This window comes from Coturnix japonica, chromosome 1 (genome assembly GCF_054131305.1).
Source record: "Coturnix japonica strain WE chromosome 1, WE-NBRP24, whole genome shotgun sequence".
NCBI lineage: Eukaryota > Metazoa > Chordata > Aves > Galliformes > Phasianidae > Coturnix > Coturnix japonica.
The window spans coordinates 94,935,477-94,996,424 of record NC_140663.1 but is presented as its reverse complement, the minus strand read 5'-3'; the positions used below and the strand labels follow the sequence as shown (position 1 = coordinate 94,996,424).

General features: G+C 39.1%; 1 long non-coding RNA gene across 1 annotated transcript; it reads left to right on the top strand.

Annotated features, from left to right (window-relative positions):
• The first annotated feature begins 4,458 nt into the window (after window positions 1-4,458).
• Window positions 4,459-31,680, top strand: LOC107323967 (uncharacterized). The gene is made up of 5 exons (XR_014939024.1): window positions 4,459-4,566; window positions 25,738-25,833; window positions 26,327-26,424; window positions 31,053-31,107; window positions 31,557-31,680. It is a non-coding gene; the product is annotated as an uncharacterized LOC107323967 (long non-coding RNA).
• The last annotated feature ends 29,268 nt before the right edge of the window (window positions 31,681-60,948 follow it).

The following is a 60,948-nucleotide window of genomic DNA, read 5'->3' as shown; positions in this document are numbered from 1 at the left end:
ACTGAAGATGATAACACCTTCAGAATCATTCTATGATGAATGTGCAGGCATCAGGAGAGTCAGAAAAAATGCTCTCTTACAGACATGGCTTCCCCGTTGAAATCTCCACCTGGAAAGCAGATCTGAGGATGATTCCCTTCTTCCTCTACTATTAGAAGGTACTTCTGTCTGGAAGGTACTTCTGGGCTATGGTGGGCTCTGGCCAACTTTTAGTAGTTTGTCTTTAGCATGGTGGGATCCAATATGGACTTCAGAAAAATGCCTAGAATCTGTCCTGTGAGCTGACAGTTCTCCGGACTGCATCCAGCCAGGATACAACTAACTGTGCATCACCACAAATTTCTTTCGTTCTTTTGCCATAGAGTATGAAGTGCAGGCCTGCCCTTTGAGATTTAGTTTGAATAAAAGAACAAAGTTTTTTACAATAAGGGGGATGAAATACTGGAACAGTCTGACATAGTACTTGAGTCATTAACGTACATTTTTCTTGTAAATTGCTTGTGGGAGCAACAACATTTTCATCCACCATCTTTGTTATCACAGTTAATACAATTTTGCTGTAAAAACTGTTAGGTTTGATATTTCCTTAAGTTTAACACTTCTTCCTAGGTCTCAGAGTAGTGCATATTGAATAGCAGCTTAGCTCCTGAGAGCTGTCAGCCATTTATGTGAAAGAATTTGATACCATTACTTTAGTTCTTTGGGGCAGGTGTTTACATCAATATCTTCTGCCTTCCAGTTCTCTCCTGCAAAATAGAGGTAGCATTGTGTTACTTTTCCTGCCTCAGAGGAGACTGGGAAATGTTTTTCTTCTTTTTTGTACTATCAGCCATGTTGCCAGGATTTGTGTTCACTATTTTAAATACTCTATTTAGCTAAAGTAGAGACATTCTATATTCAGGCTGTTTTCTTTTCTTTTTCTTTTTTGAAACCCCCAGTTTATTTTCTCATCTTAAATTCTGTTTAAAAATGCCATTCAGATTTGTTAACGGTTGATTGCTTATGTTGGAAAACAAGCTTCAAGAAGATATCCAAAACAAATGTTTTTTGTGCAATTCTTTAGATTGTGGATACAAAGTGAGTGACTTGTGTCCTTTAATTAATATACAAAAATCACTATTTATTGAATTACAAATTTAATTGGCAGCATTTTAAGAATTCCAGAAATAACTGAAGATTTAAATTCCTACACAAATATGTTACTGGGTTGTTCTGCCTCAAATCATCAGGAAGAATGCTTTTGTTTATACAGCCTGTACAGTGATTAATCCACATATTTCCAAATAAAGCTGATCTGAGTCTCTGCTAAGAGAAAAGATTCTCTTCAGACTTTGTCAAAGGCTGAACCTCATCCATCCATCTCAGCATGAATGCATAGAAGGTAAATTGTGGTCTCTTAAAGCATGTCAGGAAGAGCAGACAGTGCTGTTCATTTCACTGGACTGTGAACTCAGCTCCATGAATAGGTAACAGGATGACCATACACCAAAACACTCGCCTTGCACTAAGAAGGTTTCACACCATATTAGAGTGTACCTCAGCATACAGTTCATCCAGACTGAAAAGCCAGAAACAAGCCTCATCTGAGCTGCATGGAACATGAAGTTCCTTGATTTGTTTTCCAGCCTAAAAGAACTCTGAAAGAGTGTTTATTGTGATATTCAACAAAATTGGAGTGGTGCATTCCTGTCTGAAGTGTCTCTAGTGGGAAGTGAGGAAACAAAGGAGCTGGCTTGCAGACCTTGTGCAGACTGTCTTGTTGGCAGTGCTATCCATGCATTTGATTAACCAGGGAGGTTTGATCCCCACTCTGCCCATAGGGTTTTGAATTTATACCCTCTGCACTGGTAAACTGATGGATATCACAGACAAACTCTACTCTGTGCCATGCTGTTTAAGAAATAATTTCCTTGATTAACAAAGCTCAGCTCATCCTTTTGAGTCCTTAGTACTAATGATAGCTTCATCACCAACTGTTCTGATCTGCTGGTCTGCTCTTCCTCTGCTGCTTTGCTTCCTGAAACCAATGGTCACACATGCTTTGTTCTTTAGGCTGGCCTATCCTTTCTTCTGGTTACTTTTTCTCCTGAATGCTTCTGCTCTGCTTTTGCATGGTTTAATTGTTTGCATTTGTCACTCCGTCAAAAAAAGGGGGATGTCATTTTGTGAACAGCAGATCATGAAGTCACAACAGAAATTGCACAGACTGGGATTTTCCAGCAGAAAATACTTTGCCTCCATACGCTCATTTAAAAAGTATTTGTTTTCTTGATTCAGCTGTTTCTTCTGGTAAATACTGTACTTTCACTTGGGTTTTTCAGTTACTCTTTGTATTTTTGAAATATGTTGGTTCATCTTTGCTTTTGAATACTGGATACTCTCTTCCTTTCTACCTGCACATTGTAGGGCATTCACTCTCACGTTGTTTTATGAAAGGTATGTGTTTGGTGTGGTGGGGTGCAGCAGGATAGTGTATAACAAAATAAAAAGTACAGTGGGGACATGGTGAGAAGATTTCCAAAGGCTTACTGAATATGCATGAGAGAATGTTTTACTTCTGGAGCTTGCCAGTTGCAGTGCAAGATTCAGTTAAAAGAGGCACTGATGGAGGGCCCTGGCCAGTGCTGTCTCAAGTGATGGCAAATAATTTATGCATTTTGATACCCTGGCTAAATGCAGTCCAGTGAACAGGGCAAAATATTCTGAGCTGTATTTTCTGTTTTGGTACAGGAATTTGAGAATAGGAATCAAGATTGCAACAAAAATGATCAATTTGTGTCTGCAAGACCATTTTCAGTTGACAAAAATAAGTTACCTGTAAATTTTCAAATTGAATGTATAGAGATGCAATTGAATATGCAATTCATTCTACATATCCTGAGGTAAGAGCAGAGCGTAAAACTTCCCAATAAGAAGCCCCTAAACATCTCAAGTAAATGCTGTCTTTGGTTCTGGTAAACATGGTGATCAGAGGTGGGAGACAAAGGGACTTGCTTGCTGAAAACTGATAGAGACCAAAGAGGGGAGGTGAGCACAGTGAGGGGTGGGTGGTTCATTTCAGTTGTGGCAGCAATGACAGTGGGTCACTTCTGCTGGTACAGGTTTTGACAAGTGCAGCATGCTCTATGAGAATTTGTTCTATGAAACTGAGTTACTGTGTTCTTTGTATCTGCTGTAGGTTCCATGGAAATAAATAGGAGGCATTACTTTTGGAGGGAAATATGATGAGGCTTAAGACAATTCACTCAGTGTGGCCCAGGTAAGCCAAAAGGTTGGACAACCAAATCCTAAGTCATCAAGTTGCAGAACTAAGCACCTGACAGGAAGTGCCAGTAATAGGAGTTTTTAGCCAACTTCTATGCCTCAGAGTTATGATTCAGTTCTACAAATATGTCAATCCCTGTCTCACTTACAGCACATGGCAGAGTGCAAAGCATTTCTTTATTTGATTTATATATATAAAAGAGGATTTATTTTTGGAAATTAGGTGTTCATCTGAAATAGGTTAAATAAAAACCTCACAGTCTTACAGATGTAATAGTGTCTTGGAGAGATTTTACCTGCAGTTTATCAGTGTCTCCTGTTGAAGAGACAGTTTATTGCCCATCCCAGTCTAGTGACATTCCCTTGTGTTGCAAGAAGGATCCAGTTCAGCAAATGCATATTAACCACAGCCATAAGCCCTTTTGCTGAATTGGGGCCCTAGCAAATGATGCCTACCACAGTATATTTTCTTTTAAGAGTAACTTCCAGTGATGATTTTGATTTGGAGAGGCCTGAGATTCTCTTCAAACAGAAGACACCTATGAATTTGATTAATCTTTTTCCATACTCCATTGCCAATATTCAATTTAATATTTTTTCACAACCCCTTTTCCACTGCATTTAAACTGCACATTTTAAGTCAAAGTGTGCTCTCCTAAATATTCCCATGACAGCTGCAGCTTAGCATCTCTCAGACAAAAGAACAGAGATACCCAGCACTGTTCTTGGAAAGTGTATTTGCACTGACGTGTGGAAGAGGTGCAAGGAACACATGCAATTTATATAGACTTACAAATCTTTCACTGTGATTTTCCATCCTGTGTGTTTGCTGTGCCTACCCACTGGCTCAAGCAAAAATTTAGTATGTACATAGCATGACAAAACATGTAATTTGTTTTGTCTAGAACTTGGTTCCTGCAAGGTTCATCTAATGCCCTGCATTTCTTATAGGAGTGGGAAGAGAACCCTCTGTATCATAATGTGATTTTGTAGATTTCCATCATGTTCACTTTCAGATATCTCTTTTCCTGACTGGAACAGAAGCAGCCCCATACCTTTGATCATGTTTACTGTGCTTTTCTGGTCAAGGATGGCCACACGTAACTCTAGCCCTATTGTAGAATCATGGATGACATCAGTGGCTCCTCCTTTGTCTATTGATGCAGTTATGCCATCATAGAAGGCCACTAGGACTTGCTCTTGGTAAAGCTATGCTGGTTATCCCCTGTCACTTCTCACTCTTCCATGTGCTCTAGCATAGCTTCCAGCACGATCTTCTCCAGGATCTTCTCTGGTGCAAAGGTGAGGCTGACAGGGCAGTAGTTCCCTGGGTCATTCTTTCTACCCTTCTAAAAATGGGTGTGACATGATCTTTTTTCCAGTCACGAGGGACTCAATCTGATTACCAAGAGTCAAATATTATTGAGAGTGGATTGGTGACTATATCAGCCAATTCCTTCAGGACTCTGTGATGCATCCCTTAGGGACCAAATGACTTGTGGATGTTCAAGTTCTTCAGGCAGTCATCAACATGATCTTTGCTTACAACGGGAGGTGGCATTGCATCCCCAGTCCCCACTTTCCAACTCATCTGCTTGAGAACTGTTTGTAGAGCAGTCTCTGGTGAAGACTGAGGCAAAAATTAAACTTGTTGAATACTTCTTCCTTCTCCTTGTCTGCTGTTACCAGCTTGTCTGAATTGCTCACTAGGGAGGGTATGCTCTCCTGGACTTTTCCACTTAATGTACCTATAGAAGCCTTTCTTATCCTTTTTTGTCCACTTTGCCAGGTCCAGTTCCATCTGGGCCTTGGTCTTCCTAACCCCATCTCTGTACAGCCTAACAGCATCTCTATGCTCCTCCCAGGCTACCTGTTCCTGCTTCCACTGCCTGTGCATTTTCTTCTTGCACTCTATTTTGGCCAACAGGTCCAGTTTCAACCATGCCTTCTTTTCCAGACTTTCCACATCTGGGAACAGAGAGCTTTTGTGTGCTAAGGAAAGCTTATCTAGCTTTGCCAGCTCTGCTCTACTCCCTTGTCCTTCAGGACAGATTTCCAGGAGGTTTTGTTGATTCAGTCCCTGAAGTATCAGGAAATTGAATTTCCTAACAATTATCAGCCTGATTTTACTCTTTGTCAGCCCATGCCGAATCTGTCTATTGCTTGGCTGAAGAAGTTATCCTCAAAATATTCCAGGAATCTCCTGGATAACCTATAGCTTGCCATCTATGTCAAGGTGGTTTAAGTTCTCAAGCAGAACAAGAGACTGTAAACTCCTGTAGCTGGTGGAAGAAGGCTTCATCAACAGGCTCCACTTGATTGGGTAGCTCGTAGTAGACATTAGCCACGTGTCTCCCTTTTGTTGCCTCAGTCTCTAACTCTCACCTGTGGGCTTTTGACTTACAGCTATTCAAGGACATCTCTTCACACTCTATTCCAGCACAAGAAACAAGGGATATAATCATATACATGTAATTTAAATAGGTCACTTAAGCAGACATAAATCATTCAGAGTTGGTGACTGTCCAGGACAACAGACTTTAGCAGGTCCTGTTTCACAACAACAAAAGATACCATAAGATCCTTTACTGAACTTGAAGACTCAAAATCCTATGACTTCATTGTTTCATGTATCAGCATAGTGCATCCTAGGAGTAAGCCAAGGCACTGAACTTATCCTGGTGAGTCACTGACACCCAGGAACAGACTGAGGACTCCAAACAAAATGTTGACTGTGCTTGACCCTCTGCGATTTGTACTAGATGAAGTCTTGATTTCGTGTGGCTAGAACAGATCAGTAACATTCTTCATTAGTTTACTGGCGCCTCCTTGAATTTGGAATTGTGCCCAGATGTATCAAATCCCTAGAACTATTTGTTCAAATTGGCAAAGGTTTTGTCTTTTTTAACCATTAATCACTAAATTGTGGAAAATAAAGAGTGGGAGAAAGAGCTAGATCAGTGTATGGCCTCAGACATAATAAATGTCGTACAAAGACTATTAGATGAAGTCACATGTATAATTTGCTATTTATTTATCTTTAATACACATCAGCTATAAATGAATTAGAGAACATTTGGTGACACGATTTGTCTTCCATAAGGATGACATTTTTTAGAGCTACAGCAAGAGTCCCGATAATACTCAAGAATAATAATGACAGTTCTAATGCAGTACCCAAAAGAACTCCTTTAAGTTGTAGGGTGGTTTTAGGTCTGTGGATGGAAAAGACAAAAAATTTGCTTCATCAGAAAAATTTTGAAAGCCAATTAAAACATTTCACTTTCATAAGTAGTGTGATTTGGCAGTTGTTTTGTAAATGTTCCTTAACTCAAGCAAAAATGTTTTCCATTAAGAAAACCCCAACATTATTCTTTTGCTCTCTTGTTGTGTAAGACAAGCCTAAGACATCCATTTTATTGCTGAAGTCTGTTTAAATCTTGTGACTAACTGGGCCTCGATTAAAGTACAATAAAATAGTATCTGTAGGATGAGTTCTATGGTTGCTCTTTCTCAAAAGACATCTTTTGGGCCCACATGATCCAGTATTTCAGGGTTTTTTATTCTGAGGAACTACTGATGCTGTAAGTACTTGCAAAAATTGCTTTCAATGTGTAACATTTTGTGATTATTTGCAGAAAAAATGCTCTATAGAGTACAACAGGATGCTCTGCTATCTTTATAAAAATTACCATGGCTTTATTAGCTTGTAGAAACAGCAAATGTTAACTCTCACGATGGGAGCAAGGAATTCCTTGTCTCCAATGCCTTTTGAGAAGTATTCAAAATGTCTTCTGCTCTGAGCGTCTGCCACAAAATCCTGTCCACCTGCCAACTCTGCAGGCTTCTGACCTTCTTGAAATCCAAGCTGTGGTCTCCTTGAATTCTTCACTATCATCGTAAATTTCCACCACTCAAACAATGCCTTGTGTTGCATTTATGCAAACACACGTTCTACAAATTCTGATTCTTGTTAATCTTTTTCACTCCTTGTCTTCCAGGGGATGATTGGAGAGACAAGGGATTATAGCCTTGCATTTGGGATATATTGAGGCATGATGCAGAGCAGAAAACAGTTAACACACAATGAACAACAGAAAAAACATGTTGATACATGATGCAAAACAGAATGTAACTCATTCTTTCTTAATGGATATGGCTTTGCAGTACTTAGAGGGAGTACAAACCAGAATAAATATCTACTTCAGGGAAATTAATGTTATTATGAATCTAAATATCATCAGGAATACATTTGTTTTACAGATCAGCATTCTAACTTTTGCTATGTTCCAGAGTTGACACCATGTATATTTTAGAGGGTAAAGTAGCATGGTTCAGTGTTTAACACAGGACTCAAAAGGGCTCAAGTCTCTTTCTTGCTGTAATTTCACTTAAATAAGTCACCTAAACCTCTTGTGATTCACTTCCCTGCTTCTTAGAAATAGTATGAAAACAAATGCAAACAATATTTTCAGTAAAAGCATGTAAAATGGACTGTGATAACTAGGCTTGCTTATCTTTCTGTATAGTGATATAATGACAAATAATATTTATTTTGTTTCATTTTCCAGAAGGTTCTATTAAGCATATAATGATGATTATTCACAAATTGATGAATTCATTAATAGAACACTTTGAAGCTGTTCATCCTGAAAGTGTTTTCTTACAGTTGGTAGGGTAGCCAGTGTGGTTAATTTCATTTTTCTTAAGGTATATTTTTTTTCTCAGAAAATGCTGATAGTTCTGTTGCCATGTGTTCAGAAAGCATGAATGGTTCACTTACAATGTATTCGTAACATCAAGGAAGATTACAAATCATTTCAAAAGATGTGCTTCCTGAAAATTTGGTATTCTTGAAAATGCCTCAGAGTGAAAAATTTATGCTCTTCATTGTTATTGGATGTTGCATGGTTATTTCAGATGAGCTGCTGCATGGAAATAAGACAGAAAGTTAAAAGGAGCCATTTACCCGTGCTCAAGAAACACAACTTGCATTAATGGTGCCATTAAATCTGCCAACATTGACAGAAGTTTTTGTTGTATGAGTGAAGGTGGATCCTGCAGCTCCTCCTTCAGAGATGTGAGTAGTAGTGAGTGGTGGTTGTCTTGCCACGAAGATGGAGTATGGGATGTGCACACCAAGTACCTTGCTAACTGTCCCCTGCACTTTGCACTCCCTGAGTTTGAATGCAATGGGTTTGACATGGCCCCATTCTTCTTCAACCAGAAATGTGAAATCTCTTGATGCAAACAATGCTTTTGTAGACTCATTTAATTGCAGAAGTTGTCCCTTGAAGAACTGCGGTAAAACACAGATTGGTGTTGCACCTGAGGCAAGTCCTGAGGTAGCACTGTGCGACATTAATGCAGTCTTCCTTTTTCCCTGACTTGCAGCATGTTTCCTTTGTTGGCTCATGGGTAGATCTCAGACATTTCAGAAATTTAAAAAATAAATAAATAAGGAAGAGAGGGTAAGAGATCACAAATCGAACAAAACTCCAACAATAGAAGAGTATCAAATAATATCTAAGTAACAACATTTCATTCAATTTGAACATCTGTGTAGATTTCTCATTTAGGATACTTGTTTCCCTCCCCCAACACCCCCCACCTCACACACATTTGATACTATGGAAACTTCAGTATTTGACTCACATTAACCCATGCTCATGTATCATCTACAAGACGGTTCTGCAGGCTGTAAGGTGTTTGGGATGTTTCAGAACCAACAGAGATGAAGCTCTGGGCTTTCATCACCGTGAGCACCAAAATATTTTCAGCAGCACATTGAGAGATGAAAGGCTGCTGGCAGCTCAGCTTAAAAGCTTAGAGTGAGTGCAAAGGCCTGAGTTTGCACCCATTTCTATTTGCTGCTGACCCAGGCTGTGCGTCCTGGCTCTCAAGTATTCAGTTGCTGTTTCCCAGACCTGTCTCCCAGCCAGTGCTGTCTCCTGACCAATACTAAGTCTCCAGCAATCTCCAGGGGGTCTGTATGTTTCATTTACCTCCTGGTTTACTCTGTCCTATACATGGACAACTTCCTCTGGATAGCAACCACCACTTGTTCTCTGGGCACTATCTAACATTATGGTATGTTGTTCCATGGCTGAATTTCCTGGGCATTGTGATGAAGTGAAAAACAGAACAGTTCTAATTTCACCAGGGAGGGAAGCCTACATAATTCATTGTTCTTCAATTGTATTTTGTCATCCACTGAACTTATCGTATGTTTGTCTTATCACCTGCCTACCCTGTCTTCTAACCACTTTCTGAGAAGACATCCAGAACTTGACAGAATCACAGAAGGGAACCCTGGACCAACCCTCTATTGAAAGCAGGGCCTTTGGTTTGATTATCCAGGGCCCTGTCAATCCACATCTGTAGCAATGAAGAATGATTCTGCCACTGAACTGAGTGACTCTACCACTTCTCTGAGCGTTCAATGTCTAGTTCTCATGGTGATTTTTTCTAATTATTATTATTTTTTTGGTGGGGGGGACAAGTTCTTGTGGTAACTTGTATCCATTGCACCTTAACTTGTTGTGCGTCCCTGTGAGGAGTGTACTCCTCTTTATATCTACATACCTCTCTAAAACTGCATTTTAGAATCATACAATCATCTAGGTTGGAAAAGACCTTTAAGACTGTCAAGAAGAACCCTCAACCTGAACTAACAAGTCTCATCATTAGACTGTGTCCCTTAGAGCTCACGTCTCGAAGTGCTTGTGGGTGTTAGAATACAATGATTAAATTCTTTATGTTTTTTTCTAGGCTGAAAATCACAGCTCCTTCAATTTCTCTTTTAAATCAAGTTCTGTAGCACTCTACTCATTGGTGGTTGTCATCTAACAGTCTGTCTGATTTTTTAATGTCTCTTTTGAGCAGAGAGAAAGCAAAGCTATCAAGCCAGGTGCGGCCTGACAAATGCCACGTGCCAAGAATAATCACATCCCTTGGTTTGCTGTCTGTACTCTTGCTGATGCAGCCTAGAATACAGTTTGCCTTCTTCTCTGCCAGGGCAGGCTTCTGGCCTATGTTCAGCTTGCAGCCTGCCCGTACCTCCAGGGCTCTTTCTACAGAGTGGCTCCTCAGCCAACCAGTCCCCAGTTTAGGCTGCTGCTTGGGATTATTCTATCCCAGCTGCAGGACTTCACATTTGTCTTCATTAAATCTCAAGTATTTATTGTTTTAACCTCATGGTAAATAACAGTCTTGTTGGCTTAGTCTTCCAGACTATTGAGACCTCTCTGTGCAGTGGTTCATCTCCTTCCAGTGTATTTACCTCTTAATTTTGATGTCATCCACAGACTTGGTGTGGGAATTCAGTTCCATCATCCATTTTTAACTAGGGTGAATAGTATTGAATCCCACACAAACCCCCAAGGAATTCCAGTCATGAATGGCTGTCAGTCTGATTTTAAACCATTAATTAACCATTACACTTTGAGCTTGGAATTTTAGCTGGGTTTCCACCCAGCTTGATTTGATATATTTGTTGAATTTCAAAGAGATCAGTGGTGTCAGTGCAGATCTGTAGTCTACAGAGTCCTCTAGAAAAGACAGATTGAACTTCCATGTCAGAAAAGGCAACAGAAAAAACAGTACATTTAGGTGTAATATTTTAAAGTGCTGTGGAAGAGGAAAAAAAATTGGAATTAAAAGAAAAATGGAGGGAGATGAAGGAGTGATCAAAATGGGAGACAGGAGCAGCATGTGTATGTTGGTCTCGGATTATGACAGCAGCTGCCAACTGAGATAAAAAGTTTTGCAGCTGTGGCAGTCTGAGTGTTAGTTAAACAGAGGGGTCTTTGAGAGGCATTAAACAGGGAAGGAAAGTGGTAAGCACACAGTCTGAAAATGAGGGAAAAGAATGGAAAAGGCTAGGGAAGAGAAGAAATGAGCATTAAAGAAGAGATTCAGTGGGTGAAACTGAAAGTGATAGGGCAATACTGACAGGCCACCAAATGAATAGAACAGGTGAAATGGAAGACATAGTATACTCAACTGTAAACCTATGGGGTAGTTTGAAAATTGTATAGCTTTACCACAGTACAGCATTACCAACTAATTCTTGAAGTTTAAAACTGTCGTGTAAACCCACATTGTGCCCCTGAGCTATTTTAATTAAAGGTTTGTGATTTTCTTGGTATTTCTGAAGATTCTTTTTGAACTCACTGTTACCACGTTCCAACGACAAACAGGGCACCTTGTTGTGTAAACATGCCTGTTTATTATCATACTTCTGTAAGAGTCCCCTGTTTCCTATACTGTAATAAGTACTAAAATGTTCAGCTGAAGCCCACAGTATTGTTGGTGTAAAACATAACAGGGTGTGGTCGTAGATTTTTGGCTTAATCTAGCTCCCACTGAAGTTATTGGAAGAATTGCCATTGACGTCAATGGGAAGAGAATTGGGCCCATGATAGGAACTACAGTAGTAACAACAACGCATATGACTTATGTAGCTCTCTCTGCCTGCCAGAGGCCTGTGAGTACTGCATGTAAATGAATACAGAACAATAAAAAAGATTAAAATGTCTCTGATTCCTGCAGGATTAGAACAGACAAACAGCGAAAATCAAAGTATGCCTATATATGGGCCATTTCTTATGCAATGCTTCTGACTGTGTCATCACACAGTTTATGGCAGGTCGTTGTGTACTTGATCTCCACAGAGCTGTTGTGGATGAATTCATAAAGCCATTGCACACTTAGAATTGTCTTAGCATGCAAATAATTACACACACAAAAAAATGGATATTGATAAAAGAAAATATTTTTAGGCTTGCAAATCAGCCAGAATCAGTCAAATTCTTGGCTGCAGCCATGTGCTGCTGAGTAGTGTCAGATGCTCACACATACACAAATTGACATTTACAAGGCACACTGTGCCTAGTGCCAAGTTCAGAAATAAATTGCCTCTTTTGATAGGTTCACCAGAGCCTCCTAAGTACACCAGAGCCTCCTAAGATTCATTTATTGTTTGCTACTGGAGGGACTGGAATGCTCCTGGACACAGAATGAAAATCCATTCAGCACAGCATAAGGGAAACTGCATAAACCAAAGTACAATAACTGTGAAACTGCAGTTTCATAGGGTAATGTATTTGGAGTGCTGCATATGGAGGATTAGGTTCTTGGCTGTCATTAACAACAATGTGGGCTGAATTAATTAACTCCATGTGTATGCTGGTGAAAACCTGCTCCAATAAATACCAATGCCACTTACCTGGGGAGCAGAAAGGAGGACAGATCTGACCTCTGGAGCATTGCTTGTAAAGGATACAGCCTAGAGGGCTGCATGGAGGTGATGCTGATTGCTGGTGGATCTCCCCAAAAACACTAAGTACTCTGGCGCTGAGGGAAGATGAAGGTCTTTATTTTGTCTCTTTCCCTATCTGGTACCCATCTGAGATTAACTTTTGCAAATCAGTGCGAGGGAGTCTGTACGTATCTATATTACAAGAAATAGGATATCCTGACTTGATCAGAAAAAATACTGTCCTTTAGCCTGACCAATACCATTCATGGTAACTCAAAGGAAACATATAATTCCCACATACAGTTCTGAAGTACTTTACACAATAATTAGATGTGACATGTGCTAGACACCACAGCCACGAGCTTGATTCTCAGAGACTGCAAAGCCTATCTGAAAATCTCCTTGAGGCTCTGAGAGTCAGCATTTGCCAAATTCAGATTTCTTGGGCTTTGTTCTCTTCCTTGGACAGTATTGCCTCCTGGAGAAGGTACAAGCGTTGACTTTGCTGACAGGACCAGATCTCAGTAGCGCTGTTTTTTTTCATAGATAATTACAGTATGAGTCTGGAAATTTTAAAATGTTGACCTCTGCCACATGATGATGTGATATTTATCAAAGGAGCTGAAGAAGGAAAAGCTTTACCACAGAGTGGCAAAGGTTGGGGTGATGGTGAGAGTTCTGTTCTCTGTTACAGTAATGGAACAGACTGTGAGAAACAGATGAGGCAGAAAACTTTTTCATAGTAATTGTTGTAAAAAAAAAAAAAAAGAACTTGCGTGTCTTCCAGCTTCTCTGTTGTTTCAGACCCAGAGAAGGACTTGTGTTTCTGTGGTGCTGCCACTAGCAGTAATCATGTTGCTGTGATGGTCTCTCATAAACGAGAACATATTTCTCGGGAGGAGTGTCGTGCTCTAGCTTGTATCGATAGGAAAAACTGAACAAGTTTGGAGCACATGAGCGTCTTTTGGCTCAGAAGAGCACCTCACAGCTCACTTGTTTGTTCCAGTTTTATCAGTATCTCTAACGAAATGCATTGCTTCATCCTGAAAACCTTGCTGTTCTTACATCCACGGTTCCTACTAGCTTCAGATGGATTTGTTCCAGTTAAAACTGGCCTATGCATCTTCAGGCTCTACTATGAAAAGTGTTGAGCGTCTGACCTGGCCTGGACATCAGCAGTGACAGTGTTGGCAACCGTGACTGGGATGGCTGCTCAGATTTTGAGGAGGTTAGAGATCTCAACATGTCCTCGTTGCTTAATGTCTCAAGAATTTCTTGCAGCCACCTGTCATCATTTGACGCCTCTGGCTAGGGTGAAATGTGAAGGCCTACAGGGAGGATTTCTGTAGTCACACACTTGCATATCGGCTGCCACCCTTGGAACAAAGTGGTCCTGAAATTAGTTATTAATTTCATTGTCACTGCTCAGAATTCCTTTCTGTGGTTGTTACCAGCTGTGAAATGTGTTGACCTGACAGACTGGAAGACAGCACGTGTTGCATCCACGCAGGCGTCTGTGTTGCAAACACTGCCCGCTGCCTAGCAATAAAGTCCGGTGGATCTCTGCCTTTAGATAATGCTTATATTTTAAGGAACTATTGAGACCAATGAAACTTTAGGCATAGAATGGTGTTGTCTTTCTCCCTTTATTATACTTGGTTTTAAAGTTGGTGGGTAAAAAGGTGCCTAGCAGTTATGTGAGGTATTGACCTGGCTATGGAAACTCCAGGGGCAAAACTGGGGGACCTCATACAGGTAATATATCCCCTCACTCCCACAGTCCCATACCAGTGCTTTTAAATATGCTACTTTTAAATATTTCCACTCTTTCATGGCTGGGAGGTGGAATCACCTTGTGGGAGGAAGAAGGAAATATGCTGAGGGAGTACCTTTCCTACCCTTTGCCTTTCTTGCAAGAGAGGGCTTTGGAGACATTTTAGAGACCTTCTGTCAGAAGTGTGTTTAAACAGCAAGGAAGCCTGCAGAAGAAATGGCCTGAAAGCAGCAAGCTGGGGAGGATGGAACACCCTAAGGCTCAGAAAAGTGAACTCCCACTCTCGCCTATTGGTGCCTTAGTAACCGTAACCAAATAGTTCCCATTCGTTTTTATTAGCGGGCTTTATGTGTTTAGGGATAAATGTTAAATGCTACAGTTTGGTGTGAATGTCAGCTGCTGATGGAAAGCAGATCCCAGCTGGGACAGCAAGGACATTATATCCAGATTGTATTTGAGGTACATGAGTGGAGCTGTGTGGGAGAGATCTGACTGAGTTTATTGCTCAAGTCCTGCTCAGGCAGCTTCTCTGTAACTTCAGCTGAAGCCATTTGATCTACTTTGGCGTGTGGCTCCATTCTGTCCTCAGAAATGCCTCTCAGCACAGTGACATTAATTCCTCCCTTTCTGCTCTATCACACTAAAAATAAATGACAAAGAAGCACCTTCTATTATCAGAGCCTTCTGCTTGTGCTAGTGTCACTTGCCATCAAGGACAACACCCACACTCAGCTTCTCTCTGCAGTGTGGAGGATGACTGAATGCATATTGTGGGCACACTTGCCCTGGGGTTGAACCAGAAAGGTCTTGCGAGTACTATTGGAACTTCTGCCCCTAATTTCACAGGACATTACCCAAACAGCCCAGGTTAGGAGACGATAGGTCTTTGTCAGCTCCTTCTGCACCCTCCATGAAGAGAAAGGGAGATAAAAACTCCAGACAGATTACATAAATTAGGTATGCTTTTGCTTTGAATTATTCTCTTGAGGATCCTTTCCTAATGTACATGGTATTTACTGTATTAGAAGCTGTGAAATATTCACAACAAGCAGGCCTATCTTCCTTCAGTTTCTGTAAGGTTACGAGTGTCAGTGCAGAGCTTATACTCAATATTACAGCCCTGAGACCTCTTTTTTTTTTTTTTTTTTTTTTTTTTTAGTTTTCTTTTTTTCCACAAAGGTATGGAAAGAGGGAGGAGAGCCTACATAATGAAGTGGAGCACAGTGAAAAGATTGCAGAGCTTCTTTGAATCCCCAGGAAACTGGGTGCCACTGGAGGGCATAACTCTAAGGTTAGAGGTGATTAGCTGGCTTCCCCAGCTCTGAAATTGACAGGGTCATGGAGGTGCATGCACTGCTAACTTGGCTGCTGGGAGCTTGGATATCTGCTGTGTCAGCTGCCATGGCACACTGTGAATGTGCCTTTCAGCTCTCCTTGTGCACACTCATTTAACCTTTCTCAGGCAGATCCCAAGCAGTCCTTTCTCGCCTCTGCTCCATCATGGAATCATAGAATCACCACAGAATTATTTGAGTTGGAAGGGACCATTAAAGGTCAACTGGTCCAAGTCCCCTGCAATGAGCAGGGACACCTGCTAGATCAGATGCTCAGAGACCCATCCAACCTGACTGCTGGTCACTGGAGACTGATGGCAGCAGCTGACCTTAAAGTGCTGGTTTTTGTGTTTCATAAGCCTTAACACTGACATTAAAAGAGAAGAAAAGTAAAAAGGATCCATGGGTAGAAGTAATCTTTAAAATATCATGAAAGTTTAGCCAGTTTTGGAATTTTTGCTGCTAGATACATCCTTTGAAAGATTGGCTTTAAATGTAGCTTTATCTTTAGATTGAGATGTGCAAATGGAGACAGGGTTAACAAACACATGCAAAAGCAGAAAATGAAATGAGAGTTAATCTAAAATCTTAATGATTGCAACCTCTGACACACTGGGGGAGCCACATACCATTCTGATGAAAAAAGGGTGTATCTCACCATGCTGTAATAACATAGAAGTTAATTCTCCCCAGGTGCATATTTAAATGCTCAGCACAAGCCACAAGATGTCAGTCTGACTACATGAAAATTCAGCCTCAGCACTGCACGCTGATTCATTCAGTGATTTTTAACTCTAATATCTCTGGTAACATAATCTCTTCCTTTACCTCTACCATTTGTTTTGCATTTTCTCTCATATAGCCATAAATCTCCTTTCTCCCTGAAATGACTTCTTCAGATAGGACAAATATATCAAAGATTAAAAAATATGTCAGGGAATGTTATTTACCTCTTAAAAATGGTTTTTAATATTGACCTGTCCTTGGTCTTTACATTTTGGTTACTGATTTGCTATGCTAACACTTGCAAGTACACATACAGGCAGCAGGGATTAGATGTACTATTGTGTACCACTTCCGTGAAGCCGTTTGTGCAATAGAAGTATTATGTATTACACAAGTCATGGGTCACTTTCTGTCCCCGTTTCCCTACTTGATCCCTAGGACAACGTTTAAATTTGGACATACATTTTCTGAGATGTTTATTCTAACAACTAAATGTATAAGTTTTGTTGTCATTGATGCCTGGGGGCCTGCAAGTGCTCAGGTCAGGGTGCCTGAACTCATCAGCTACAGGGCTGGATGCCAATTTGGAATCCTTCTTTCCAGCTTTATTGATGTGATGGTTTTTCTGGCCATATAGCTGTGTCAGGTGGGCCTCTAGGTCTACTCAGTGCCTCCTGAGAGATTCCTGAGGCTACTCGTTTGAGTGGACATTGGAAGAAACATTTGGCTCTTAATTCAAAGCTGACCAACAGCTGTTCCCCAGCAGCAAGGATGGGGGCTGTAGCTGCAAGTGTCTGGAAGGCAGAATCTGGACCATTAGCTGCAAGTGAGACAGCATTAAATGTTTCAGAAAATGTTAAACATTCTGAATTAGTGTCTTGAGATTATGGGTATTTTCAGGCTCATTCTTCATTTTAGACCAAAGTCTACAGAATCCTTATATTACACTACCAATATTGAAACAATTTACTTTGAGTATTTGCCATAGAGGTGTTAGTGCAAGAAGTAGGAGCCCTCAAGAGGGGATGTGGGTGGATTTTAAGTATCAGGCAGCAGGACAGAGGCAGGAGCTTGTATATAGCAGCTCAAGTAATGCATCTGAACAGGACAGCAGCCACAGCTCCTCCTGTATGTATTTTGAACACAGTGAGAAACATGAGCTGCTGCCTTATTGAGAAGGAAAAAGTAGTGTGATTAGAAAGTACTGTACCCCACTAGCTTGGTATTCCCAGCTATGCCCACTCACTTTTCAAGAGCAGCAACCTATCTTGCATCAGGAACGTACAGTGCATTCCGTACCTTCAGATTGATATGTTGCTTCTGAACAACAGAGAGAGGGACAAGAAGTGCAGAAGAAGAAATGCTAAGCTTCCACTCAGTCACTCACCTGCTGGCAGGTCAGATTTACACTTGATCTACATTAGGGGTTAGAGGAATTATGGTAAATGGTGCAAGTGAACTTGAGCTGCTCCCTTCAAGGCAGAACTTGATGTTCCCAGCTGCCTTATTTGCTCTTTGACACCCAGTGAATATTCTCACTTTAGCTTGCAGCTATAAAACAGTCTATTCTTTCTAAACCATGTTTTTATGTTTATTTTCTCTTCTTAATCCTTTTTCTTTGGCTAGGAAAGCTCATTCTGAATGTCTTGTAGCATTCCTGCTCTAGCAATGACTATAACCCTGTAAACAGTGCTAATTCTCTGCCTTACAATCATCAACCAAGATAAATTCTTTCCAAAAGAGAGAAGGGGATTGGCCATATGAACTAGCAACCACAGCTTATTACATTACTACCTCCCAGATGATGAGTGGCCAGAGGCATTACCTGTGGTACACCTAGGTGACTCATTTGTTTCAACAACCCTCAGGGGCTATTTTACTTCACAGGCTGGGGGAAGTCTCATGGAAAATCATGGTCCACTGTGGTTGCTTACTGTTGGTACACGGTACCCTGCTAAGACACCCTACCTCTGTGCACTCAGCCATGGGTCTGCTCCCTGATGGAATATGGCCCAGTGCTGTTTTTGCTGATCCGTCTCCATAACTCAGAACAAAACAGAGCTGGAGACAGTCATCATCTCCACTGAAAAAGCATATTACAGGAAACTTTTGCATACAAGAAAAGAAGCTGACATGTCTCCAGCTGTAGGTATCAAGTGATACATTCTGTTAAAACTCAGGTTAAATTCTGTAATAATAATGACACAAATTAATATATATATAATATATATTAATACATATATATATTATATATATATATATTTATATATAAATATAAATATCAGCATGTAACAAAGGCATTCTGTGTGACTTCTGAAAAGGTCTATATAATATGTATCACCTTTGGTCTGACATATATCTTCAATTAGCAAAAACAACAGAAAGGTGAGATAGAAAGCAAAGAAGGCTCGAAAAAAAAAGCAAATATTCAATTGGAAAAAAAAAAAGTAATTTTTTTTTTTTTTTCCTTTTCATAATGGTGGAAAAATAATCATCTGTTGGCCATGGAACACTCATGCTTTGGATCAGACCATTGCTAAAGTCTACACATGCTTTCTGTTTAGAAATCTTGCTGCTATCAGAAGGCTGTAGATGGCACTAAAGGACTGTGAATAGCTCTTCAGTTGTGAAATATTTAATAATTCATCTTTGCAATTGTTTGGTTTTGACCCAGTTTGCTGTTTTGCAGATAAGTTATTCAATTATTCTTCATCATTAATGATGAAATTCATTTCTGTTATCAAGGCTTGCTACTGCTATGCTTACTCTGTTGTTTGAATTTCAATTAATTTGCCCTCAGATGGCCATCCTCCTTCTAAGTCTATTCCAGCAAGTATGGGAAGTAATCACAGCTGAGAAGAGTGACAGTTCAGCATCAGATGTAAATGGAAATTTATCTTTTTTTAATTAGAGATTTGAAATATCTCTGATCCATTTATTTGTGTTTCGAATGATATTCACTGGTCTTCTATGGAGCTAATACACCACTGCTTCGGGAGACTTGAGAACAGGTACGGGCTCAAGCTCTGGCAAACCTTTATATTTCCTCCTAGAACCTTCCAAGATGCAGCTTAGCTGTGCTAGAGCTGAATCGTACCTTGCAAGAATGACTGAAAACAAATCCAGGCCCTGATCTTGCACACATGTGTTTTAGTAGTCTGACACTGCGTAGGATTAGTTACATGCAGAAAGTATTTATGGAACTGATGCTGATGACGAAATACAAAAACCAGAAGGACATACTTCCAAATAATAAAATAAGATGCAAAACATTTTTGCTACATAGAAGAAATTAATTACGGAATTATAGTCAGTTTGGGATTTGAGAGACCTGGATATGAATTCCAGCTCTTTTATGGACATTCCCCTGTGACCTTTGAACAAGGCAAGTTTCTTATTCTGTAACAGAAAACAAAGCTCTTTGAGAAAAGCTACAAAAGCCTTGGAATCTGTATTATTTGTTTCTAATGAGACAAGTTCCAAGAGATATATTCACTCTGTGCAAGAATCTGTGTGTGACTTCTGATATTCTGCCAGTGCAAGCAGGGACACATACTATAGCTACCACACTTGAAATAAAAGCCTAAGAAACTACAAAGGAGAACCTGCACACTCTATAAAAGTTTTTGTGCCTGTGTGCATGTGTGTCTCTCTCTGCCAGCACTGTTACATCATTAGTATCAGGTGCTCTCCATTTCCTGAGGTGCTTACTGCAAATGCTTTGGAAGAGCAGAAACACCGTGTACTGAGCCAACCATTGACTGTGCCTCCACCTACAAGAAATCACAGTTTGTGACTGTAAATGGTGCTTGCAGAAGATGCACTTTTGCTGGGCTGGAAGATTTTTATGAAGTGGAAGCCAGTATTGTGTGGTTTGGATGAGGCTCTTTTGAGATTAACAGCAGATCAGTAGGTTTCTCCATGGCCTCTTGTTATTATGAGCAGAGGGATGGAGATGAGCCTGAGATGAGGAAAGCCAAATTTATGCCCAGTGCTCATCCATGTTCTCCTTGGTGACCTTGTGGCAGGCAGCTGGAGCCCAGAACTATGAGCTAGGGCACCCTGGGAGGAGGACAGGTGTGGAAGAAGAAGCCCTCACCCAGCCAGGATTGCTGCAGCTGCTGCAGTGGTGATTTCATCCACACCTCAGTACACCTCTATGTATGTAGCTAGAGGTAGCAGGGCCTCTTGACACCTCCATCACCTCTGCTCTGCCAGGTTAACCTGTTCTCCATTGATATCCTTAATCTTCAACACTGTAAGCAGCAAGTCTGAGCTCCTCCATGCTGTTTCCCTTCAGCTGTGTGAGGGAGAAGCTACACAGACAGTTATTCAGGCAGACCTGAGTGGATGTGAGCTGCTGGCAAGGGGAAAAATAGGAAGAGCAGCTGGGGACAAGGATACTTTACCTCGTACAGCTACAGACAGGTAGAAGATGTAAAAAAAAATTCTGGCTAGCTTACCAAAACCAGAAGATACCTAACAACCATTTATTTTGGTGTCCCTGTAGTCCCAGGCCTGAATTTATTCCCCTTGATAAAGTACAGACAATGGAGTCTCCATGCCTCACCTGCAGGAGATGATGTAAACATGTGTTGATGTAAACATTATCGAGGCAGTCAAATAAGACGTGTATGTGTCCTTGGATTGGTAACAAGTTGAAATGCATATGAATGTGGTTATTTCAGTCTGATTCAGAAGCCAAGTCAGAGTTTGAGTTACACTCAGCTCTGGGATGGAGCCGGGAAGCCAGTGTTGTGGGTGGGTCATGGGCGTGCTGTTCAACTCACCCTGATCCATCTGGTAGATAACAGAGAGAAGTGAAATGTTTAGACAGACATGGCAAAAATGCAAATATTGACATTGACTACTACATCTGAAAAAGTGCCTGCTGGTGAGAAGATCCAAACTTTAAGCCTGTGAGGGTGTACTCCTCTATTTATCCACAAAGCTGGTCCAGCATGGGCAGTGACTGAACAAGCTTCTTAGGTTTCCTCATCAGTGTGCCATCACTTTGTCCTACAGGGACCATGTGTTAGCAATGCCGTATCATTGCCTGGTAGGTGGCCACTAATTCATGGCACAAAGATTTCTCCATAGCTACTAGATGGCCTTGGGCTACTGCTGACCATACCAGGACTCAGACCAGTGTCCGGGCTGGTGAAAAAGATCCTATTTTCCTTCCCACTATTCATGCTATTCAATGTCCACTTCTCCCAGGGCTGCAATTTACCAAGCTGGAAAAAGAAGCAAGTGAGCACTGAATCTTTGCGTAGTGTCAGCTTTCCAGTATGAGGAAAGGACACCTTCTTAATTATACCTGTAATGGTAGTGTGATGTTTTCGTGTTTTTACAGGTTGGGAAGCACATGTACAGCAGTGCTCACACACGCACGATAAAAAAGGTGTTTTGTTTGGTTTTGTTTTCCTTAAGAAATGGACCAAGAAACTGTGGTTGTTAAGGTATGGATAGCCTATATGTAAGACAGAGCTTACAGTAAAAAATACATATGGGATTGGGAAAGTAATCTGTATATGTAGAACAGAAAAGAGACAGATAAGACACAAGCAGATTTTCCAAGTGATAAAGAACACCACGAAAGGACAATGGCATTAATCGCAGTGAGTTCATCTCAGTACCTTGGGATGGTACCTCATTCAGCTGAGAGTTTTGAAGAGGTTAGACTGATATATCATATTTTAGAAAAGAGAGTCTAATTCATTAACTTTACTTGAGTCAAACCTGTTGTCCCACCACTTTAAGATAATGGATACAAGCTAGTTGTAGAATCTTGTAGCTGGTGGAAGAAATCCATTAGATTTTGCTGTGTTGGAACAGTTCAATTCAGTCATCATATGCAAACGTTTTAAGCAAAACATCAAAATTTTAAATTACAAACAGCTGGGGCACCTTGACTTTTTCAATACCAATACTGTCTTTCTATCTATTCAAAAAAAGCAAAACGACTTTCCAGCGGTGGTAGCTTTGTTATGCTTGTATCCTTAATTACTTTTAAATAGGAACAACTGGTTGTGTTTCTCTTCTACAGTACTCTGAAATGTTTATTATAATGATTAAAATATCATCAGAAGCAATTCATAAAATTATAATGTTGAATCTGAAGGTTTGTAAATGTCCTAAGCATCAGACTATTCCATGACTCTAAACAGCTACCAAATCCACCTCACTGAATGATTGAGATCAATGTACTGCTGTTGGGGTGCTTGTATTTTTCCACAGAGAACTGAATTTTGATATATTAAGAGTTACCAATGATGAACTCATGTGTGAGTTTCAGCTGTAGAACAGCATTACACTTCCACAGTCATGTAACATTTTATAATCTTAATTTCCTTAATCGTCTTTTTAAATACTTGAGCTGCTCAGCTAACAGTGTTAAAGAGATGTCCTCAGACAATTAGAAAACCACTAGAAGACAGTAACTTTTGCAAGTACCCAATTACGTTAAACTGAAAAGTGATCTGCCTGTCATACAACCTAAATAACACAAATAGCCACATAACAACTGCCATCCTCTTGGGCTCAGTACTTACATACTTAGTTGAGATTTCCTTTTATTCTTCTTCATTCACTGCATTTCTTGCTCTAGTCACATGGCTGCAGAGTTCCTAGGAGTATGGACATCCACAGAGAGGCACAGACTCCCTTTTGGCATACATATAGGGGTATATAGTGGTATAGGTATATATTTGGGAGTGAGAAGTGTGTACACAAAGGTGAAAAAAAATAATACAATACTACTTGCTTCAGATTTGAATTTCCAAACTTCTGTCTATCTGAATCCCAGTATAAAATACTTTGTAACTCATATTGAGATGGGGTGAGAAAAACATTCAACTGCACTTCATAACGACATAAAACCAATGGTTTAATATCACCCATCATTAACCAAATTCTCCAAAATTATACACAATACACCTTCCTATTAAATTTTATACTAAAATTTGGATAGATTTTTTACCTAACAGTGTAACATTGGAACTCCAAGCACAAATTCTTTACGAAGCTGGAAATAAAAACCTTCTTTGAGAACCTAAGAAGGAAAAACAAAGTAGAAATGATGAAGAAAATTCTTCACAGTTAGAAGCTAATATTTAGTGAAATTTCCCAGATAGTGACCTCTTACTCATGATTATTTCTAAATCTGCTTTTGAATGCACCATCAACTTTGAACTCCCTTCTACTTAGTATCATACAAAATCATCTTGCCACATGGGCTTTCACCATATATACAGCTTTGTTATCAACATTCCAAATTCGAGTGGCAAGAACTGTTGGGTTCATATGGCAGTGTTTTGGTAGCAGGGGCTGAGAGTGGCCATGAAGAATTAGCAGAGATGAATCATTACAGACTGACCATAGTCCCCATTTTCCCCTGTTGGTTTGTCCTTCATATGGGCTTACCGCCACGTTCTGTCACCTTCAGCAGTGTTTCCTTTTGAACAGGGAATGTCAATCACTTTGTTTAGAATTGCTGCTGTTATTCTAATATTGTTGCATTCTTGTATATTTGTACTATTTTTCTTTTTTCTTTTTTGAAATCAAGTTATTGTCAGTTGTACATACACGTTCAATTTTGGCTTTGCAACATAAGCTTTTTTTAATGATACTAGCCTAGGAGTATAGTGTTTTTTCTTAGGCTGCTTATTTGTTTCAGTGACATTTTATGACTTTTGTCATGGCTGTATTTATCTGACAACAAGCACTCCTTTGCAGCAGCTCACAGGTATCAGTAACATGACAATAATAAGCAGTAATGAGTAGGAAGCAGCTTATCTCTGTACTGGAGAAGTTTACCTCTGTAATTTCAAGGACCTTTCAGATTTGATGAAAATGCTCATTTCGCTTCAACACACAGCAATGCTTTTTGTGACACATTGTATCATCAGTGGCAAAGGCTGATTATTTTTTCTTTTTTTCTTTTTCTTTTCTTTTTTTTTTTTTTTTTTTAATACTGGAATATGCTCAAAAATGAAACTCATTGTCCCAATACACTAATTTTGACAAAGACTTTGCTGGAAAGTTTTTGTGGCCTGGGATATAATTCCTTTTTGTTCAATGGAGAAATAAACAGGACAAGAACTTACATCTTCTGTGCCTGGAAAACAGACTTTATCTGTTTTATTTTCCTTTTTCTTTTTCCTTTTTCCATATATCACCTTAGAAGTCCTCATTTTTTTCCTGTTGTAGGCTAGGAGTAACATGGGCCTGTTCATCCTGGGGAAAAAAAGACTGAGAGGGGATCTGATAAATATTTTTAAAATATCTAAAGAGATGGGAGGCAAGTGGATGAGGCCAGATTCTTCTTAGTGGTGTGTAGCAATAGGACAAAGTAATGGCCTAAAAGTTGAACATAGAAAGTTCCATGTTATCATGCAGAAGAATTTGCTTGCAGTAAGGGTGATAATGTACTGGACCAGATTGCCCAGAGAGGCTGTGGAGTCTCCTTCTATGGAGATATTCAAGACCTGCCTGGATGCCTATCTGTGTGACCTATTGTATGGTACCTGCTTTAGCAGAGGGGTTGGCTCTATGGTCTCTTGAAGTCCCTTATAAACCCCACAGTTCTCTGTATTTTTTTTCTTCTAAATCCCAAATGAGAACTACTATGGTGAAGTAGAACTCTTATGCATTCCTCCTCATTTTATCCTAAAAGTTAACAGAACAAAATATTGTGTTAGAGAGACTGCTATGCTTCTGTCAGACAAGCTCCAGCAGATCAGGTTGCATGCTGCCATTAAAGCCTGGAACTCAGCTATGCAGAAGAAAAGAAGGCATCTTGCATGATTTGGGAACTCTTAGTGATATTAAAGAAGCAGGAGAACTCCTGGAACAGTGACAATAAGCAATTACCAGTTCATAGCCTGATTTCTGTGGCTCCTCAGCGCGATTACTATCCAGATCTAAATCAAAGTAACGCTTCCTCTAAACTTGTCATCACGAAGACCTTGTGCCAGCAGCTGCCTGGCAAGACCAAATGAAAGGGCAAAAAAATGCATGATTGAGAGTTGTATGTGAAATCAGACTTCTCAGCAACCTCATGTCCTGTGTGGTTGTGTGTCAGCTATGGAAGGGATAGCAGGATTTTGGAGGCAGGGTATGTGTGCAGGCTGCCTACTGCCCCATTTGAAAGGGACACATGGCAGCAGAGGGAAGAAAGGACTGTAGCAAGAAATAGGCCTAGAGGATAGTAAAGAGAAATTCAACACCGTTTGGGTCCTCATTCTGGTAGCAGAACATGCCTCCATAGAGCTGACTTTGAAGAGTCCCAGAGAAGACAATTTTCTTCTGCATCCTTGCCATACATCTATGGCTGCCCGCATCAACATTCCAATTTCTTAAACTTTGTTCCCCAGAGAACAGCCACGGCTTCAGGCTGAATCCTGCAGGGTCATCTACTTTCAACTCACTAACCTGGATGCAGGTGCAGTCACCGACTGTCACAGGAAGAGGTAAGCCCCCAAATCCTGTAGCCATTAAGCAATGCCTTTAGCAACATTACAAGATGTAAAAGATCTGTTTCAAGAGCATACTGTTACTTAGAACCGTGGTCTTTAAAAAAAAAAAAAAAAAAAAAAATCACTCCAGATTTAATCTGATAAGGTAAAAAGGGATTCTGATAAGCCTGAGAGTTTTTTTTGGGGGGGTTAAGAAATCAGATGACATCTGATCATTAAATGTATTGCAGCAAAAAGCTTAACAAAAGCAGTTCTTGTTAGGCAAGAATAGCAGATCAACAACGACTACAGAAAGAAAGAAACCCAGAAATCTGTATCTGGTTTAAATACAATTGAATAGTGTAATGGTCAGAATGAATTAGCATGTAAAAAGGAAAATCTCATGTTGCCTTAAAGATGATAAAATAGATTTACTGGTGTTCATTGCTTGCTCTTGGAATTGCATGCCCAGTGTGTTAATGCATTGTGCCTTTCATGTATTTTCTAGGCAGAAAGATGGTTGGTTGAATTGACCTGCATCTAGGAGCTTCTTTCATGTTCTCTCCCATTCTTCTCTAGCATTAACGTCAAGTAAATAAATACAAGGTAAAAGCAGATATATAAAGTAAGAGAGCTAGTTGCTGCACTTAATAGTTTTTAGCTGGAAGCGCTCCCACACTAGCAGGACTTGCAGAGGGAATTCTCAGCTGTGCTGCCTGACTCTGATCAATAGTAGCACAGGATTTCTGTGTTGCCACACCCTGCTGGGTGGTATGGATGCATGAATCTGCACTTCTCAGCATCTGCTCCAGCATGGGCATTCTCTGGAGCTGAAGAGCACAGCAGGAGCCACTAAGGGCTGCTGAAGCAAGGCCAGGCCATCTTGGCTAACCCATGAGGTGTTCCCAGCTATTTTTCCCTCCTAAAGCAGCTGCATATAGTGATCTTTGATCTCAAGAGCTTAACTTTGGAAGGAGCTGAATAAATCATGCATGCCACTATAACATATATTATTATTTACGTAGTATTAGCTCCTCCGTTCACATTCTGCAGAATGGAAAGCACTTGTGAGTGTTGGTGGTGTGCCCTGAGTGGTGAGGAGGGGTATCAGCTGGAACTGCCAGATAGACACGGTCAGATCTTGACTGCACAACCCGGGGCCATGAGCCCTTAGGAAAACAACATCACCCTTGAAGACTAGGGAAATTATGGAAGATGATCTAGTTTACATAGTCCTTCCTTTTGATTTTGCATCCACACCAACATGCAAAGAGCCTAACTTGGTGGGCTGTAAAAGGGCAAATCGGTGCAGGAGGAGATGACATTTACCCCCTTGGGGACTCGTGACACATGATTGACAAGCATTCTGGTTTCCATCAGGATGAGTGGGCTAGCTGTCCACAGAAGTTAGTGGAGGGTCCTTTCGTTTGCCAAAGCAATCCTCTAGGACAACAGAGAAGCTTTAAAGAATAGAGACAAATGCTTGGCACAGGGAGGAAAATGTATTGTTTGTGACATATGTGCTCCACTGGTTCTTTTTGTGGGCCTTTACTGAGGCTGTTCTTCTTAAGGATAGGAATGTAGCATTTGCTGTGGATAAAACTGTATGCAATAAAGGAACCTCCTGAAGCTGCTTTTATTTTAAATGCGTGAGTTGTAGGTAGCTCATTTGAAAGACTTATCACCAGTCAAAGGGACTGTTAACAAGACAGTTAATTACATGGAAGTTCCCTCAGTTCTAAAAGGCCCAATTCAGTATGACTCCCTGATAGCTGAACGTGCAAACTTGGTAAGGTCCTGGCTTGGGAATGCATTCTCTGCTTATTTTTCAGTTGATACAGTGATTTAGTCCAGCAAGAACTGTGTTTTTGGTTTTTCTTTTTCTTTTCTTTTTTTTTTTTTTTTTTTTGTGTGTGTGTGTTTTTTTTTTACGTTTTTTATTTTATATGGCTATTTTTCAGATAAGTGGCAGAAAAAGATACTTCTGATAAGACATGAAGCAAGATACACTCAATCATGCTGACTTTCAGCCTTTTTTGGTTAAAAAAACTGACACATGCTGACATCTAGCACTGCCATATGACTATTTTCAATGTTTTCCATGACTTTTTTCCTGGATCTCGTATGTTTTTAAGTGATGTATTTCCTAGCCAGGAATTTTAACTGTGCTCTCTATTTGTTGAGCGGCGCATTGTGAGATTCTGTCAGAGCTGCTTCAGTTTTCAGAGAGCTTCTTGGCCAGTTGGCAATTCAGACACATATGGAGAAGATATCAGCTGGAGAGATTGCACAGGCACTCATTTTTTTTTTCCACTTGAGACCTGTTTGAAAACTCCTGTCAATTTTGTTTTTAAATGTATTTATGGAAATAGTCTAAATCCTCCATGTTGATTCAGTTTTCTTTCTGAGACCACAGCAGTTCATTTACTGGTTAGTTACACTTGTCCAGATTGAGAAACCCGTAAAGAGTCAGTAAGACCTGGAAATCCAATTATTAGTTGCCTGCAGCTGCCAAGGGTGAAACCTTGCTTTCAAGTCCTCACCCCTTGCTACTGATTTTATAATAATAATAATTTACATGTAAATATATATACGTATTTTGGTCAAAAGTCCATGTTGCTTGATTTGAACAATTTTAGATGGGGACTAATATATTGTCAGGTGCTTCTGTGCTTCAAAAAGATTTGAGGGGACTGTGCACTGAAGACATGAAAGCAGAAGAGATGGTGTGTTTGTGGATGTTCTTGGAGTGTTTTGGTTATCTATTGGCAGGGGACCCTCTGGAACACGGTAGTAGTGTCGTGGACACGGTGGTGATTTGTGGGTGAGATCTAGGGAGGCAAAGGAAATGGCATATATATATATATATATATATATATATATTTTATGTTGGTAATCATATCTTTTAACTCAATGTATGAGGGTTGCTCCAAAAGTACTGCCTCCATTTTTACTATGTTGGCCCATGACAGCCGAAGTGGATGCTGGTGGTATGGCAGTTGAGGGTGAAACTTGCCACCAATATTCCATTACATTGTGTTGCCCTGTGATAGATTGCAGCAGAGGGCCAGTATAATAAAGTAACATCTGACATAGAAGTGCATGTGGAGAAAAGGTGTATCACCAAATTCCTCCATGTAGAAAACATGGCACCCATTAACATTCATTGGTGCTTGCTCAACACTGATGGAGACCAAGCATTAGATGTGAGAGAAGTGAGGTAGTAGGTGGTGAATTTCAGCAGTGGTGGCAGAGACAGTTGTCACCTCCACTGGTGCAGACTTTTCTGAGCACAGCATGCAGGATCTAGCTCATCACTGATGAAAATGCACAGCTAATGGTGCTGACTGTGTTGAAAAATATTATTTTGTAGCTGAGAATTTGCTCCATCAAGCAGTGTTATTGTGTTCTTTGTATCTGTTACAGTTTCCATGGAGATAAATAGGAGATATTACTTAAGGAGAAATGTACATACAAACTATCAAAATTAGGTATAAATTTCTGTCAAGTACAAGCCTTAACGTGGCATGTTTAACAATATAGCTTTGGGATATATTCTGATGTCAGCAAGAAACATAGTAGTAAAATGTCTAAGTAACTGGCTCTCAGCAAACAATTAATGCAAGGTGGTATAGTAAAGTCAGCTTTCAGTCAGCCTCCAGCCAATTTCACACTTTACTATCTGTTGCTGCATAGTTCTGAGATTGTGCAAGAAAATTCTTCCAAATAAATGTTCTTCTGGATGTGCACCAGTAACTGGCTGAGATGCTGTTAGTATTTTGTCCAGAGAGCCAACATCATGTTTGTAAAGAATTTTCACAGATGTAATCCAGTGTTGTGTTGCTTTTTAAATTTAAACTGCCCAGAATCAAGGTAAATGAAGGAATTACTCATAAAAAGTAATTAGATCTCCTTCCTCATAATTGTACTCATAGAAATACGCAAAATATTAATTTCCTGAACATGGCAGATAATGATGGTTGCACAGATATGAGGTGGGAAGCTGGAACTCTCTTTTAAGCTATCTGAAGTTGTTCAAATAGATATTTACATTGAGTTATTTAATTTCAGTATCCACTGAACAGTGGACCAAGACACATAAAGATTTATGGGTGAAACCACCCTCTTGCAAGAAGCCAGAGCTACTTCAATTTTGCTTTACATCCACTTTGCAAATTCCAGTTAATTTAAATGTTGAATGGGCCACAGAATGGATGTGGCCATCTGGAAAAGTTTCACAGTGGGTGAAAGAAAAGGGACAAGTCTCACTGGAAATGGATTCCAGCTTAGTGCACAAAAATCTAATCACCAGAGAAAGGATTTAATCAAGAGAGAATTAAAACTAAGAAGAAAGCGCCCACTCAAACAATAAAATTCAAATCCTGTTCAGGAAATGTGAAATCAAGGTTTCTCTTACTTTTCTTCTGTATTCATAATCATTTACTGCCCAGAAATTGAAGTATTCAACTATTACTGTTTAAAATGAAATGAATACCTGTTGACAGTAAGAATTCTAAGAGCATGCTTATCCCATTCTGAGATTTCTGAAATACCTTAAATGTATGTGGAGCTTCCTTATCACTGGCATAGTTTCTGTCTCTGGACTTAGTTGATTAAAGGATAGAATAAAAGCTAAAGCAAAGCAATGGCATAATTCATGAAGGAGTCAGGCAGAAAATACATACATTTCTTTCATGTAGAAATGTGTTCAGATACATAATTCACATTTTATCCTTTATGGCTGGCTTGTATCTTCTGCTAAGAGTAGATTTAAATCTGGTTGGTGCAATCAGCAGATGTGTATAGTGAGATGCTACTCTACACAAGTAGAAAAAAATGCCTAAAAACTTGACTTTAAGTAAATAACACGTAAACATTAATTCTGACTTGTTCACATTCTATTGCGTACATGAATGCATGCACCTCTACACTGCAGTAGTGCCGCATTGTCCAGAATCTCACTGATGTTGATCAACAAGGAAGTTTGATCCAAATGTAAAATGAAATCATAATTTGCAAGATAATGGGGAGTAGAATCAGCACCTTATGTGGCTTGTTTATTTTAGTATTTTACAGGAAGGACAAAGTTCAGTTTTAGAAAAGATTTGAAGAATAACAGCAGTGTGGTTCATCATGTATTTCTACGTATTTTCAGATCTGAATCTATGTGCTTTTCCCTAGTAGACATTGAAGTGTGAAGTGCTACCTTGAAACAATTTATTTTTATGTTCCAGCTCTTCAGGTCCTTTCATTTGTGACTGTGTCTGTGTTCGCTCTTCAGATGTGCAGGTGAGTTTCTTGTCTTTTTAATTCTGCAGAAGGCTGAATACACTTGAGTTTCTGGAAAAAAAAAAAAAAAAAAAAAAAAAGGAAAATCTGGAAAATCTGCAGTGAAATATAAGTAGGAGCCTTTCTGCACTGCACTTCTCTTGCAGTAAATGAGAGTTACTTATGCTCAAGGCCTTGGGAAGTTTGCCTAAGTAACAGATGAAATTAGACACAATTACAGAGAATTAATGAACAAAAATTACAGAGCACTGTACTCAGTAAACGCAGGGAGCTCAATTTACTGTAATTAATGCACTATGTATATTTTAATCATGTTCTGGAAGCATCTCTAGAAATATTATTTCTGAAGTGAAATGCAATTACAGGTAGAGAGTATGAGAAATTCTTATTTATATTCCTATGCACTGTGGAGAAACAGTTGAAAAGAGCTCTTTCATTAAACGAACCAGGACTGAAAATGAAGAGGAGGATTGCACAATTCACAACTGCACGCAGTCGCTGAGAGATGAGATCATCAGCGCAGCTTGGAGTTCAGACATGTGGTTTGAATTAGGGATACCTACTTTCCAGGCGCTTGATGTATTTGGTAGAAGATGATGTCTCACAAGCACATGCCAACTGCACTATGGAGAGTAACACCTCTAGACATCTTGGAGTACCAGTGCGCTACAAATAACTGTTTTTTTCCACAGCAGCATCTTTCCCATCATCAAAAAATATAATTCCTCTTGCCTGTAAGATAAGATCAGAATCCAGGCTGAATCTTAATGCATCGCAAGAGGTATTTAGGAGAATGTTTTTTGGTTTTTTTTAATATAGACAGTTAAGTTAAAAAAAATTAACAGGTGAGTTTTGAAGCACAACAGTTTAGATATTCAATACCATTTAAGCATACAGGATTGTTAGACAGCTGAGCCGATGAAAGAGAATAGAAAATAATGTGTATCTGTTCTTGTGCTAAAAAGTATAGTACAATTCCATGAAAATTTAGAATAGTATTTTTGTAACTGCTTACCCTATTGGAAAAAGTGTAATTTATAACACCGATATTATTTAGTCCTCTGTATATTTCCACTCAGAAATACACAACATCAGACTATATGAGTGCCAAAAAGAGTAATTTAGACAGCTGTCAGATAATTACAGAAGACAAACTATTCTTTTTTGACTACATTCGGTAATTAGTTTGGACCAACAAAACTTTGATGCTGATGTGAGGTCAAGACACAGGCACTGCAGAGACCAATATTCGGTGGTACAGGACCTCTAGCCCATTCAGTAGGGCACTTTTCTGCACCCTCAGCAGTCTGGTTATTGTTGTGGTGCCTGATTATGCACCTGCACTGTGCTCAAGGATGTAGAAAAGCTTGTAATGCTGGGTATGTTATTGCAAGAAAGTGTCAGTGTGGGGTAGTGCTGTGACACATCTATGCTGAGAAGCCTTCCTAGACCTTGGTTATAAACAAGGTCTGCAAGATCCACTCTGGATCTGAAAGCTAGTATTTTCATTACTGGAAATGTCTGTGTCCCTCTTTACAGCGTAATTGAGTAAATGACAAAATTGCATAAACTCAAGTATTTTCCTCAGATTTGCTGAAAATTTCATGAGAAATTTCCAAATCTATGGATTTGGTTTTAATATACACATCTCTTGAAGCTGTGTTTCTTCAGAGAAAAGTGGACCCAGAAAGCCCTGCCAGACTCAATCACTCTGTGATTTTGTGACTCTATTTCTTGTTGCTCTTCTGGTTTCACAGAATGTTTATTTTTGATGTGTGGGTAACATTAACTGTAAGCATTCTGAATGATCTAGTCAAAACTGTCCATTGGATTTGTCACACAATTTAAGTTTTCCTACATCTTTGATTCAGAACAGAAATTCTTTGGGTTGCACTCTTTACACTCTCATTGTCCAGTGTCAGACACTCTCCTAAGGAGTTTTTCTTATATAAAATACAGACCCAAAATGGTACCTCATGAAGACAGCAATCTATTGCAGTCCAAACACACACTCCTCTTGTGTAGTGAATGTGCATGCATGTGCATGTAAGAGGAAAGTTCTCTAGTGTGTTCTCTATGATTGTAATTCTGCAATAGGAATGAGTAGAAAAGATTCACTCAGGGAGGAGAGAGGTGCTGGCTCGGCTTATTAAATGTACTGTTTTTCTCTTCTTTCCGGGGTGGATGTTCATGGGCTGTTAATCCACTCATCTTGTGCGGTTCAAAAATATGTTATTGCAGGGCTGTTCTGTGTGCACTGGAAATACAACTACTCTGTACACCTCACAGAGATTATATTGCTTGGTTATTCAGCAATAATTCTGTACAGTGTGAAGGGGTGCTTAAATTCTAAGTAAAACCTACATAGTTTAGATTCAAAACTGTCTTTAGAATAGTAATAAAATGAGGCTAATAAGCTACTTCCCTCTCCCAGAGTCTTTCCCAGTTATTTAAAGTGTTGAACTGAGAAGAGAAAAAGAGTGAAAAAGAAAATGAGAGAACAGGAAGGAAGGAAAGAAAAGCAAGAAAGTAAGAAAGACAGTAAGAAGAAGAAAAGGGACAATTCTCCCCACATCCTCACAGATGAGGGAAGAGCTCACAAAAGGGTTTTTCAATGCTGTGTTGTAATATCTTATTTTAGGTTCTGATCTGAAATCCTTTGACGTCAGCTAACTTCCAGTGAATTTAATGTACTCTGGATCAGGCTTGTCATGTGGATCTCAGACTTACTGTTTGTGGATTAGCATGAATCTGTGGATTAGCTTTCCAGAACAAATACGTAACTTTAAAAATGAATTAGGCTATTGTTTTAACATGAACAGGTTTCAATATACATGTCCCTGTGTATGTAGATGGGTGGCATAGTATTTTTGAAAGGTGGGTGATCAAGTCATTTTAACAACATGTTTGCTGTTGAGGTTAGCAGTATTTAGGTAAATGGAAAAGGCTCCTGTCTTGTGAAGCATTTCCACCAGAAATACTGGAGTCTAAACAAAAACCTCTTCCTATTCTGAAAAACGTGGAACTGCAGACTGTTGCTACTTTGCCTTTTACATACTTACCTATGTATATACTTTATGCACCTAGTGAGTATATCCGTATAATTAAAAAACATAATCTTCATCAGTTTATAATATGTATCACCTCTGTTTGGTCACAGAGGACAGTATACAAATTAAAATACAGATGCACCTACCTTATGCTTGTATAATATTAAATTTCTTTAAAGCTCTACTGCCATATATGATTCCAGAATCATGATTTCTTGACATTTTGGAAATTCCATATATTATTTTTTTTTAAACATATCATAACTTTCTTAGGTTTTACATCATCCAGTCTTTCAGTTCTAACTCATGTCTCTGCTCCAGCTTGATAGCTTTATGTGCATATGTTGGTTGGCAACACACCAGCACTGCAGAAATATCACAGACTCGAGTAAGACATAATACTCAGCCCTAAGATGACCAGAAAATAGACCTTGGGCTCTTCAGCAGTGCCCATGGGGCAGTGAGTGTCATCTTCATGTTCTGGGATTGCTGGTTATACCATGAAGGAGTCCCACAAAATGAAGGTCTCATGGGTGCAGGGTCATTGTTCGCATGTTGGAGGAGGGAGGGATATGGTTCAGAAGATCCCATGCCTTCTCCATGTGAAACCCCAAAGACAAACGTCAGCCCTGAGAAACACCTGATTGCCTGGAAGCAGCAAAAAAAAAAAAAAAAAGACGACCCTTTCCCTCTGGAACACTTCCTCGGAAAGCATGACAGTAATGAAAACTTGGTGACACTGCATCAGCATTCAGCAACAGGAGCTTAACTAGGCTGTGTGGCAGAAATGTAAGATTAGCATGTCAAAATAACTGGTGTGAACAGAAACTGAGCTACAATCCAGCACCCAGATGAAACTAAATTATCCAATATGATCTGAAAGTGCCATGTAGTTCTCAAACGGAAAGGCTGCAGTGCTTCTGAATAAGCTGGCATGCATTTCATACATTGCTTTCCTGCTCACTTGATAAACTTCTCACTGTATATTTTGGCACATTCTTGCAATCTTTTATTAGAAATGATTTCCAGTTTATTATTAAATGATTATTTTCAATTAACATATGTCCCATCCCCCCAAACAATCAATTTAAATAATAAAATAAAAACCGTGTTTTGTTTGTTTGCTTTACACAATTATGTTTATATATTGTTTTTGCTTTAGGAGGAAATTTTCTGATTCAGCAAAGTCAATACAAACATTTTAAAATCCCACTGCCACTTATTGAGGCCTTTTATATAGTAGTATTTTATGGAAACTGCAAGGGATGCCTGTATTTGTGTGCAAACTAAGAAGATAAAGATTTTTTTTTTCTTAGCTTACTAATGCTAGTTTTATATGTATGATAATTTGTATTATATTTAAATATGGAACTGCTTATTTTAAACCATTTACTAAATTTGTCTGTTCATTGTTTCAAGCAGTGTCATTTCATGTGGCCACATCATATTATATTGCAATCTCTAAATTGTATACACTTGAAGATTCTGCCAAAGTATGCAATTTAGCACACAGAAACCAATGGTTATGGAAAATACATATATATATGTAAAAGTTAGCATATTCAATATAATTTCTATGGATTTTATAGTTGAGTATGTTGGCAGAAGCAACTAGAGGGAGACCAAAATGACACCTATTGAGTAGAAATGAATTCCAAGGTCTCTTGTGTTGTTATTACATGTGTTATTTATAAAACCCAACAAAGCACATAATACAGCCCTTTGGAAGGGAGTCTGGAAAAATCAGGGAACAATAGAACAGTGGTTCTGTTAAAGGTATGCCTGGCAAATTAAGTTTGCAGCTTCATGAAAGGACATGAAGACACATAGGGGTCTGTTTATTATTCTCTTTTCTAGAGTGATTCCCGAAAGCAGAGAAGAGTATGACACAGCATGAATCATAAATACAAAGATATAGCATGCAAATTGCGCCGTAACTGTTGTATTTCTCCTATCAAAGACGAGACTGTTCTAATACACATTGCACAGCAATGCAGTCTTCCTCCTGAAAGATGAGTTGTTCATTGAGTCAGCTCTGCTCACCCAAGTGCCAAATGAGAGCCAAAGCCAGCGGAAGGGAAACGGAGCAGTGTGAAGAGAGGTCAGGACTGGGGTACAGTGGGCTCTACCCTGCTGGGACCTTGCACCTCTACTGTCCTTCACCAGCTTCCCAGCTGAAATATTCTTGTTGCTTTTTACAGAGATATACTGCCATGCAAAGATTAAAGAATTGGCTTGTTCAGAAGTGTTTCTTTTTCTAAGTTATCAATTTATTTCCCTTCAGGAATTTATGCTCCTCAGAGCAACTGCGTGCAGAAAATCTATATATTGACTTAGAATTAAATTAGCCCTATTAAAAGAGGGGAGCAAGATACAGCAATACAGTTTTTAAAACTGTTTGGAGACAAAAAGGCTCTATCTGGTTCAGATTAGAAGTGGGATTTTCCTATGTATTGGACATCGTTACTTCTATTTTGCATTCTTCTTTGTTATGGTGGTCACAAAAAACATACTGAAAGCCTGGAGGCCACTGAGACTCTGCTATGACCCACATTCTTCTTTCTACACATGCATTCAGCTTGTGGTGTATAATTAAAACACATTTTTATATTTTATTCAAATAGAAGCATGTAACAGCATAACACTGACCCGTCAGAAAGAACTTGTGTTCTGAGGTTGTAAGGGGACAAGTGGTTAGTGTGCTTAAAACAAAGACACATTTTGTCATTGCATACTGCTGCACAACTGCCAGTAACCACAATTGAAAACTCCTTTCTTGGATGATGAAATAACATTGATTTTACCACATTATTCTGATATTTTTCCCTTACAGATGTCAATCATAATCCTGTGTTTTCTGTGGCTTTTCTTCATGAGATCTTGACTCCTTGCTAGGGTTTACAGACCAGTGCTGCTGGTGATAAACTCCTAAGGATTTAATGGACTGTGGCAGGGAAGTTCACCTTTGTTCCAGGGAAGATCACAGAACAGATTCTCCTGGAAACTATGCTAAGGTATGTGGAAGAGAGGGAGGTGACATGGGATATGGGATAACTAGCATGGCTTCACCAAGAGCCACAAAGATGATCACAGGGCTGGAGCATCTCTCCCATGAAGACAAATTCAGGGAGCTCGACTTGTTCAGACTGGAGAGGAGAAAGCTTCAGGGAGACCTTATTGCAACCCTCTGGTACTTGAAGGGAGCTTATAAGCAGGAGGGGTGTTGACTTTTTACATGGTCTGATTGTGACAGAACTAGGGGGAATGGCTTTAAAGAAAAAGAGAGGATATTTGAATTAGATGTTAGGAAGAAATTCTTCAGAGGGTGGTGAGGTGCTGGCACAGCTGCCCAGAGAAGCTGTGGTGCCCCATCCCTGGAGGTGCTCAAGGCCAGGTTGGATAGGGCCCTGAGCAGCCTGAGCTGGTGGGGTTCAGTGCTGCTCATGTCAGAGGGGTTGAAACTAGATGATCTTTAAGGTCCACTCCAACATTAGCCATTCTATGACTCTATTATTGTCTGACATACCTAGTGGCCTATGATGGCATAACTGCATTAATGGACAAGGGAAGAGCCACTGATATAATCTATCCGGACTTCAGTAAGGCCTTTGACACAGTCCCCCATAACATCCTTATCTCCAAATTGGAAAGATATAGATTGGATGGGTGGACTGTCTGATGAATGAGGAACTAGTTGTGAGACAGCACCCAGAGAGTGGTAGATAATGACTCTGTATCCAGATGGAGATTGGTGATGAATGGTGTCTGTCAGGGGTCAGTACTGGGATCAGTTTTTTTTAGAATCTTCATCCGTGACATCAACAGTGGAATTGACTTAAACAAGTTTGTGGATGACAGCAAGCTGTGTGGTACTGTAGATATGCCAGAAGGACAGGATGCTAACTACAGAGACCTAGACAGGTTGAGCAGGCAGTCCAGGAGAATCTCATGAGGTTCAGCAAAACAAAGTACAATGTCTTGCACCTGATTTGTAGCAACCCACACTAACAATACAGGCTGTTAAGGATACAGGATGTAAAAATAAAGCACAACCCTGTCAAAAATTACCCGGGGGTACTTGTGAATGGCAAGCTGGACAAGAGCCACCAATGTGCTCTTGCAGCCTGGAAAGCCAACTGTATCCCTGGCTGAATCAAACGAAGCATGACCAGCAGGTTGAGGGATGTGATCCTGCCCCTCTGCTCTGCGTTGGTGAGGCATAACCTGGAGTGCTGCATCCAGCTGTGGAGTCCTCAATGGGGAAGAGATGTGGGCCCGTTGGAGCATATCCAGAGGAGGGCCATAAAAATGATCCAAGGGATGGAACACCTACCCTACAGGGACAGGCTGAGAGCTGGAGCTGTTCAGCATGGAGAAGGCTCTGGAGAGAGCTGAGACTGACCTTTCAGTGTCTAAATGGGGTTTATGAGAATGAATGAAACAGACTCATCCAGTCACCTCCACTGGTACAGGCTGTTATGAACGTATCATTTAGTCTCTTGTTCAACTGTGGCAAAAATACATAACTAATGGTGGCGACTATGCTGAAAATGAGTGTTCTGTAACTGAGAATTTGTTCTGTCAAAGAGTGTTATTGTGCTCTTTGTATCTGTTGTAGTTTCCAGGAAAAGAAATAGGAGGAACTACTTGTGGAACAGCTTACGTAGTTCTAGTGAGTTATATGTAGATATCTGTAATGAGGAACTTTAAACAAATGCCTGCTTCTGTTGAATTTTACTTGTCCCATGGTGTCTGGTTCCTTTTGGTTCCTGTGGAAAGATTTTCCTTGTTTTGCATGCCATGAGCTTTTACAAACCTTTGCACAATTATTGTTAATGATTTCAGTTATGGCTAAATAACGCATCACCTACTTTCAGTTCAAAATCTATGAGAAAAATGTACAGAAGGGGAAAAGGAAATCCAGAAGGTACATACTGTAGCTAGATAAATACTGATGAAGTTAAATGTGGAAAAACAGGGAAATTACTTAACACATCTGTAAAATACAAAATGTCTTGGAAATTAATAATCTTTTGCTTATAATAGTAGATGAGATCAAGGTGTAATGATATACTTCAGCTTTCTCTGTACCCCTGATCACCATATCTGCTATGTTTAGATACCAAACCATTAAAATGTCTCTCCAAAAGTTGATTCTCTGTCATAATAAGTGAATGTCTGCTTGGCCTAAAAGCTTTTTGGCTGATAGACTCTGCTATAAAGAGATAATAGTGTTAGACAGTGAGCTGAGATAATAAATTAAACTAACCTGCCAGGGTAACTTTGAGACAACTGAAGCTTTACAGAGGGTCAGTTATGCATTAGGAATTCCTATATAAATGTTTTACTTAATAGATCTATGAGCATTTGAAAGAGAATTTACCTGACATGAAAGGATTACAAAAATGTTGTTTATGGAGTAAACTAGTAATAATTTTTCAAGTCACAGAGGTACCTCATGAATTTCTGTAGTTAGAAGGTACACTGAAATCAACCAACTTTTACCCATAAGGTAGAGGGAGTTTCTTAAAGTAAGGTTAAAATTTCCTTTTGATTTCTATTGCCTTATATCTTTAGTGACTCAAATTTTTAAAACAAAAACATGATTTAACTGGGAACTTAGAAATATTGAAAATAAATTATTTTAGATTCTCTAATTAAAACATCTACATGACACTCCTGGAAAAACAGACTAAATATCCAGTATCACTAATCACTATTCAAATGCAAACGTGATTTTCAACATGAAGTTGTAAAAATGCATGTTCTAAACTCAGGAGACCAGTAATTCCCCAGGCAAATCTGATAAGATCTGACAAATTCTGGTAAGCACTTATCATTGTACTTGATATTTCAGATTGAGTTTCACTCCACAAAATCTGAGTAAAAACCTCTCAGTAATTACAGCCACTTTCAAAATTATCTGCAGTTCTGTAATGTATCATAATTCAACCAATTCATTGTTAACATTTTCGTTCAGGCAATTTAGACAATAATTATGCCTAATCTTTAGTCTTTCTGAGACCAAGATCTTCTGGCTGAAAAACTGAAATCTCCCTTTCTTGGCTCAGTAAGTGAACAGTCAACTAGGAGTATGAATACTGTGCATTTTATTGAGCAATGTGATGATATTCTGGTAGCTGAAAATTTGGCTACAAAATTTGGTTGCAAAATCTATATACAAGCAAACAGCAGTGAAGGAGATTATTTCACAAAGAAAAATGATAATGTCATTGGAGACATTTTCTGGGGCTTAGAATAAAATAAAAAATACATCAAACTAAATTTTCTGCCAGTAACATCTAAAAAAAGTCAGATTATACAGTACATTATAAAAGAAAGATAAATAAAACAAAAAACAAAGAAACCTCTCTGGCTTCCCAGAAAGAAGCCTTTTCACTAGAGAATGAGTGACTCTTTACCAGTTTTTCAGGGCTAGCCCATGAAACCTGTGTTTAAATTTTGAGCATTCTGGAAACTCCTTTTGGCTGAAGATCTCATCTGTACTCTCCTTGGTATCATACAGAAAATAGGACAGGACATCTAGATCACGTTGATCAGAGCCCCATCCAGTCTGACCTTGAATTTTGTCTCCAGGGCTGGCACATCCACCACATCTCCTGGTGATTTTTTCAAGTGCCTCACCACACTCACTGTAAAAGACTTTTTCCTTATATCCAACCTAAATCTACCCTCTTTAATCTTGAAGTCATTTCCCCTCCTTCTATTACAACAGATTCTGCTAAAGAGACTGTTCCCTTCTTTCCTGTAGTTCCTCTTTATATACTGAAAAGCTGCTATTAGGTGATTGCCAGGTATGAAGTTCTAGTCAGTGGAAAATTTTGGGAATTATTAGTTTGGTTAGTACCTGTTACAGGCATCAGTAATGCTGTGGTTCTCTATTATATCAAAGATTTGTTTTCCCTTTCAGTTACTCAAAGCCCCAGTATCATAATGGCTCATACAGCACCGCATAATGTGGCACAGGGCATTCCTAATATTATCAGCATTATTGTCAGAAGTTATAAAAAAACTTTTGAGTAAGATTTACCGTGAAGGGTCTGAAGACCATTTCACTCAATTTTGGATTGGGATCATTTAACCTTCCTTAGTTTAACTGAGACATAAGTGCCTCTCCAGAGGAGTTACATGCACTTATACTGGGCATGAATTTGGCCTACCTGGCACCAGTCACTTTCTTGGTGCTATTAGGAGGCACTTCTGGGAATTCAGTTTCAGCAGCAGAATGTCAGAGCTCCCAAAACTGAAACAGCATCTTCCAGAAGCCAGGACAGTAATTTGAGCCCGAAGTCTCAGGCTTATCTGTGTAATTAATCATGAGATGAGAACAGCTTTTGCTTTGGGATGTGTTTATCATTTCTTGCAAAACTTTTACTATGTTTCAAACAAGGCTTACTGCATAAAGTTCAGTGTCTCACCTAGATAAACTAATCTCACACTGTGAATATCTTTGACATCATGAGATGATGGTGCTTATCCACTATGCGCCAGCCTTCTCTTGAGGAGACTGACCTCTCTTGGAAGTGGCCAGCTCTCTGTCCGCTAAGGCTGTAGCTTGGACAGTAGTTGGAGATGATAAATCCTGCTTCATAGGAATGGGCCAAAGACTGCAACTGGACCGTTACAAATCTGGCTGGGACTAAAATCTGCCAGGGCGTATTTCAGGCTCTGCTGGAGTCATGGAGTGAGTGACAGTATTCTTGTGGGGTTCAGTGGATCTGAGATTTCCTCTCCAGCCATCATTAACACATTTATAATGTAATAATAGCTGGAAGCCACAGACAGAGGCACTCTATGAGACAGAAGAGTTTGTAATGCCTTCTAGCTGGAGAACAATGATACACTGGGCCAGGAGAAGATCTGGGAGGAACAGAATAGGAAAAATAGCAACTCTGTTAAATAAGGGCTTTCCCTTTTCTGCAGAGGGCAGCTGGCTCATAACTTGACTAAATCACCCTGGAAAATGGGAAAGCACTGCTTTCTTCTTTCAGCCCTCTAAAAATTCAAAACCATCTTTCTTCTCTGTTTGAGCAATATAAACAATGAAGTGATAGATAATGTTTTGACTCTCAGTCCTCTGCTTTCCTTGACTTTTCATTTGGGCAGTCACAAAGTCCTTCTGTTTTGACGTGAACAGATTGTTTCCTTTTCTGCTGCGTCTCTTCTGGTCTGCAGTAAAAATGTATCCTCCTGAAAACTGAAGCTTTTGCCTGCGTGTTGGCTTTGCTCTTTATGTTTTGTTCTGCTCATCCTTTAGCTTCTCCCTTACTGGGGCTACCGGAGATGCAATCAACCAATCACATTATTTCCAGTCATTTTTCTTGCTGAGCTAATCTGAGAATAGTTCTTTCCAAACATAATGTCTGGGACCTGGTACTGGATTATTTCCTCTCCTTTTATCATGATTAAAAAAATGATAAGGGTAGGAACAGAAAAGTCCCACACCAAACTTAGCTAAAAAATTAGCCTTAATGCTCTGTGCTGTCAGACTGTGCAGAGCTGCACCATATGTACAGAGCTTCCTATGGCATATGGTATTTGAATAGAAACAAGAACCCTTAGAAAACAGCAGATGTAACTGTCAGGACCACATATATGAAACATACTGAATGTCATTTCTCTGCAGAAGATCTAAAACTGATAAGCAAGTGTTTTCCTGTGTTTTTTATGTGTGCGCATGTGTTGGTTACATGCAGAATTTGAAATAGATATTGCTGTTCTTTTCCGGTACCTGTAAATTTATCACAAATAGTCTCATTCAATCCCTCTTAGTCACCAGTTCTAAAACTGCATAGAAGTATAATTTATAAGAGCACTGACAGGATCTGTGTTAGATGGAGTTTGGGAGGATAATAAAGACTGTATCTATGGAAAAAAAAGAGCCATTCTGGGCAAAATTACCAAACTTGACTCATTCTATGCACAAAAGATTGGAAAAGATATGAAAATTTGAGTGTGGAAAACAAAGAGAGGAAATGACTTTGCAGGACAGTAGCCAGTGAATTATTTAGTTCTTTTTAAGACTGAAATACAAAGCAGCTTTAGTTTTGTGACTTGGAGAAGTCTGAGAAGTCTGAGGCTTTATTTTCAGACATAACTACCTAAACACATCAGATGTACTTCCACTTTTAATGCTTTTTCTTTTTTTTTCTTTTTCTTTTCTTTTCTTTTTTTTTAAACTCTACTGTTTTTTTTTCAGATATCTTTGGATCTTTTGGATCTTTACTCGAGAGCTACAAAAGTACAAGGAAAAGGTATATTCTGACTAATATTCTGTTGTTTGCTTTCATGTTGGGATTTATATAACCTAATGTAGTGAATAAAGGCCTTTTTTCATCCCCTACCCAAGGAGATGCACTGGCAAGTGACATATTTTCCTTGCAGGATTTGACAGTATCCTGACCATTTAGTAAAAATGGGAAGAAGAGGAGTGAGAATATTCTGTGACTGTCATTAGCAATGTTATCTCAAACTGAAATTGACAGGGAAAAGCTTTTATTTTAAGAACAAGAATTTCAAGGACTAGATCCATGAAAATAACAGTGAAAGAAACAGAGGCCATTATCACATTGTCTGACCCAAGATAATTCTCCATGTTTGCCACTGAGCTAACTTTTAGCAGAGATGATGGCAGAAGGCAATGTGCAACATCTTCTACTTGGGGCAGAAGCTCAGGGAGGAACAGTAAGACTAAATCCCAGATGAAGTTTTAGTCGGGAAAATATACAAGAAGTCAAGAGAGAGCAATTTCTTAGATTCTTGGTTCATATATAGCCATGGTTTAATTAGAAGTTATTGATCTTGTTGACTTCTCTCCTTACTTTTCTCTGCATGCATCAGTCTCCCAGACATGAAAAATTTGGTTAGATTGCTTGTGGTACAATTTGATACACTATGCATCTAAGTATAATATCTCTGCTTTCTCCCTTCCATTAGACGGTTCAAAGCCTTGAAAATGTACTTTATAAAAGTTATTTGCACATACATATGTGTGTGTAAACAGCTGTTTCCTTCAGAAGCAGTTAGCTCATTGGCAGCAGGTGGCATGGCTTCTGAGTAACCTGTAGCTTTCAGAAAACCTGGGTTGGTTTTGATCAAGTATGAAAAACCAGGAAAAACCTCATGGATTGCAATGTCTGTGTCTGATTGCTCAGGATTCAGAGTGGACTGCAAGGCATGATCAGAAGTACAGATGCCCTATACTTCTCCTCAGTGAAACATAGGTGTTTCCAGACAAAAACAGATGATTGTGGTATGTTTCGATCACCTAGAATGCCAATAGGAAACATTCAGCTGTTGTGTGTGCAATCTTTCCTGTTTGCTTTGACAAGTAATGCAGGGGGAGAGATGGGCAGGTAGTGTGGTCAATTAGGATCTAAAGCCAAAAGCCACCTCTTTGTGCTGGAGTCTGCTCCACCTACTGAAAAAAAAATAATCTCAGTTTTCTTTACAGAGGTGGTTGTGGAGTTGCCAAGGCTTGCAGCTTTCTACTCTTTATGAAAGTCCCCCCTCAATGCAGTGCTGGTCTGTGGGAGGCCTGGGAGTTTTCCTGCCCTAGTTCCCAGTGTGCTAGTGAATCTGTCCAAAGAGTGCCACTGTGCAGATAGAAGCAAAAGAGCCATGGATCCCAGAAAGAAAGCTCTTCTTCATTGGGAAGTAGGGAAAGAATGATAACAGCAATGCTGCTGCCTTTTAAACTAAGATGTTTCTGGAGGAGATTCCCTGCCCCTCCCTGATTGACTTCATAAATTGTTGGAGATTATATCTCTTTTTTTTTTTTTTTTTTTTCCCATGGGATGGAAATATTCTCTTTGGAAGTCAACTGAATATTTTGCCAGAAAAATAAGATATGAGGATGTTATGCTCTTGATAAACCTCACACCAGACGAATGAAGAGGAGAGACCTGTTGGCTTCCATACTCTAGCACAGAATGGGAAAAAATTCATTTGGCCTTGGCGGGAGTAACTCCCATCAGACAAAGAACTGGCTTTCGGGAAAAAAACCCCACAGTCTTCACTGAAATATTACACTGGTGTCCAGTGTCTTTCTAGAACAATGAATCACTTATGGTGACTGAATTAACAGTTACTCTCTTACGCTGATTCTCTTGTAAGAACTTACACTTATTTATACTTAACTTGGTTAAGTGCAAGAAATAGTTCCAGTCTGCACATAATAATGCATTTCTGCACATCTTTTTTTCCCTGACCACATGAATGATGACTTGTATGGAATTACAGGATGCGTGGAGAGAAAGAGTTTTGGACAAAACCGACTAGTTCTGTTTACAAGACAGAAACATTTCATTTACCTGTCTGTGCAGAAATATTAGCTTATTATTATTATTTTTTTAATACTAAGCTTTATATTTAATTCCTGTTGTAGTTTCAGCTTATTCCTTCAGATCTGCATGTTTGTTCTGAGATTTTTCAATTGATTATAAAAGGACAAAAGGACAAGTCTCTGCCCATCCCTCAGAAGCTCTGATGCACATTCCAAAGCAAAGCAACAGACTGAGTCAGAGGATGTGACATTTTCATTTGTGTAAGTCAGTGTTTCTTGACGCCACAGGTAATTATTAATTAGGTGTTTCCAAAGCAAAACATGGAAATACTGAACAAACCTCTAGTGCTAGGACTGGCACACAGAAAACTGTGATTGGGAGTTCAGGATGGTTGACAAAAATACAGAGGAAGTTCAGATATATTCTGGACCAAGAGCAGGTTAGAATCTAAACATGTGTGGCAATAATTGAGTGGGTTAATAATGATTATCCGTTAACACAGGAATATTTCTCTTCTAACCTGGCAGCATAACAGTTAGAGGATATGAATTGAGTTCTACAGTAATGTGTAGTCAACCAAAGATTTTTGCATGGTAACAGAAAACACAAAATGAATTGTGTACAAGCTATACAGACTGAAGCAACACATATATACAAATCTTATAAGCCACATGACCATTGAAAGCCTTGATATTAAGACTTCTTTCAACAAGGTCTTTAGTACTGTATTCAGCTTAAAATTTTGAGGAGAGTAGATCTATAATCTTATAAGTATTAATGCTTGCCAGGCTCTTTGTAAGTATAGTGGTGAGTAGTAGTACTTAGCAAATGGGAGCTGTATCTATGAATGTCACTATAACTTTCCCTTAGCTCTTGAAAAGTTTTCAGACTGCTGATTAATGTGATGTGCATTTAAATATGAGTGACTATTTCTAATCCTTGCAATAACTAATACTAACTGCAGTCCTGTTGACAAGGAGGATGATTTACAGGCGGAGCGGGATGGTTTCATTGGTTTGGCTGAGAGGCTATGGCAGCTGCAGGAAACCTGAATTTTCTTTTTCCCCATGAATCTGATGGCTATTGACTTATTTCTTAAAATAAAACTACCAGCTTTGTGGGATGTACCAGCAGATGTACCACTTCAAGAGGGTGGCCTCTTCATTTGCCATCCCCAAAGCAAAGGGGCTCTTCACTAGTCAAGCCAGCAGTTGCCGAGCATTTCAGACAAGACAGAGAATTCTTCCAGTAAACCTCCATGAGTGAGAAAATCATTAGATCATTCACTGAAGGGGCTACGGACTTGAAGAGCTCTTTTGTTCCTTTCAAGCACAAGACTTTTCAGGGCTAAACGCATCGGAGAACACAGCTTTTGGAGGAATTCAGAGCAGTACACTATTCTCATGCTTACTATAATTTTCCAGTACACAAGTTACTAATCCAATTTGGGAAAAGCTGTGGCTTGCTGAGAACTGGGAGAGAATATGTGAAAGAGAAGTCTCTTTGGTATTTTTTGCCCATTTGTGTCCATTTGTAAGTACTAAATAACACTCACTTCCACACACGTGACTTTGTAGGATATTGGATGAACAAGTAGGTGGATCAGTTCTCACATTTCTGGCTTATCGCTTCAAGTTCTCAGATTTCTCTGACCGAGACACAAGCTACCCCCTAAGTCAGTGGTGGGTGCCACTGGCTGTTCTCTGGTTTCCTGCCAACAGCCTGATCTGCAGCACGTGTAAATCAACTCAGCCAGGCACTTCAGTGATGATTCACATCAGTTAAGGATCTGGCTCATCCTTTTTTCAGATTATTTCTTGCTTCCCACATTTTCAATTTGTTTTAATTGAGTTTTCCCTTAGGTCATCATCTGTGTTGGCTTCCTGCTGTCCTCATTGACACTGCATTAGCCCAGATGAAGAAATTCAGCCATCTCATATTTAAAGCTCAAACTTTCTATAGGACTTTTTAATTTGAGTTATGAAATCTGCTTATTAAAACCTGTGTCCTAATAGGACTCTGTTCCTTCTTTACCTTCCTCTTACTGGCATGTAACATTTACTGGGAATAGGTCATAAATTCTTGGCAGTGACAGCACAGCAATAGCTTAAATAGGCAAACAGTTACTTCCAATTGATTAACATATCTATTTGAGGATGAGTTTTCCTCTTGTGAAGTGTCTGACAGCGTTCCGTGTCCTTAGAGGCAGGACACAGTTTTGAGTGTGATTCAATTTTACATTGCTGTGTTTCCAACTTAATTACAGAGCTATGCTGGTTACCCTATGGGAGGACATCTGTTCTTTATAATCCTGCTTAACATTTTGTTGTCATTTAGATCTGGTCATGTCACCTCAGTAACTTTGTACCACCTTCATAATGTTGATTAGTGCAGTTGTTAACTGAGAACTGTAGCCACTGCTACACTTAACAAAATACTCCACTTTTCTCTAAATTTATACCTCATAAGCAGGAAGAAAAGGTGAAATTATTCACCTGGCACCTGCTGAGATGTGGCAGAAAGGTCAATGGAATGACTAAGTGATGTATATCCTAACTGTAAAATGTTAAAATAGCATGTAAAATAATACTTTCACAGTGAGAGAATCATAGTTCTGCATAGGGATTAGACAAACTAAATATAGAGAATAATGGTTTCACTGTTTTATGTGGTCGCAACATAATTATTGCCAGTTTGTTCCTACACTAATTAGTTTTATTCAAAATGTACCAGACCCCTAAGATTCTCTCCTTTGGGCATAGATACAGGTACATACTGTCTGATTTATAGCTGCATGACAACTAAATTAATTCAGTTTAATCACCATGAAAAAACAATATTTTTATTTAAAAAACAACAACAACAACAACACCCTGTAAACCATATTATGTTAAACTTGCCAATGAATCTGTATTTATATAGATAATATCTTTCTCAGTAGTGTGAGATAAAAATGAAATTTATTCAATGAATTTGATGAAGTTGTAGAGAAAAGCTGACAATATTTACACAAACTCTGCTGGAAGCATAACATTATATAGTATTCATTGTATTCATTTTACTAAAATACAACTCCAGAGAAAAACACTTATATGAAACACAGAAGAAGTATGGCAGCAGCATAAGAGGGTTCTGATAGCTGGTTAAATCATTCACTATGTTCTGTTTGTTAAGATAATGATGACGTTCATAAAATGGTTTTTGATACATTGATTCGGTTACTTTTTTTTTTTTTTTTTTTTCTTTTTTCCCTGTTAAAAGGAATCGGGCATTAAGCAATGTGGGAAATAAATAAGTCCAGATTAAAAGAAAGTCTTCATAAAAAAAATAAAAAATTCTTTTTTTGTCTCATGAAGTTTCTGAGCCATTAGCTCAACTGTTGATGTTGCTGAACTATTTAATGTTTTTCATTACAGACTGCTGTCTCAGAGGTTGCTCCACTGGGTTATTTCCGATGTGATATGGCAATATATGATGTATTCTCCAAAAGCCAGGTAATGCATTTCAACTGGCAGGTAACTTTGCATGTAGAAAATAAAGTACACTAACCATATCCCTAACAAGTGTAATTGGAACAACATTGACAGGCTAAAATGGCGGTTACCTTAACAGAGTGGAGAAGGTTTTAAATAGAATTGAAGTGAAGCATTAATTTGAGAGTGGTTTGTGTTTTGGTAAAAGATTTATTGGGTGAGATGTCATACATTTTTTGAGCTTTCAGATAAGTGATTACCCTTGTTTTCTGGTTCAGCTCTTCTTCAGCCTAAGCTCAATAGTCTAATCTTGAAACTTCATCAACTGTAAGTTGTGCTTGCTTCTATCCATGAACTTAGTCCCAGTTCATAGACCATCTACCAAGAGTTTTGCATTTGTGTGCATGGATGAAAATGGGAAGGACTTGACAAAAATCAAATGAAAAATCAAAGCTCACTCTGCACCAGAAGCACATTCAAATGATGTGTATTTGAAACTGTGTGTATTAAATGTATTAAATGTGTATTTAAACTGATTCAGTGTTTGTATCAGGTTGTATCGGGTCTTTAAAAGATAGCAAGTCAGGCATGTTTTCATTAGTTCTTCCAAGTAAGTCGTATCTTTAACATCAGTTGTGAACCTGACAATTTCCAGGAGATGAAGACAATTGATTGTCTGGAAACAGAGAGATTGATGGGGCCAGAGGAGTGCCAAATGCAGGAAAACTTGTCTGAGCTCCAGTGGTTCTTAGAAAGACAGACCTGTTAGGAGAGTGTTGTGTGGAAGTGAAACAAGATAGCTGAAGTTAAGAGAAAGATGAGCTACTGCCACAGCTGTAGTGTCTTGGTGTGAGTTTGGACTGTTTGAAGGCTGCATGTCCACAGCCTGTGAAAAGTCTAAACTGACTTTATTTCAGCTTAATGCTTTATTTGATTCTCTCTCTCTCTCTCTCTCTCTCTCTGTATTCTACAGCCAAAAATGTATTTTGTGAGTTTGTTGACATTCTACTTGGTTAGCTTTGACTTAACTGTTCATAGGGGCAAAAAAGGATAAATTTCAATCTTTTCAAGCATTCTCCAACACATCTATTTGCTGCTTGAGAATTCAAATTTTGATTTACCTTATTGTGCCATCCCTGATAAGAAAAAACACCAAAGTCAGTTTTTCCTTTGATAGAGAGGGTGACCTAGAGAAATATTATGTGTTATAGCTATATAGATACGCAAAAGCTAGCTTAGATAATGTAGCTTGACCACCAGCAGCAACAGAGACATGTTGGTATAAGGGCCTGATAAACCAGGCTGTGCATCTACATGCTGATCTGAGCACACCCTAATAAAACATATAAGCAAAATCTGCAACTGATGAACCTGGAAGAAAATGATATCTTGCATTTCATTGCAGGGTTGTCTTAGAGTGATACTCAAATCTGTAATTTCATCTGGTCAGCTAGGAATTGCAATAGTCCCTCTTGTATTCCAAATAGATTTGCATCACTGATCACTTCCCTTTACTTTAGTGATAGCAAGAAGGAACATTTTGCCTTAAGAAAATCTCTGCTAGCAATTTTGGGCATTTCAACACCTTTTTGCAATGAATATCTCACAAAATGTGGGAAGGCATATTCAACTCTCTCACCCGTACCTCCCTAAATTGGAACTCACTGTACTGGAGAAGTCAAAGCAGGTCTTATTTCTAGACACAGTAGTCATATTTCACCTTGGGCATGAATTTAATCATCCTAGAAAAGATATAAAATTTCATCAGTTAGCTTTTACAGACTGCACACCAAAGGTGGAAAGCCTGAGCTTGTGATTGGTTGGATCATCACTGCTGTCATTTCTGGCAACTGTATTTGAGCCTCTTGAACATCTCAGCCACATGGCACTGCTTCTGGATTCCTGGCTGCATGGCTATTAAATATGCAGTGAGCTTTTCAAACAGATGGTCATTTAACAGTTCAACTCAAGGAAATCTACCATGCTTGCACATCTGAGCACAGGTGCTCATGAGATTTATGACACTGAGAAAACTATTGAGAGGAAGAAAATGTGTGTTAACAGGAAAGAAATATAAGTTGCATATTCCATCAGTAAGGCAGATCAGCTTGTCTTCCTGCTGTCAGCCTGCTGGGCCTTATGACTCAAAATACACTCATTCAACCTCTTGTGAAGGAAATATTGAAATCCGATTTCTCACGCCACTAGCAGAAATACATTTCGAAATGAAAGAGCCCATCCAAAGCCAAGCCACTACAGAGTGATCTCATTCTGTGGTCTTTTTAAGGATTTTGGGAAGGAAATGCACCACAATAGTAATTAATACCACTACATTTCAGTTGTAGTTGTCTGACGTAGAAGCTGTCTGTCTTCTTGGACTATTGTTTGGGCTTATGCAGAACAGTGCAAACAGTGATTGCTATATTTATCCACCTATCACCAATGACCATCCTGAAGACAAGTGCATATAAAAAGGACAGTATTGGAGATGAGGTTAGGCAGTTTTCATGCTATTACTGAAGTGATGTATCTGCTGACAACACACTAAATTATCATCGCACCAAATTGTGTCTGGATGATCCACTCATGTGCAGAAAAGGCAATGTGCACTCCTAGCATGAATGACAATTTACAGAGCCTCCCCTTCTATCACAGGGTCTGAAGAAATGAGGAACTGGAAGGAAGGCAGGAACAATGTAGAACTTCTCTAAACGTGACACTCAAATTAATCAGATGCTTTGCCACTTTAAAAACTTTATGTTATAGAGATTGACCCTCTCTGGGGTTATACAAAGGGTGATTCCATAAACAAAGCTAGCATTGTAATGCTTGGAATGCAGCTACACAACCTTAATAGATGTTGTCAAAATCTGAATTCTCAGTCTTGCAGTGTTTGCTGTAGCTGATAATAAATATCTTTGCTAATACTGCGTTTTTAATATATTGAAAAACCTACAGTAATCTGATTTTTCTCACCATTATCCCCTGAAACAGTGAAAAGCTAACTCAATTATGAGTTAAGAAGAAATATAATATTCCAAATACTCCTATATAACTTATAAATTATACACTTAGCAATCATCAACACCTATAAAAAAGCCCACCTTTTAAAAAAAATCTAATAAAATATCATTAATCCTATTTTGGTTTTCACAGTATATTTGGCATCAATTTCCCTTGCAGTTCATAAATACTAGTGGCCTCTGTGTTTGTTATTGCAGTGAGAAATATTTATTGCCTTCAATACTGGAAACTGCAATGAGGTCAACACTTAAATATATTCATAGTATCTAAATTCTCTGATGTAATAAAGTCACAGCATGTGAAAGCCAAAGACAACAGCCTGGTCTTTTCCTAAATTTTCCTTAAGAATTTTTTGAATCCTTTGATGCATTTTTCAAAATTTAATCCAAGAATAACCAAAAGGCAGAAAAATGGTCAAATGATGATTCTTGCCCTATACATCATATCCGAGCAGTTCAGCTGTATTTCCCATGTATTTGTTGCAGCTTGTAACCTGTGCTGGCAGAAAATCTCCGGTATAGTATAAATGATGAACAGAACAGGCTGAAGTGGCTGTAGTGACCTGGATAATCCACTAAGGTTTAAGATGGGCTCACTATTCCTGGATCTACTCTGTGCTGCCTGGATTTCACATGGCTTCTGTTTGGAAGATTTTGTTTGTATTAAGATTTTGCAAGGCAAAAACAAAAACAAAAACAAAAAACAAACAAACAAAAAAAAACCAAAAAACAAAACAAAAAAACCTCTCTGTTTTCCATATATATATATATATATATATATATATATATATCCACTCACAACTTTCAGGGAGGTTTAATTTGATGTGCGCTAGTCTCATGTGTCCACAACCCAACAGGTGCTCAGGAGATGCATTATAAAGGTGACAAGAAAAGGCACACAGGACAGGAGTGGCATTTCTAGATCCTGCATTCTAGTGAGGAGCAGGCTCAAGACATCTGGACAAGACAAGACATCTGGAAATCTTAAACGAATGTGCAAAATTCTTTAACTTTGCCAGGTTAAGATCTTGAGTGAAAAACAAGGATGTGTATGGAAAAAGCGAGATGTATGATAGCATTAAATATAATAACAAAATCTAATAGGTGAATAAAATAACATTGTTCTCTCCTCTCCATTTCTTACCAAATAAACTATACTTTTTTCCTCCCTGCCTTTTTATTTGTGGTCTTTAAAGATAATGAGATTATTGAAGTGATGCATATGAGATCCTGGGGCACCTTGTCTGTGGTATGAAGTGAGATCGTCAAGAGATTCTCAGCACAGGGCAGGGGGCACTGTAGCGTGAGGAGGGAAGGACCGGATGGAGAGAGAAGCTGCTAGCTAACGTTCAAATGTAGCATATAAACCTCCTTGGGAAGAGAGGGGAGAGGGTTTTTGATGAAAATCAGAAATCCAATGAATTGACTGTTACCACACATAGATTCAAAAGAATACCTGAAAGGATACAGTGGCTGGGGAAAGCTTTTTATAAATCGTAAACTTGTATTCCATCTTTCTAGTCACATCAAATTTCCTGCATTCAAAAAAAGTTAAATATTCCAGTCTTCCAGACTACTTTGAGTTTCAAAGTGATTTGGTTTTATTTGCAGGAGCTTGTTATGAATACATGGAATAAGCACTTCCACCTCGAAGTCCTGGTTAACTCAAGGTCAGTACTCTCCTTTCCCTGAAGTAGTCACCAAGAGAGAGATCTTAGAAAGCACAGAGTTCCTTTAAGATTCTGGCTCTCAACAACATGCAGTGGATTGAAAATCTGTCTCGTATGGGAAGGAATAATATGCAAAATGCATTAGCACAGGTTGTATGAGGAGAGGCTGAAGGAGCTGGGAATGTTCATCCTGAAGAAGAGGAGGCTCAGGGGAGACCTCATTTCTCACTATAACTTCCTGAAGGGAGGTTGTAGTGAGCTGGGGGTCGGCCTCTTCTCTCATGTCATTAGTGATAGGACCAGAGGGAATGGTTTCAAGCTGCTGCAGGAGAGATTCAGGCTGGACATTAGGAAGTATTACTTCTCAGAAAGGGTGGTGAGGCACTGGAATGCACTGCCCAGGGAGATGGTGGAGTCATCGACCCTGGGGGTTTTCAAGGAAAGACTGGATGCTGTGTTGAAGGACATGGTTTAGTGGGAGCTATTAGAATCAGGTGAACGGTTGGACTGGATGATCTTTTAGGCCTTTTCCAACCTTGGTCATTCTTTGATTCTATGATTCTATGAAAATGACTGCTTCAGTCATACAGCTTTGTGCTAAGCTAATGGCACTTCAGTGGCATTTTGTGCAGTGCCCACTTAACAAATTATTACAATCATGATTTCAGTGGCAATGGTTGTAGAACCTAATGAGTTTCCTGGCTTTGAAAATGATAAACTCTTACATAACTCACAGATGGGATGCAGTAACAATTTTTGACAGATAATGTTTATGCAATCTTACTGTTACAGCATTTCCCAACATTAATTTACTGTTGCGTTGCAGCAATTTAAGCAAATTTCTGACATGGCTCTGAGACAGAGGCTGTAGTCTCATTTTACAGTAGAGAAACTGAGACACTGGAATACCTATTCAAAACTTTATCAAATCTACTGCCAAATTACAATTAAAATTATGTTTCCCAGTCTCATGCCTCAATTAAGATAATTTTCTATATATTTATCTGCTCAGTTAACAAAGGTGGGATTTGTTGCTAACAATTGTGAAGGATAATAGATTTATTCCAGTACCTGACAGATTATGTTTTTATGATTTCACCACTTTATGTTATGTATTAATTGATATCTATATAAATATAGACATCAATTGTGTCAAAATGCAGCAGACAAAGGCACAGACAAATATGTGGGGGACAAATTATGGAGTACTCCACCCTTTCCTGTATTTAGCAGATTGCATGTTCACACAATACAAGTTGTGTTCTAACACCCGAAGTCTGTCTTCGTGCCCTTAAGGAACTTTGCATTTCAAATGGAGAAATTATGGGATGTGTTTTTATATGTCTAACAACAACAACAAAATTGTCTGGAAAGCTGACTTGGAAGGTCATAAACAAAGCCAGTCGTGAATATTTGTAAAGAATCCAGTAAAACTGTTACTATTAGTTAATCACTAAAAGCATTTGGCAACTTTTCTTTGCTTCACAAGCCAATTTCTAGTGATTTGAAGGAGAAAGCAGTACATCTCAGTATCTTTTCCTAATCCAGCTAGCAGGAAGTAGAACTTTGCTTCAAGAGAACATGGTCCACTTATTGTCAGAATTTTAAGATAGTTTGGGAAACCACGTTTTGTCTGACTTGGGTTGCTGTAAAATAATTTGAAAACAGTAGGAAGTAAATATAAATATAAACAGTGTAATATATGTTTTCACTTATATCCAATAAGAACTAGATCAGATGAGCAGCCATTTTGGAAGTACAAACAAGCTCACGTGCAACAGCTATAAAGAGTAAACTTCACATACTCTTTGAGAATGAGATTATTCCAAGACTACATCCTCTTTGACCAGATTTATTTTAGTTAGGGAAAGGAGCAAAAAAGAAAACTGCGTACTTTAGCTGAAGAAGTGTTGAAGTGCAGGTATTATTTTAACAGCTAAAGAAGAGATAGTTGGAATCTTGGTGAAAAAGTGACATGAAAACAAAGAGAAGAGTTGCCTCACTGAGTATATACTGTGTTTGTAAAAGTGATTTTACCTGCATCAATTTTATGTGTCAAGGCATCCCCTTCATTAAAGGAAGGATTTGCATCCATGTCTGAAATATATATTTTAATAGTGAAAAACTAAAAACTATTATTGTTATCCTTTTTTTTGTGCTGACCTTGGGTCAATACTACATGGACACTTGAAGGAGCTGCACCCACAAATCTGTAAAATAAACTCATGCCACGGATCCAGCCTCTGGGCAGGATGTATTCTCCCATGTAGCCTCTGCAGAATGGCTCTTTGCTGATGAACCTTCACATGCACAGCCATAATATCTACTTTTATTCAAGACCCATCTGTACACCTACCTGTGTGACTTGCTGTAGGGAACCTGCTATAGTGGGGTTTTGGTCTCAGTGATCTTCAGAAATCTCTTCCAATCCCTATAATTTTGTGATTCTGTGAATAGTGGCACTCCAGACCCTAACATCTTTCTCTGTGCTTTATTTAGACATGCAGCTGTCAGCCATCAGCTTTCTTAGCAATTAAGATCAAATCTGTACGTATCTATTAGATATATAAGGCAGATTTCTCATTATGTCCTCTGCTGCTGAACATGTCCTTACCTTGTAGATTTACTTCCTGTCCTTTAGTTGGCAGTCCTAGCTGCTTGGCTCTAGTTTCTGACGTGGTCAAAGAGGTGTATCTCGTCTTGCTGTGCTTACTCCTTATGTGAACTCCCACCCTGTGGTGCTGGGTTTCTCCGTGTTTCAACTAGAAATCAGTATAAACTGTGATCTTACTTATTTCTTTTAACTGGTGACTTAGTCTTTTCTTGGCCCTAGCCTGGCTGTAACCTGTAGCAGCTGAGTCTGCACTGTTTCCTTCACATTCTCATTCTTAAAGATTCATTCCACTTTGGAAACTGCAGAATTAGGCCAAAAGGTGTCTCTCTGGGTGGAAATCATTTACTCACTCATGGTCATTCTGGGGTGAGGCAGCTCATGTACTGGTTCTGTTCATCCCTTGGTTCTGCTCATTCCATCTGCTGGCCTTGCTTGTTTGTGCATTCTTGTATGAGTCATGCTGAGGAAGAGTTTATGCCTAGAAATGTGTTGCAGAAGGGCAGAATTACTGGGCATACTGCTAAAAATAAATAGCTGTCTAAAAAAGATACAACTGTCTATGTGATGCTTCCTATGAAAGCCCCTTTATGTTCCATTTTTCAGTCATTTTAGATAAATCCTCCTATAGTTTCTGATATATATATATATATTATTATTTTTTTTCCCATGAGACATTACTATTATACATGCCCAGATATTTATTATGAGTAGATAATAGGAAGGCATACTTTTGTTTTGATGAACTGCACTGAAAACTTCTAAGGCTTTCAAAGGTACATGCTGCCCCATCCCAGCCTGCTTAAGAAAATATGTAATCTCAGTTAAATGAGAGGTTAAATGTTGAGCTGGCAGCACTTGCGTGATTTATACATTTGACTTTGGTCAAGGCTATGTACTGCTTTTTTTCAGTTGGAGTCTGATTTATTCAGATTTCCTTTGTTAATAGACTTGTGCATTCTTAACTGAAGTTGTCTTTGAACTGTAAGTTCTCTCCTTTCTAAGGCTAGCATGAAAGAACCTGCTTTGGAGTGGAGTGAGCAGCGTAGTAGTTTGTCCTGCTCATGTGTACAGCCTTAGATAGTCTTTGCTACAGTCTCTATGGACAGTGTTCCCAGCATCTGCTATGCTGGGAATGCAGGCAATGACTAACTCATTTCATTACTTTTTAGCATGGATTTCAGACCTCAGAATACAAAATAGCAGCATGGAGCACATCATAAGAAATGCCATACTAAGTCAGTGTTCATCTAATTCACTGTTTGCTTCAGGTGAGGCAAGAGGAAATCCAAAGATCTAGCATCCCTTAGTAAGGCAGGCTTTATGAGGTAACTCATAATCCTAGCCACCTTTACTGTGTATGCTGTTTCTGAGGTTTTCTTTAGAATTTTGTCTACAAGTTCAATTAGTGTTGGACCTTTTCTTGTCTTAAGTAATCCAAAATAAACTGTTATGAGGATAAAATAATGTATGACATAACTGTTTATATTTGAAAGGATATAACAGACAATTACTCTTCCTCCTTCCCTCCTGAGCTACGTCTCAAAATAACCACTGTATATTGCAGTTCCTAGTAAACAGTGAAATGAAACAGAAACATATTTAGGAGATGGATCTCTCAGTTTCTTTTTTGCTTGGTAAATATCATAGTCTGAAAGCACAGGAGAAAACATAGTTTTACTCTGGAAACCATTCAGACAGAAAATGATGTAAACAAATGAGAGATTGAGAAAAGGGAAGTAAATACTGCCAGATTTCCTCTCTCTCCTTCTTGCTTTCAGCACTTACACCCCTTTCTGGGAAGACAAAAAATGACAGGACCTAATTTCCTCTATTTTCTTTTTTTTCTGCATGTGTCTTCGTGTGTATGTGAGTGCATTAGTCTGTTGCAGTTGTTTTCCTGCGCTCCTTATGTTTTCAGCTGCCTGCATGTCTTTATTACAGGTCTACAATGTCTATATTGACAAAATACCTTCACAGTAAAAATGGCCTAGCAACCAGTAACCAGTTTGCAACCCAGTAACCTGAAAGTTAATGTATGAAGCTGCTCCAAAAGTAATGCCTCCTATTTTATTATGTTAGCCCACAGCGTCAGAGGCAGATTTTGGTGGTTCGTCAGTAGAGGATAAACTTTCCACACCAATATTCCAATAATGTTGTTTCTGTGAGACAGATGGCAGCAGCAGAGAGGCAGTCTGGCAAAATGGCATCTTACATGGAAGTGGAGGTAAAGCAAAGGTGTGTCATTGAATTTCTCCATGAAAAAAAGAAAAAAAATAAATAAAATTGCTCACTGATATTCACTGCAACTTCCTGAGTGTTGATGGAGACCAAACAGTGGATGTAAGCACAGCGAGGCAGTGGGTTCTGTATTTCAGCAGTGGTGACACCACCAGCAAGAGCCTCCATAGTGCAATTTTTTATGAGATCAGCACACAGGCTCTTGTTCAGTACTAGTGAGAATGCATAGGTAATAGTGGTGACTATGTTGAAAAATAGTGTTTCCTAGCTGAGAATTTGCTTTATCAATTAATGTTATTGTGCTCTTTATACCTGTTGCAGTTTCCATGGAACTATATAGGAGGGAATACTTTTGGAGTAAAGTAGTATTTCTGTGTTAATGGAATGTAGACACATCATTTCTTTATATTGTTTTCCCTTGGTTCCTTAACTTGTATATACTGGCTTCCACATACTGAGATAGGATTTCTGCCTCTCACTGAAATATAAGTGAATAAAATTGTTTTAAATGTCAATTTTAGTCTGGTTTATACCAAATACTGTCTCAAATAAGAATAACCTTCACTTTTTCAGATTTTAGTTCACTTCATAGTAAACTCTGAAAAATAATACTAGAAGTACTTGAGTGGTTTTAGGTGTTGTTGGGTTTTGGTTTCCTATGTTAGCTTCTCTGTTACTTAAAGAATATAAACTTATAATACCAGAATAAGACTGTAAAGAAAAATAGCCTTACATATTTTAAATGTCTCAGAGCTATTAATGTTTTCTCTTTACTGGTATCATAATTCATCCATGACCTATATAGATACTGCCAAAAATTCTGGAAACATTCTTGTATGCTGTTTAAAGCCTTTTTATATTCCTTTAAGATCCAAATATACGTAGGTCACTCTGAAAATAATACCTCCTATTTATTTCTAATGAAACTAGAACAGATAAAAAGATCACAATAGCACTATTTGATAAAGCAAATTCTCAACTAGAAAACAATATTTTTCAACATAGTCACCACTGTTAACATATCTGCGCAGATGACCTCATATTTCATGATGTGACAGCTACGCATGGCCATCTGTAATATGGCTTATCTTTCATGTCATTGTTACTAATGCTGAAATGCACTGCCCACTGGTCTCCATTGATGTTCAGTAAGTGTTGATGAATATCAGTGGGTTCCCCACGTGTAGTACTTTCTGGAGAAATGGCTGTTGATGAATATTCCCAAATCCTTTTCTTCCATGCAGCTTTCAAATGGAATGTAATGGAAGACTGGCAGGAAGGTTCAGTCTCTGTGTGTCTCTGATGCTGTAGGCAAATGTAATAAAGCCAGAGGCATTACTTTTAAAGCGGTATTCATATCTCAAAACATGAAGTAAATAATCAAGTGATCAAGGGCTTGGTCCTGCTCTTTGGCCACAACCCCAGGCAATGCTACAGGTGTGGGGCAGATTGTCTGGAAGACTGCATAGAAGAAGCGGACCTAGGGGTGTTGGTAAACACTCAACTGAACTGCTGGCTTCAGCAGAGTGCCCAGATGAGCCAATGGCATCCTGATTTGTATCAAAAATAGCGTTGCCAGGAGGACCAAGGAAATTATCATCTCTCTGTACACTGCCCTGATGAGGCCACACCTTGTGTACTGTGTTCAGTTTCCAGCCCCTCAGTGCAAGAAAGTCATTGAGGCCCTGGAACACGTTCAGAGAAGGGCAATTAACCTGGTGAGGGGCCTGGAGCACAGGCCTTATGAAGAGTGGCTGAGAGAGCTGGGATTGTTTGGTCTGGAGAAAAGGAGGTTCAGGGGAGACCTCACTGCCCTCTTCAACTATCTTAAGGAGTGAGGTAGAAGTTGGCCTTGTCTCACTTCAATTTATAGGAGGGAGAGGAGGTTCTTTGGTATACGTATTGCCGTGCATGAGATTAAGAAACAACATTCAAATGCCCGACCAGTTTATTACAAGTCTTAATCAGGGATACTGGGAAGGGGAGGATGGAAGATTTAGGGTGATGTGGAAGGGAAGGCAGGCAATAGAAAAGATAGAAAGAGGCAAGAATTGTGTAAAGCCGGGATAGTCATCACCAGGATTCAGCAGCGGTCCTGTTGCGAGATGTTCTGATGGTCCAATGCAAAAGCACAGGGGGAGAAAGCAGCAACATGGCCAGCCTTTGGCAGCAAGCGGGTAGCAGGAAGAATCTGTAGGTAAGTCTGGGAGGGAGGCAGCAGGGCTCAGACAGCAAGTCCAAGAGTGTCCATCAGCAAGCAAGACGTCTGTCATGAGGGATCTGATGGCAAACACCTTCTTGTTCTTCTTCAGCATGCTGGCATCACATTGTGAGGAATGTGATATCAGAAACCTCCTTGTTCTTCAGCATGCAGGCATCACTTTGTGAGAAATCTGATGTCAGAAACCTAACTTCGTGGTTGCTGATCCCTCTTTTATCTTCCTTTTTTCCTGCCTACGTGACATCC